General features: G+C 41.6%; 1 protein-coding gene and 1 long non-coding RNA gene across 3 annotated transcripts; one reads left to right on the top strand and one right to left on the bottom strand.

The window, feature by feature from the left end:
- The first annotated feature begins 4,325 nt into the window (after nucleotides 1-4,325).
- Nucleotides 4,326-38,874, top strand: Trpm1 (transient receptor potential cation channel, subfamily M, member 1). Its single transcript, XM_013512689.1, has 17 exons — nucleotides 4,326-4,400; nucleotides 5,912-6,125; nucleotides 7,103-7,227; nucleotides 8,129-8,300; nucleotides 11,410-11,584; nucleotides 11,998-12,121; nucleotides 12,878-12,950; nucleotides 13,759-13,859; nucleotides 21,226-21,396; nucleotides 22,389-22,523; nucleotides 23,628-23,678; nucleotides 26,468-26,608; nucleotides 27,464-27,493; nucleotides 33,178-33,470; nucleotides 35,905-36,133; nucleotides 38,353-38,475; nucleotides 38,674-38,874. The coding sequence occupies exons 1-17, from the start codon at nucleotides 4,398-4,400 to the stop codon at nucleotides 38,845-38,847; spliced, it is 2,334 nt and encodes a 777-aa protein (XP_013368143.1). The 5' UTR covers nucleotides 4,326-4,397; the 3' UTR covers nucleotides 38,848-38,874.
- On the bottom strand, nucleotides 23,520-32,345 carry LOC102017871. Of its 2 annotated transcripts, XR_260437.2 has the most exons (3): nucleotides 31,854-32,345; nucleotides 24,304-24,361; nucleotides 23,520-23,657 (listed from the first exon to the last, which is right to left on the bottom strand). It is a non-coding gene; the product is annotated as an uncharacterized LOC102017871 (long non-coding RNA). The 2 variants fall into 2 exon arrangements; XR_001233381.1 differs by lacking the exon at nucleotides 31,854-32,345 and having other exon boundaries at nucleotides 24,304-24,451.
- Nucleotides 38,875-64,990: the final 26,116 nt, after the last annotated feature.

Below are 64,990 nucleotides of genomic sequence, written 5' to 3'. Positions count from 1 at the left end.
ATAATTTTGTAAAAGTAAAATAATGAACTCTGGTGATGGCTTGGGGAGGTATCAATCTAATTTCCATTCTTTTCTCTTTTAGGGTCAGAAAGCGTGGATAGAGAAAACCTTTTGCAAACGAGAATGTATTTTTGTAATTCCCAGCACAAAAGATCCTAACAGGTAGGTTGGAAGTAATGATGAGGCATTGTTCAGACCAAAGTTTGTTCTCCAGTTGCTCAGCAACTATTCTTGTAGTGCCTGTGGGAGAGGGGAGAAGAGTCAGGGAGGGTGCCAGAACCATGATCATTAGCAGGGAGTCTCAGGGCTAACATGCTGCTCTTTAAGATGCAGACAGTCTTGAGAAAGGGTTTCTATCTGCCACTCACACTAATGGGAATTCTCATAACCAGATGGGCTCACAGTATCCTTTATTCATAGATCAGAGACATGTGAACTTTAGACAGATTTTTAGATGTCTTCTGGGCCTGTTCAGTAGAATTTCATAATTTAGATGAACAGGAATTTCCATCACAAGAAAGATCTGAGTGGTTCTGTGAAGTAGACATGCTTTATTAAAGAGTGTAACTTGTACACAAAATGTCAAACAAATTCACTCACCTTTATGAAAATATATCTGTTATAAGCAGAACAGAAGGCCTTCTAAAGTGTGCAAGCAACCAGAGATGAATTTAGCTAAGACTTCTCATCTCTTAGGAGAAAAACTATGAGGGCTGAGTTTGAGGAGTGGGGAAATAATTTATCCATTTGTTTACTGAGAAATCCATGCAGGTAGAATCACGGATACAGAAACCCATGGACTGTTAGGCATCATGTGGCTCAAATTTGTTTGACCTATGTAAGTTCCCCTCCACAAGCCACTGTGCGGGGTCCTTCCCGTGCTTAAACACCGGTACTCATCCCCCAAGATAAGAAATACCCTTTCAGGAGACTTCACAAAAGTCTTCCCTGTGTTGTATCTACACATCCCTCCTCATTTCAATGGCACCACACCCAGTGGCAGCCAAACAGCCCTCCTCAGCATGGCGGCACTACAGTCCCTCCCACAGACACGTGGCCAGGCAGCAGAGGGGCAGAAGGGCTTTAGAGGCTCACACACAGGGCTCCTCTGGGAGCTGGAATTTAAAAGAAAAACATTAAACACTTCTGGAAATGATCTTGAAGGCAAAGAGCATGTGAAGAAAGAGCTATTCAAGAAAATCTTCTAAAATTCAGTAAAAACAGCTAAGTTTGTGGAATTTAAACAAACAGAGTTCCCTTTCTACCGGTTTACCCAGGGGAAGACTTTATCCCAAACTGTTGCAGCCACAAACACACTGTACCCTCAGATCCCAGTTAGAAGACTTTCTCTAAGGATGAGCAGGACTTCAGCATCTCTCATCATGTCCCCAGCTACTGTTGCTAAGGCGAAGTCCTGGGTGAGTGCAGTTAAGAGGCAGAAGCTCCCTTCTTTGATCCAGACCCAACTTGTAGCAGCAGCTACAGAAAGTGGGGGTAATTATACTGCTTTTAAATAAAGTGGACTGCTTTAATAAAGTAGACCAGAAGCATGTTATCAGAGATAAAGGGCTGGGGATATAGCTCAGTTGGACAGTGTCTGCCTGGCAAGCATTAGGTCATGAGTTTGATTCCCAGCACCAAAAAAAAAAAAAAAAAAGGAAGACAGAGATAAAGAGGGATATTTCATAATGATTAAAGTAGTCACTCCATTAGGAAATGATAACAATTGTAAACATATATGCATCTAATAACTAAGCACCAAAATGCAAAAGTAAAACTGATAGAAATAAAGAGAAACAGAAACAATTCAACAGTAACATCCAGAGACTTCAATACCCCTTTTTCTATTGTGGATAGAACCTTTAGAATGAAAGACTTGGGCAGTTCTATAAACCAACTAGATTTACAAACATCATACAGCGTGACACCCAACAACAGAACAGACATTGTTCTCAAGTGCATGTGGGAAGGTTCTCTAAGGTGTCCTCTAAGATAGACTGTATACTAGGCCAGAAAACAGTCCCAATAAATTTAAAAGGATAGAATACAAAATATGGTTTGTATATATTCATATTCATAATATATTCACAATATTAATCTCCTAATGAGAGATACAATAATGAAATTAGAAATTTCACAATGAAATTAAAAATAAAAACTTAATAATAGTAAAACATTTTAGAAACTCATACATATGTTGAAATTAAACCACACACTCCTAAATAACCAATGGCCTAAAGAGAAAATTAAACAGAAATAATAAAATATTTCAAGATAAGTGGAAATTAAGGCACAGCACACCAAACCTTAGGGGATGCAGCTAAAGTAGCACTGAGAGGAGCAGATCTTGAATAAATAATGTAATCTTCCAATACAAGACACTGGAAAAAGAGCAAACTAACACTAAAGCAAACAGAAGGAAGAAACTCATAGTTAAAATGGAAATTAATAAAATGAAACCAGAATAGAAAATTTACCTATTTGGTCCATGCTGGAAAATAGGAAATTTTTGTAGAGAAACTCAATGAAGTCAAAAGTTGTTCTTGGAAAAAATTAACATAACAGAAAAAGTTTAGATAGACTGATGAAGAAAAAAGGAAAGAATGAAAGAACTAGAATAAAATGTGAAAGAGGGGTCATCACTACCAATCTTATATAAATAGAAATAAGCGCAGAGGAATACTATTATTTGTACCAAGAAATTAGATAATTTAGATGAAATAGGAAAATTTCTAGATAGACACAAACTATCAAAACTAACAGAATAAAAGCATAATCTAAATAGATATACAATAAGTAAAATAGGATAAATAATCAAAAACTACCCATCAGTAGTCGATTAGTAGTTTTGTTGAAAGCCCAGGTCCAGATGGCTTCTCCGCTGAAATCTAAAATATACTTAAAGAAAAATTAATATAAATTCTTCACAAACTTTTCCAAAATTAGCAGAGGATGGAGATATTTTCCAACACAGTCTGGCAGGTTAGATCAAAAAATACAAGAGGCATCTATGTGTTGCCTGAAAGAAACATACCTCATCTGCATCATTCCATGCTACTGTTCTTTCTCCTAAGAGATATTTCAAGTACGGGCAGATCTGGACCACTCAAATGGCACCTACAACTGTCTGACAAAGGAAAATCCAAGCATGCTAGGAAAGTACACTGGCACAAAACCAAAGAATATGCTCAAAGACAACATTATTCCTTGTATCAGACGTTCCCCTAGCCTTGTGCGCTCGTAGGTGGGGGTTTCCAGAGCTGGCTGCATGGAGGGTGTGTGCATGTGATAAGGGTGGGTGGTATATCAGTCTACTGACTGGAATTAGCATAGGTTTGTGTGTGAACAATGGAAGCCCCACCCTAGGTGTGGCTGACACCAATCAATAGGTTTATACACTGAATGGTGTATAAAGGAAAAGAGGGAAGGCAGGTTTGCTGCTGCTGCTATTGGCCGCTTACTGCCTCCTGACTGCTATGCCATGGACTGTTTCTCGTCTGCAATGCCCCTCTGCCATGCCACCCTGCCTTGGACTCAGCTGAATACAGACTGAAACCTCTACAAACCGTGAGCTGAAATAAACCTTTAATTTTGGGTTGAGTATTTTGTCTCAGCAGTGAGAAAAGTAACTAAGACAGACAACTAGAAAGAGACAGCAGTGTAGCACAAGAGGCTGGCTACACTATGGGGTGACACTGTAGTGCAAGATCACTCCAGCTGGGGTAGAGGACAGCCCAATAGGCCAACTGCCCAGGGCAGAAAAAGACATACTGGGACTTGTTGAAACAAACTTTCAATATTCCTTGGGTAGAGGAATGTTTTACAAAGCAAGACAAGAGCCTGACAATATTAGAAATTCTGGAAGCTCAGTTCTGTTTGTAGAACATGATTGTACTTTGTCACAAAATGTTTAGTAATGTTCAAAATGTCCAACTTACTTTAATGGCATTAGGCCATCAAAAAGAGTTGATTGTACAGAACAGAAAGACAATCATCCATTAAAATAGACTGGTGTATAAATACACGGGCATTAGTTATCTGGGAAAGTTAACCAGAAAGGAGTGTTTCTCTCCCTAACAAAGTTCGATAGCTAAGGTGTTAGTGTGCTCCTGATTGGCCCAATTCACTCGCTCAGGTGATTCTTTGCTAATGGACGGTAAAGAACAAAAATGCTTTAGAAAGCCCCAGCTTTCCTTTTTTTCAGGTGTTGCTGCGGTCAGCTCACCAATCAGCATATTCCCCCTCTGCCAACTGTAACTCCCAGCAAAAATGGAGAGGAGAACAAACAGGTGGAGACTCAGCCAGAAAAATGGTCTGTCAGCAAACACACCCAGAGCTACCCAACGGATACCTATGGAATTCTTGAATTCCAGGGTGGTGGATATTCTAATAAAGCAATGGTAAGAGGGGCAGTTGGACATGGAGCCATGGGGACCTCGTTTCTCATCAGAGACCTGTCTTTCAGCCCCTAGACAACAGATACTTGTTTTCTTTGTTGTTATGTATCAATTTCCCTAGATATTTAACTGTAGAACCAAAAGATATATCTGTGCACATTGATTTTTAAGCCAAGAGACCTGGAAACTGGACATCATCATAATGGGTTTATAATATCCCATAAATCTATACCAAAGTTCTGACCCACAAAGCGTGTCTGGCCCAAGCTTGAAACTATGTTTGTTTCCAGTGATAGGAAATTTCTTTTTAAAAATATATGGACCTGAAACCCCTTTAGATATATAGGAACTCTCTGGAAATATTTGTCCTGAAGTCTGTCCATAGATCTCCTGGGTCTGTGCTTAGCTAGCACAGAAGGGAGCAGAGTCTCTCATATGTATCTGTAAACAGGGAGTGCCCTCTGCCTCTCTAATGCGCTTCTCAGAGAGGGGAGGCTCACTGTGATCCCTTCTAGCTAACTCTGAATAACACTTTCATAGGCCAAGTTAGGCCATTTTTGAAATTTCATTTTATTTTATCAGTCCAATATCCTTGTGCAAAAATACTCCATTGTGTTCCAAGTACCACAGTAAGTGATCTTCTAAAATGACACATTTCATAGTGGTGTGGACACAGAGAAGCAACTCACAGGGACTGAGTCCTGCGACTATTGACCTCTTCTTCTCTCGAGGTCAAGTCCAGATGTAGTCCCATGATCCCTTGTCCACTCACTCAACAGTGCCCTTATCCAGCTATGACATGGATTCTTCCAAAATTTAGGGGTCCAGAGAAACTACAGGACACTGGGTTATTTGTGAATTTCAGACAAATAGGAGATACTTTTAGTACAACTATGTCCCAAATAATGAATGATTTACTGCATTTAGTAAAAATATTGTACTAAATTATTTTTCATTGTTCATCTAAAATTCAGATTTAACTGGGTGCCTTAGTCTATTCAGCTGCTATAACAAAGCACTGGATAATTTCTAAACACCAGACACTTATTGCTCACAGTTCTAGCAGCTAAGAGCTCCAGGACCAAGACACCAGCAGATTTGGTGTCTGGCAAAATCTTGCCCTTTGTTTCATAGACAGTGCTTCTTGGGGTATTGTGAACACTGCAGAAGAGGTGAACAGCTTCCTTTGGGTCTCAAGAGCACCGTCCTTTAGCCTTTAAGAGATGACAAAGACCACCTCTTAATACTGTTACATTGGGAATTTGGGTTTCAGCACACGAATAGTGGGAAAACACAACTCTAGCCCTGGGAACTCCTGTATTTTCAGTAGCTAAATCTGGCATCCTTTCCCCGAATTCCCTGTAGCCCCTTAGGCACAGATTCACACAAAGGGCATGGGAAACCTGAAACAAGCTAGACAGTTCTTGCTTGGGTACAAGGGAGAGCCCTGCTCCCCTTTGACATGAGAAGCAAAACCAAGAACATGTTCTGAGCGCGCCCACCCTCCTTTACAGTACATTCGCGTATCCTACGACACCAAGCCAGACTCCCTGCTTCATCTCATGGTGAAAGACTGGCAGCTGGAACTCCCCAAGCTCTTAATATCAGTGCATGGAGGACTCCAGAACTTTGAGATGCAGCCCAAGCTGAAGCAGGTGTTTGGGAAAGGTCTGATCAAGGCCGCCATGACCACGGGTGCCTGGATCTTCACAGGAGGTGTCAGCACTGGTAAGAGCAAGCCCTTCACCTCCTGTAAATGTACACGCCCTGAACTCCCTGTGGTGCCCGAAGAGCTTCCCAGTAATAATGCTCAGAAAACAAAATATACTGCATCCTGATCCTAACATGAAGTCTTTTTTTAAGTAAGTTTTTTTTGTACGATTCATTTTGCTTTAACAGCAAATATAATTATGTTAGTGTTTTATCACCCAGGATTATCAACTTATAAAGAGAAAAGAGGTGTTTTGGCTACAGGTTTAGATGTTTTAGTCAGTGATCTGTTGGCACGATTGAATGGGGAGGATCCTATGGCAGAACAAAACCTCATGGCCAGGAATGAAAGAGAGAGAGAAACAAGGAGGCTGGCGTCCCACAACCCCTTTCAAGGCATACCACCAATGACCCAAAGACCACCCACTAGGCTACACCTCTGAAAGTTTCCATCCCTTCCCCATAACACCAGGCTGGGTACCAAGCCTGTGAGGGCTACTCAGGATCCAAACTACAGCAGTACAGTAGGAACAATAGTGAACACCTCTGGATCATCTACTGTGTGCTACTCCTTAACTGAGCACTGGACAAAGATTATCTTCAATGAGCCTGTTGACAATTCTTCCTCCATTGTTGGAAGAGTAAATCAAGGTACAGAGAGGTTAAGAACCGTCTAGACTTTCTGGCTCTCTCTCTCCCTTTTAGCTTAATGTAGTCAAGAATTGCCAAAGAAACCCAGTGACTTCCATCTTCACGTCACAGAAACTTGTAAAGAAAGTCCTTACGCAGTTATTTTGGTGTCTGTTTTTGTTTTCCCTATTTCAGGAGTTAAAGCAGGATAATTGTTATGATCTCAGACACTCAGTGTGCTTTCGTTTGGTGATGAAGAGGAATGTGTTCCATCCCTGTTGCACAGGGAGTGTCCTTCAAATTCGTGAGAATAGTGGTATGAGAAAAGTAGAGGGGCCTAAAATACCGCTTATGGCTGCTCACAGGTGTCATCAGCCACGTGGGGGATGCCTTGAAGGATCACTCCTCCAAGTCCAGAGGCCGAGTCTGTGCCATAGGAATCGCTCCATGGGGCATGGTGGAAAATAAGGAAGACCTCGTTGGCAAGGATGTAAGTGTTTTCTCTGAAGAGACTGACGATTGTTTTTAAATGGAAGTTATATTTGAGATGATTGTATATTCTCATGTAAGAAACAATAAAGAGAGCTCCCATCTCTCACCCTTCACATAAAACCATAGTACAGTATCACAACCAGGATGTTAATATTGATCCAGTCAGGATATCAAAAACTCCCATCAATGCAAAGTTTCCTCCTATTACCCTTCAATGCCTATAGCCAAATCCCTCCTACCCTCACTCCCTTCTTAACTCCCACCACTAATGTGCCGCACAACTGTACAATTTTATCATTTCAGGTGTATCTTATAAACATGTAACCTTATATGTGTAACCTTTGGAACTGGCTTTTCTTCCTCTGCATAATTCTCTAGATGTTTGCCTGCAGTTTCATGGGGGTTGAGAGTTCCTTCCTTGTTATTTTTTTGTTTGTTTGTTTGTTTGTTTTTCTCCGGTACCGGGAACCGAACTCACGACCTTGCGCTTGCCAGGCAGGCGCTTTTTGCCGCTGAGCTAAATCCCCAGCCCTCCTTCCTTGTTATTGCTGAGTAGTATTCTTAGTATCCATATAGCATAGGTCATTTAACCATTTCTCTGCTGAAAAAATCGGAGTTATTTACAGTTTGTTATTATAAATAAAGCTGACACAAACCTTTGTGTACAGGATTGTGTGTTAATGTAAGTTTTATCCAAGTGCACAATTATTGAGTTATAATTATCTAATATATTTTTTTCTATTTTAATATAGCAAATTTCAAGAAAAACTTCTAAAGATAGGCGAGAGAAGTGAGAATACATTTAAGCATAGTCATTACCTACACGTGCTCCACTTCCTGCCTCTGTTAGTCTTATACCCAAGTTCTACAGCTCTAATCTTCATTGCTCATTTTGTCAGGTAACAAGAGTGTACCAGACCATGTCAAACCCTCTGAGTAAGCTCTCTGTGCTCAACAATTCACACACACACTTCATCCTGGCCGACAACGGTACCTTGGGCAAGTATGGTGCTGAGGTGAAGCTGCGAAGACAGCTTGAAAAGCACATCTCTCTGCAAAAGATCAACACAAGTAAGTTCTGGGGAAGGCCACGGGTACTACCACTGGACTGATGCCACAAGCAGTAAAACCAGCTGAGGAGGAAACTGTCCAGTGGTGTTGAAAGCTTTACCCTTGGTTGTTGCTAGATCAACAGAATGTGAATTACCTAGACCTTTGCCTTAGCCACCTGCCAAGGGTTTTCACTGAGCTACCATGTGGTGCTTTGTCCCGAGTTCACAAGTTGGTGCAAGAAGCAGCTTTGCAGTAGTTGTCACCATGATGGTGCTACCTATCGTATGGCTCTGTAATTACTACATTATCTTTAAAATAGGCTAATAGGATAAAAAAATCTTACTAAAGATTTGTATGATTCCTCTCTGAATGGATATTATACCATCGTTAAATATCTCTGTAGCTCTGAGTCCCTCTCTCAGACTAAGATGGCCAGGAGGGGAACCTTTGTAAAGGAGGACAGGGGCCATTTGCTGCTAAGGGGTCATGGTGCTTGCTGGTCACAGCACTGCGGGGGACCAGCCACTTTTGAGATATTTGAGGTTGAACTAGAGAGAAAAGAATGAACCCCAGCCAGATGAAATGATAAGAACTGGATAGAATTAAAATACTTGGAATTATCTCTAGGGTATCCCCGTATTCCAACAATTTTACTGTGAAACAATTATTAAATGATATCAAATACTTTGTTTTAACCCTTTCTGAAGAGATTTTTGTGCAAGACAATCTGGGGCTGGGAAATGGTCATTATAAAGCAGAATTTCAGGGACTGTGCTGTTGCTCAAGTGGTTAGAAGGGGAAGGCCTACTACAAAAAGATGTGGATGTCCAAGAATCACATCTTGATGGATACACTGGTTGAATTTTTTGTTGTGTTTCCAACACGTTAAATTTTTCTGGACTTGTGAGTTTTTACACTGCCCTGCTTCACCCAGCTGTGTGACTTGTGGGCTTCCCTTTGTCATCCTTTGCCTAGGGCTCTGAGTGGGGCAGGGACAGCAAAGGGGTGCTCAGTTGTCACCTCCCACTCCACAAGCTTCCGAGAGTCCAGCATCAGCCAAGAAGAATCAGTTTTACTCTTTCTAGAAGAGAAGGTGATTTAGCCACTGTATCCTGAAGATCTAAAATCCCAAGCCCTGCTTGCATTAGAAAGCTGAAAGACAGAGTAAAGTCTGCGCCATCGTGATCTGTTCTCCAGTATCTCTTGTTCCGGGTTGGCCCACTGGGAACTTTCAATGCTTATTTGCTGAAATGACCAGAAGTATAATCATTCCACTAGGAGAAAGAAAATTTGTTCAAAATATTTAAGCATTCCTGACTGTGGAATCTCACTGTGGACCTCAATCAGAAACTTTGAGTTCACCCATTTGAAATTCTCAAACCTTCTTATGGCCTGTGCTACCAGATTTTATCTGAAGGTCTTGAAAACTGTGAGGTCCAGGGAACTTTCCCTACTGCTGTTTGTTAATGCTGGTCAGCTAAATACCACCTGGTGAAACATGCGCCGAATACAGTCAACCCTCTGCGTGCGTGGGTTCTGTGTCCGAGAACTCCACCAACAGCAGATATAAAATATTTGAGGGAAAAATTTTGTTTGTACTGAACATGTGCAGATTTCTTCTTGTTATTATTCCCTAAGCGATAACAACTAGTTACACAGTGCTTGCATTGTACTAGGTATGACAAGTCACTTAGAGACAATGTGAGTAGAAGGGAGGATGTGTTGGGTTCTTTGAAAATGCTACACCATCTTATATGCGGGGACCTGACATTCAAGGATTTGGGTCTCCCTCCACAAGGGATCCTGGAACCAATTCTCCTCAGGTACAGAGGAATGACTATGCTATAATCTCTTCTAGCCCGCGGAGGGTAAATTTGTGAGGTGGGAAAACTTTTCCCTGCTGCTCCTTTTTTTAAAAATGTACTCCTGCTCCAGAATTCCAGCTTCCCAGAATCGTCCTGCTTCCCAGAGCCCACCCTGATGGTTCTACCACTAAAAGTTAACCTGCACCACTGCATTCTCAGAGAGTCTTATTTGATAAAAGCAGAGAGACAACTCTGGGAACAAGTCATCAACAGTGGGCCAGTACTGGTCCATGCATTAGCCTCTGAGACAACTGCGAAGTCGGGCGTCTTTTATCTGAAACTCTTGGGACAAGAAGTGTTTCAGATTTCAGAGTTTTTCAGATTGTGGAATATGTGCATGGACTTTATCAGTTGAGCATCACTAGTCTGAAATCAGAAATGGTCCCCATTATTGGTTTAGGGTTTTCACACACTCAGCCTACACTGCCTTATTCCAGGTGCTGGAGGGAGAAACAACCGGAGCATTCCATATGTTTGCCACTTAAAGTTCACAAAATACTTTGATCGATTGGCATTTTCCTATGTTTCAGATCTACTGCGCCTTCGAAAGAAAGGAAGGCATGGTGGTTGTTTACCTTTTACAAGCGGTCATCTAAGCAGAAAAGTGGAAGGGAGATTAGTAGAGAAGAGGAGGGGGCCACAGGGAGGGGGAGGGAAGGGAAAGGGGAGTGTTTTCAAACTGGGACAGTTTATGTTAACGTACATATATGCCAAAAGGAAACCCATTCTTCTGTATAACTAGTGAGCACTAATAAAATTTAAAAATTAAGAACAAGTTTTTAAATGGTCTTCTAAGGCTCGTGGTGATGTGGTAACTGGCCCAGTGTCATTAGCCTGATACAGGACAGGCCAGGAAGTGAACCGAGCCATCCTGTGGCTCAGATCCCCTTTCCCTGTGTCATTCTCTAGGCAACAACCTTGGATGGGAATTTCAGACCCTGGGGTGGGGGAGGAGCATCCTGCAGTGCTTCTCACAGGTCGCTTGGAGATAGCCCATGCCCCAGGTGAGTTATACATGGAATTGACCCAGGTGGGAGCCAGGAAGTCCAGGAATTTTGAAGTGCTGGGTTTTCCAAACAGGCCACGATGTGAGGATTGCACACAAGAATGAAAACAATCACCCCATGCCCGGATTCCTCCCACCTCTTGGTGAACACTGGCCCCATGTGCGGTATCCATAGTCCACAAGTTTTTCTCCTTCATCGTGTTTCAGGTGAAGGTGTGGTACAGAGGCCAAGCGGTGACTGTGGTTTGTGTTGCAGGACTGGGGCAGGGCGTGCCTGTCGTGGGGCTCGTGGTGGAAGGGGGCCCTAACGTGATGTCTGTGGTCTTGGAATACCTCCGGGAAGACCCTCCTGTCCCAGTGGTGGTTTGCGATGGCAGTGGAAGAGCCTCGGATATTCTATCCTTTGCACACAAGTACTGTGAAGAAGGAGGGTAGGATTTCTGACATGTGATCAAGGGTGGGTTCTTAATGCCTCCTTGTTAGGCCGAGGAGCACAGCTGAAGTGATGTGCTTAAACATTGCAAATGCATACACACTGTAAAGACTTGCTAGATCTCCTCTCCCCTTTTGGAGGTTAGCCTTCCCAGGAGCCAAAATTCTCTCTCTGGTGAAACACGCTCTTTTCCAACTTCATTCTCCCTTGTAAGATTTGTAAAAAGGCTGACACTTAGGACAAGTGTGAGGGCAGTTTCTGACCATGGTGACTCTGTGTCTCCTATGCTGGGATACCCTCCCATAGCAAAGTTTCAAATCAAAGCTAACAGATGGACACGGAAATGTCTGATTTAGTCATGAATGGGTTTCACTGGCTTTGTTTTGTTCTCTTTTGTGTTCCTTTGAACAGGATAATAAATGAGTCCCTCAGGGATCAGCTTCTAGTTACCATTCAGAAAACGTTTAATTACAGCAAGACACAATCACATCAGCTGTTTGCAATTATAATGGAGTGCATGAAGAAGAAAGAACTTGTAAGTGTCTTGAGTTTGTTTCCAAACAAGCTCTTCAGAGAGAATTATGTTTCCTTTTCTAATTCTACCCATGTGTGCTTGATAGAGTCGTTCATATTTTGATTCAGCCTTTTCCAAGAGGCAGTTTATAAATCCACACCAAATTGGCAGTGTGCCCTCATGACAGAAGTGCAACAAGCCCACACAACAGAGGGTCCCTGGTGCTTTCAGACCTCAGCAGATTTGAGATGACATGTCACATAGCCCGGGTGCATCAGCTTTCAAGACAGAGACATACACCACCCTTCTTGGCATACTTGTATAACTGAAATCATTTCACTTTCCAAATGCAGTAATTATTTCCCACTCTCTCCTTCCTTAATTGTGTTTGTAAGAAATAGGTATTTCTGGTGCATGTAAGATGGTATCTTCAAAATTCTGAACTTATAAATTTCCTGTAAGTACATCCAATCTGATTAGAGATGATTTTGTCGTCTAGGATGGCTATTTAGATATTGGAATGTAGAACCAGAATGGGCACCCTCCTCTCCAGAGTGTTGGAGCAGATCAGGAAAATAAGAAAATCAGAATCTAGGCAATGATTCAGGGTCAGCAAAAACAACCCTACAACTCCTGGAAATCAAAAGCATTGGATTTGAAATTATTTATATCTCACTATGAGCCACTCCTTTTCATTGCTGTTTTAAACACCTGAATTCCCCCTCTTGTTTTCATCTTTGCTTTAACTCCATCATTTTGCAATTTACCTGTTTTTAGGTCACTGTGTTTAGAATGGGCTCCGAGGGTCAGCAAGATGTTGAGATGGCAATTTTAACGGCCCTGCTGAAAGGTGAGCTCTCAGAAATGGAGACCTCTGCCCCTTCAGAGTGCTGCTGCCTTGAGCAGTGACTGCATTGGACAGAGCTCTGAGGCAGCCTGGCTCCCTGGGGGTGATTTTAGCAAGAAGCCACCTACAGTCACAAGGCTCCTGAAGGGCTTCTATGAGGTGGTGTCTGTTAGTGTCTGTGCTGAGGTCAGACCTGGTTCTATTCGTAACTAGTTCATGGAAAGCTTCTACTCTCAGTGTAAACATGAAACAGATTTTCTTTTGCAATCACTGCATTCCACAGGGCTCTGTCTAATTTCCCTGTCCTTCCCCTAATGATAGGCTTCCACCAGGCACTTATGAGGCGGGGTCTGCTCTGGGATGACATTTCCCCCCTGCTTCTCTGCAAGATGGGGGCCATCTGGGGGGAGGGAAGAGGGGGGTCACTGTGGGCTGGCTGCCAGGCAGTGCTCCTGGGAAGCTGGCCACCTTTTGGCCTGGTTGGCAGATACCTAGGCAGTCCTAGGGTTCCTGCCCTTTTGCACACAAAAGCCTTTAGTTCCTGTGTTCCTCCTCTGTCCTTCCCAAGGAGACTATGCAGAGCTGGCAAGGGAAGAGACTGGCTCCACCTCCCTGCCAGGTGGCTCCAGGACAGCACGGAGATCTTAGCTTCCAGGTCTGAGTGGTGAGCTGGGAACCAGAGAAAAGGCAGTGTCTCCAAAGGGCATCACTGACCCAGCCCAGGGGCAGCCTAGGCTCGTTGCCCAGCACCTGCCAGATCCAGTGGTCCAGACACAAAGCAGAAAATCGCTCTCATTTCTTGCTCTTCTAGGAACCAATGCATCGGCTCCGGATCAGCTCAGCTTGGCCCTGGCTTGGAACCGCGTTGATATCGCACGAAGCCAAATCTTCGTCTTTGGGCCTCACTGGCCGGTGAAACTCTCTTTCAGTTCATGTTGTTATTGTGACCTTGTGCAGACAGTACATTGGCATGTTCTCCCTTATGACATGGATCTTAGGAAAAACCTGGGGTTTCTGCAGCTCTCATGGATAATCCTTTAGGATTATTTGAAGATGTTGCTGCTTAACTTTAAAGCACCAAAATGAGAAGGAGCTATGAGCACTAATTCCAGACTTAAACCGATCCTGAAGAAGTCAACCACCAAATCTTTTATTATTGCCAGTGAAAGTATGTCTGTATCCCTTTGGAAAAAAGATAAAGAAAGAAAATAGCTCCTTAAAAGTAAATGCAGGGCCAGGGATATAGCTCAGTGGCACAAGCGCCTGCCTGGTAAGTAAAAGGTCCTGCGTTCGATTCCCGGAACAGCAACAACAAAAAAAGTACATGAAATACTTCCACCCAGGGAACTGATTTTTCAAATTATGTTCCACGAAATCCAGGATGCCTAGAAAACTGCATGTGCACACATGCGTGTATGTGTCTGTCTGCCTGTCTATGTATGTGTGTCTATTTATGATGTGTATGTGGTCTTTGTATGTGGTAGTATTTGTGGTGTGGTTTAGTGTATTATGTGTGGGGTCAGTGTGCAGCATGTATGTTTGGTATGTGGGTGTATGATGTGCAGTGTGTGTATGTCACATGTATGGGAGGTGTCTGTATATGATGATGTGTGGGTGAGTAATGTATAGGCATTGATGGCATAGTGTGTGTGCATGAGGTTGGAAGGTATATATGTGTATGTTGTGGAAAAGCAGTGAGTGTGTGGTCAAAAGATGTATGTGTGTGTTATGTGCATGTGGTTAGGGACTGTGGGTGTGTGCTGTGCATATAGTGGGCATGTGTGATAAGTGGCTTTAGGGTTCCTACTCCTTCAACCAATGCAGCTTTTTTGATCCATTTTTGTAGATTTGGATCCAGAATAAATTTCATTTGTGAAGGAGGCCTGTCACGGGAGTGGGAGTATCAAGATTGCTCATGTCACTTTTTAAATGCTATTTCTCAAAGCACACCTGGCATTTTGCTGTGCAAATCGATTTTATTTTTATAACAATTTTTTTTTTACCAAATTAGTATGAAGAGTTTATGGAATAGGATGAATCTACTAAAGAAATAAGATATGGAGGTCAAGTTTCATGCCTGTTGCTTATTGAATGGCCTAAATTAAGAAAAATAATGCAGCCAGGTGTGGTGGAGTGGTCTGTAACCCCAGCTCTCTGAGAGGCTGAAACAGAAAGATCACAAATTCAGGCCTAGACCAAAGAGTTCAGCAACTTAATAAAACTCTACCTCAAAATTTAAAAAAAATTTTTTAAAAATTAAAAAAAAATTTACAGGCTGTGCATGTAGCTCAGTGTGAAGGTGCTGGGTTGAATCTCCAGTAAATGTGCGCGTGCACACACACACACACACACACACATACACACACACACACACACACACAAAGAAGAGAAAATAGAGGATACGTAAAATATTTTAATTTATTTTTAATTTTGAGCCTTTTTATTCAGGAAGAATGACCCCAGGGCTCTTTTTGGAAGAAGTAATTTTCTAAGTTAGCCAAAGGAAAAAGTAAGCTGTGCTTTTCAAGTTATAGAAAAAGCCTAACCCAGGGGACCAGCCACCACATGCAGGTCCTGCTTGATCTAACTTTATCACCTGCATCCCATCTTATTGTTGCAAGGACAATAAGTAATTTGAACAAAATGTATAAAAGACAGAAAAGCAAAAAGAGGGATACAGTTGTTCACACCTCACCACCATAGAAAAACTCTGTAGAACTGGGTTTGTTTTATGATTTCATTTTGTCATTCAATGTACTGGCATGAAATATTCTCAAACCATTTTTAATGCTACTTGCATTCTTTCCTTCTGTCTTCCAGTTAAGATATCAATGTGGTCTTAAAATCAAATAATGAAGAAGAATACACAAGCAAAAGCTCCCCTGCCTACCTCTCCAAGCCTTTAATTATCACTGTGTCTGGAAGCTGCCTCTGTACAAGGACATAACATGCTCCGCACTCTCTTGATTGATTGCAGGTGTAGATATGGCCACCTATTCTCCACTTGGAAATAGAAGAAGTGGAAAAAAGCAGCTCATTTGCTCCCACTTCTCCATCCCACCTGGATTAACTGTGGCCTGTTTAATCTTCCATTGTTAACCTTTATAACAGTAGGAAATGCTCCAAGCCATCCACCCGCTTCATCTAAGCCAGACTGTCTTATAAAACGAAGAAATTAGCTCTATCCTTCTCCCTCTTACACTTTCAACCTTACCAACCCAATCAGCCACATCTTTTATGTTGTCTACATGGTTATGTATCGTTCTTTAATCATTATTAAAGTTCTGCTTACATCTCGGTCTTCAATCATTGTGACGTTTTCACACTTGGTCTCTACATTGATCCTAAAAATGCAGAAGCCAGCAGATTGTACATGGTTGTGGATTACACAGAGCTTGTTCGTGGCTGAACTCCAACTCAGGAGCTGGTTTGAACTCAAAGCCAAGGAAAGTAGCCCTGGCTTTTCTTGGCATTTCTAATTAATTCTCTTCTTATCTTCTGTATTTGCCTTCTTATCATTAAGATTTTTCTCTCTTCTTATTCATTACTGTCCATGTCTTCTCAGAGACTCTTTCAAACCTCATGGTTTCACATCAGCTGCCTGGATGCCCTTGAGCCTCCTGCACAGCTCTTCAATTCAGACATCACTTCCGTATACCCTGCGCCAGGTCCATTGCCTCCTATGCCCCAAGTTTCAGAGGTTTTCATTTTGCTATAGTAAGTCTTCAAGTCATGTATAAAGAGTGCCATTATTTGTCTTTATATGGCTGGAAAAAGCCTGTCACCCACAAGGCTGATGATTGGCTTATGATTTGCATTTGATCATAGATGCATTGTTTTTTTCTCTCAGATACATTTGAAGACCTGCTCTTTGTTTTCAGGTGCTTTGAGATAGCACAAAAACATGAAACAGAAATATAAAGAATACAAATTCAAGCACTGGTGTCTCTTCTCAGAAGCCATCCATTCCATTTGGCTGTAAAAGGCCTTTTCATGCTGAAGACCCGAGTCAACTCTTGAAAATTTTCTTCTATTGCTTCTTTAAATATTTCTTCCTCTGTTTTTCTCTTTCTTCATCTGGGATTCCTATGACTCCAACAAATATTAGTCCTCTCTGCCCAGATTAACTCATTTTCTCATTCCCACCTCTGTTATTTTACTGTGTATTTTTGAAATCACCTTGGTTTTTTTCTTTAGCTTTTATGCTCATTTTAAAGCATAAATCATAGTTTTCATTTGTAAAAAAGTTTTATCTAATACATGCAATATCTGGGGATATAAATTAGGTTTTTTTTTTGTTTTGTTTTGTTTTTGTTTTTCTCCAGTACCGGGAATGGAACTCACAACCTTGCGCTTGCCAGGGAGGCGCTGTGCCACTGAGCTAAATCCCCAGCCCCTAAATTAGGTTTTTAAAGTTCTCTACCATTTCCTGAATGAGTTCTGTTTTCTCCTTGGTCAGCAGCTCCTTTTGTTCTCTTTTCCTTTTCTGCTGTGCTGTGTATTTTCTCCATGTTGTAAAGCCTGGGTTATCCATTCCCATTTCAGAGTGAAGGATGGGATTGTTTAATTAGCAAGGAATCCTATTTTGCCAGCAGGATTTTCTCACTCTGGGGCTGGGAAGGGGACCGAAATAGAATTCCCCACTAGGAATGGGAGTGTCCACTGCACAGGTCTGCTTTGCCAAGGGCAGACCACAGCAGGCCTAAAGGCCCTTCCCGTTCCTCTCCAAACATCAGTCCAGTTTCTCCTGGAGATAAAGCCCAGGAATAGAGTTGCCTGATTTACTCCAACTCACTGCAGTAGTGGGCTGGAAGGGGCAGCGATGGGGTCCTGCCTTGTCAACCCTCCTTCCAGCTGTCACCATGCCTTCTGCCCAGCACGCTCATTCTTTGTATCTTGGGACATGTGACCCCTCCAGAGCAACCTCCACAGAGCACAATTTGGGATTCACCCTCCTCACCATGGTGTCGACTGGGCCATCAGTTCTTCCAGAAACTTACAGTATTATAACTCTAGTCTGCTTCTTCTCCCTGAAATGGTTTTTTCTTTTTCAGATTCTTCTGCTGTTACTTAATAGTATTGCAGGAGAGAGAGAAGGTGGGAAAAATGTGCTGAAACTGCAACCTGGGATTAAAAGTCCTTCTGTTTGCCTACAATGGAACAGATGGTCTCCAAAGTCTTCTTCTAATAGTTGAATTGCTTCAGAAATATGTACTGTGAATCTATAGTCTTTCTTGAATTCTTGACATAGTAGAGAATTTGTGGTAGGAAAGACTTAAGAATTCAAGTCCTAAGTCTGATTTATCATCCTTTATTAGTCAAATTTCTTCTACCCATACTTTCTATTATTCAGTGCAAAAATGAAAGCTGCACGAGACTATAAATGCGGTTAGCAGAGGGGAGGAGGTAGGGGTGGGGAGGTGCCGACCCAAAGATATAGAGTTTCAGTTTGAGGTGAGGAGCCAGTTCTGGTGACCCATTGTACAGCCCGGAGAACATAATTAAAATGTGTGCTATACTTTAAAATTGTTAAGAATAGATTTTAAGTGTTTTCTTCACAAAAATGATTATGTTACATGAGGTGATAGATATGTTGATGTGCTTGATTTGATCATTCTTCAGCATGAACAGACATCAAAACATTACATATATGCCATAAGTACATATAATCTGTTGTGAGTCAACTAAAGTTAAATGCATAAGTAATAAATAAAAATGAAACCAAAGCTTCTCCAATAAACCCATTATTAAAACATGCTTTTAAACATAAAAGAGAGAGAGAAAAGAGACATTTGATATGTACAAGAAACAAAGTTATTTATCTTGAGTCATGAAAACATAGATTAATAATTTTTGAAGGAGAAAAAAAGCTGAACTCATTCTGAAAATTCAAGAGGGAGGCCTGGTAACATCACAACTTCTGATCACTTTAATACAGACAAAATCTAAAAACCTTATTTACCCTCTCTGAGATTTTGGGAAACATGTCTGCTGACTTTTCAGAAAAAGAACTATTTATTTGGCTTCCATTTGTGGATGTAGGACCTGTTCTCAGTAAAACTATGGTTTAGAACCATAAAACCTAAACTAGATATTGGTAGTAATACCTGATATTTGGATTATATGTTGAGCCTTATCCTGTATGCTCACTTATGCGAGCATTATTGAGCAAGCTTCCCAGCCCTTACAAGCTCTAATTGCTTTCATTTTGAGTTTGGAAAAAGATTGATACACCAAGAGGTTAAGTGATTTTTTTCCAAGTTTGCTCAATGCTTTTAAATAGCAAATAGGTCAAAGAATATAACCTAAAAGAAAAAATTTTAAGCAATTTACATTATAATTCTTTTTTTTTTGGTTTTTCTCCGGTACCGGGAACCGAACTCATGACCTTGCACTTGCCAGGCAGGCGCTTTGGCCACTGAGCTAAATCCCCAGCCCCGCAATTTACATTAAATAGAAATGTAAATACAACTTATCAAATTTATTGGGTGGGGGGGCCGGGGATACAGCTCAGCGGCACAGCGCCTGCCTGGCAAGCACGAGGTCACGAGTTTGATTCCTGGTACCAAAAAAATAAACAAACAAACAAATTTACGGGATGAAAGAAGAGCAGTACTTGGGGTACTGCATATATATATTAGGAAACAAGAAAGTTCTAGAAGCCTCCAATCTAAGCTGGAAGAAGAGAAATTAAATACAAAGCAGAAGAAAATAAATAATAGAAATCAATGACATGAAAATAAGTAATCAACAAAATTAGAATCTAGTTCTTTTTAAAGACCAATAAAAAAAAAAAAAAACCCTTCCAAGGCTAAGAAAAAAAGAGAAAAGATACAAATTACCAATGCCAGAAATAAAAGAAGAGTCATTACCACAGACCCCATGCACATGCAAAGCATAATAAAAGAGTATTACAGACAATATCTCCAGCAAGTGATTATTCAACCCTATCTTAGGTTCTGAATCAGAATTTCCTCTTTCTACATGTGGTCATGCCACATTTTTAAAGGTGTGGAATCCACAGTTTAACATCCTGTGGCAAGTGTGATCCCAACTACACAGCCCAGAAAATGTCACCTGCCTTGTGCCAGCTCCACACTTCTAGCAGTGTGGAACATACAATGCTTTCATTCCCAAGGGTTTTGTTGTGCACACCACCTGTTCATCTATATGTCCCTCATCCCACAGTCCTGGAGTTAGCCGTTCTTGGGCCAGGTGGTGTGTATCTAGGTGGGAGATGTTTTTCCTTTGTTATCTCTCACCCTGCTAGATTCAGTCCGCCGCGTCAGTCTGGTAGGGTTTTTAAATTCCAGTTGTATCACCCAACGCACTTTCCATAGGGCCTAACAAATGCCACAAGCTCCCTGCCCTCACTCCATGTTACCACTTCTTAAAAAAATCAGTTTTATTAGTATGATGCCATACATAATGATCACATTCATCATGGGGAATTTGTACCTGTACATAATATATCTTAATTCTTTTTTTCCCTATTCCTTTCCCCTCCCCTGAATCTTTGTTCCCCTCTCCATCTTTTCCTTCCAATTCTATCACTCTTATTCTCTCAAATTCCTCCAGAATGTTTGCTTTCAAGCTATTTTAGTTGGAGAGCCCTTTCTGCAAATGATACCAAGTGTGGAGTCTCAGTTTATAAAGCATATGCAAGCCAAGCCCACTCCTGGAACCCCTCCTCCGAACCAAGGGCTCTGCCAGCCAGGCCCATAGCTACTCCTCTGACGCCACCAACAGTGGTCTTAGAATCCTGGGGCATCTCAACCCAGGAAGGCAGAGTGCGTGAGATTACTTGCACATCCAGGAACCCTTTCCTGATGCCTGAGCACATCTCTTCCACCTTTTCACTTTTTTCTGTAGCAAAGACAGAAGCCACAGAGAGGAGGAAACAGGTTCCCTGCATCTCATGTGCTCAGCCGCTGCAAATGGCAGAACCAACCTCTTCTTTCACTTTCTTGAAGCAAATCAAACTTCAAAGCAATTACATTTTCACTCACTCACTCATGCAAATGCTGGTTGACTGATCCTTGAGTCCCAGGTCTTTTTCAGGTCCTGGGGACACAGGAGTGAATAAAACAGGTCTGCCAAAGGTGTGCATGCCTATGTGTATTGGTGCCTGTGTGCCCTGTGTGTAGACACACATGCTTGTGAGTGCACTGGATGTGCTGTTTTGTGTATGTAGAGGTGTGGGGTTGTCGGTGTGCTCGGCTGGGGATGAGGCACAGCCTTAACACCTTTCCCCAACTCTTCTTGTTTTGGGCTGCAGCCCTTGGGAAGCCTGGCCCCTCCTGTGGATAACAAAGTCATAGAGAAGGAGAAGAAGCCACCCACAGCCACCACCAAGGGCAGAGGAAAGGGGAAAGGCAAGAAGAAAGGGAAAGTGAAAGAGGAGGTGGAGGAAGAGACTGACCCGCGGAAGCTTGAGCTGCTAAACTGGGTATGAGAACACCCTTTGCGCTTGTTTCCTGAGATCCTGGAGACCAAGTGTTTGATCGCCCTCCTCTGAGGGAAGGAGCAGTTCCTGCTGCCTTTGATTTAGCCCCACCGGGGCACCGAGGCCCAGGAGGAAGGGATAAAAGATTGACAGGATAATGCCAGTATTTCAGATGGTCTGGGCACATTTTCTGCAGTTCAGCCAGCCATGAGTTGTCAAAAGCACTACGTGTCTGTGCTCGTGCCGGGAAGGTGCCACTTACCGAGGAGGTCCTGGTCATCTTGCTTAACCGTGGCTCTCTCTGCCTTGCCGACACGCGGATGCTTGATGTGGGAAAGTATGTGGAACGAACCAATTATTACGACATAATTGCAAGCTGTGCAACAAGACCTTTTTGAGGGTAGAACTGAGACTGGGTGAGGGAACAGCAGCTGTGAGGCTGGGGCCACACGTGCATGGCGACTCTCAGTCTCTCTGCTGCCAGGACACAGACAAGACGGAGCCCTGCAGTGACACATCTCGCTAATGTCACAGCCACTCACCTTGTGGCACACTGGGGACCTACTGTGTGCCCCCACAGTCCTACTATGGCTGCAGAAGAACTCTCACTTAGAGAAACAAGAGAGAGAAAATGGCAGGGCAACACCAGGATGCCTGGTTTTTAATCCTCTTCAATTTATCCTAAAAAGGAGAAAATCCTCTACAAACTTTGATAGAAATGCAGGTGCCAAAGTGGGCAGAGATGAGGCAGGTTTACCCAGGACAAAGAGCCTGGAAGACCACAGGGGTCAGCTCAGTGGTAGGGCAGCTTCCATAAGGCCCTGGGTTCAATGCAAAAAAAAAAAAAAAATGAGGGGGCAGGGGGATAAAGAACTATGTTCAGAATACTCTGGAATCTGGGTGTCAAAAATATTCTTTCCACAATGTTTCCATTGGCTTCCCACCTGGCCTCCCTCTGAGAGGCCGCTCACTTTCCCCTGCCTGGATTCCTATAGGTGAATGCTCTGGAACAGGCAATGCTGGACGCTTTAGTCTTAGATCGAGTCGACTTTGTGAAACTCCTGATTGAAAATGGAGTGAACATGCAACACTTTCTTACCATCCCGAGGCTGGAGGAGCTTTACAACACAGTGAGTGTTCAGAAGGAGGGAAGCGGGGAGGGGGCAGCCTTCTGAATGTTTTCATGACCGATGCATCTGACACATAAGTGTGCTCAGCTGGGCATAGAATTGTTGGCATGGTTTCAGCTAGGAGGTCTGTATTTAAGGGTGGACAGCTATTGCTTACTTGCCTGATGTGTTCCCATTCTTATCAATTACCACCACCCCTAGCCAATCAATCCCTTCCGGAGTCAGACAGATGCTCCTCATCTTACAATTACCTTGTGTCCCAATAAACACATCATAAATTAAAAATATCATAAGTTGAAAATACACTGGACACACCTACCCTACTGAACATAGAACACTGCGGATGTCTGCCACTACCCAGCACTGAGAGACAGGATCGAACTGTGTGTCACTAGCCCTGGGGAAAAGCTCAAAAGTCAAATACAGTTTCTGCTAAATGCATATGTATTATTTTCACAGCATCCTAAAGTGTAAACATTTTAAATGGAATCGTCCTAAGGCAGGGATTGTCTGTATCCATTCCTAGCTATACTCGGAAGGTGAGAGAGTCAACTGCCTGTCGTTAAAAGATGGTAAAGTTATGAGGGGTGATTAGTCAATTTTTATGAGACTCACATATTTATGAGGCTTAGTAGAAAATGTAGAACTATGTTTGCATAGCAAGGAGCTCTGCTGTATTACCACCTTTGAGTGGTAACCTTTGAATGAATGAATGACTGGATGAAATCCCTTTGTCTTATGTTATTACAAGAGAGATTTTGAGAATGTACCCTTTCCTGGTCTAAGAAATTAAGTGGTAGAAATAGTCCTCAGCAGTTGCTTGCTAAAACTCAACAACTCTTTAAGACTATACTGTAGCCTGTAAGATGCTCTTTAAAAGAATTCAATAGAAAATACTTCACATACTTCTAAGACGCTGTCACTTAATGAGGGAACTGGCTGGGCGTGCTTCTCCACCACGGCCAGTGCTGCTTCATAAAACAAGCTGACGGCGAGTCACAGTCCAGCTCTCACAATTCATTCATTCTGTACAGTAGGGCAGGATGTTACTCCAGGAGTTGGAGAGAAAAACACACTTAATACAGCTGAACGCTTCTCTTCCAGAGACTGGGTCCACCAAACACGCTGCACCTGCTGGTGAGAGATGTAAAAAAGGTGAGTGCAGCTGCACTGTTTTATCCGAACTAAAAGAGTTCTTAAAAGCAATTTTTTAATTTTTCAAAATATATCATCTTCTTAGTATTTTATGAGACATAAGAGATAATGAATTCCTCCCTTCATAAAAAGAGTTTATTTAAAACTAAAATAGAAAGTCTTTTCTAAGTTGCACGTGCATCCCCACAGGGTAGAACATGCTGAAAGACTCCTTGATGACTGGTTGGCACCACCACAAAGACCAGGGAGGATCCCGCCTCTGTGGACCTGCAGGCCACCATCAGCTAGGGCCACCTCCCTTCCCTCTTTATCTCTGTGCTCTCACTCATGCACTGTGCTTTTCTAGGAAGTACGCTCAGGAAGTTCCTTGGTGAACTCCGAGTCCTGTGGATTGCAGTACATGTTCTCAGTTGTCTGTGTCCCCTGTTTGTTTGTTTGTTTTTGGTGACAAGGTCTCACTGTGTAGCCCAGGTCGGCCTTGGACTCACTATGTGAGTTGGACTTTACTGCCTCAGCCTCCCTAGTGTGGGGATTATAGGTGTGTGCCACCACACCCAGCTAGTTCCTTCATTATTGAGAGACAGCTGCTTGACTCACTTTCCACTGCAACCAACACTGTACTTACCGTCGGTGTCCTTGTAGATCTTGCACACTTGGTGCTCTGTCGCGGCACTTCTTGTGTCCTGTCACCACAGGTTAGAAGGTTAGACTGGGTTCACCTCAGAGTGGTTCATTTCACTGCACTGCAGTTCCTGACATGCAGAGTGTGTGACAGGTACTTGTAGTCTGAGCAACAGAAATACTCAAATGAAAAAATAGGGTTTTCAGCCAGAGTCCTTGATAGCCTGGTTACGTTTCATACAAATATGTACTTCTAATAATGTGAGACCCTTCTGAGACCCTTCACAGAAGGATTCTGGTCTCCCTCTCCCGCAGAACCAAACTGCAAGATAGATTAGGGACTGCAAATTTTCAAAAGCAATAGCTACTGTCTTGGTTACTTTTCTCTAGTTGCTGGGACAAAATACTTGATGCCCAAAATTAAGGAAGAAAAGGTTTATTTTTCTTACAGTTTGTAGAGGTTTCAGTCCATACTTGGCAGATTACAAGGCAGAGTGGCACATGGCAGAGGGCTACAGCCCATGGCAACAGAACACAGCACAGCAACAAACACACACCAGGGTGGAATAGCCTCAAGCACCCTCTTCCTCTCCCTTACATATGCGAACTATCCACCCCAGGGTGGGTGTAGCTCTCACACCCATAATCAATCAAACTCCAAAAGCCTGCCCCATGACTGCTTGAGGCTTTGGGGGGACACCCAGACACAAACCATAACAGCTACCCTAGCTCAGGTTCAACCATTTCTCACCTGAGTGGCTTCAATAAATCCCTCTAACCCCAGACACACGCCTCGCACTGTTCCCTGTTTAAAATCTCCCAAAGTCTCCCCATGGACCATAGCATGAAGCTCAAACTTGCTCCAGGCACCATGCCTCCCCCCGGGGCTTGGCCCCTGTCCCCTCCTCTTTCTTCTCAAATCCCCATCAGACTGTGTCCTGACCACACCTGAGCGCTGGTGTCCATGGAGCCTGGGTTCTGTCCTCACTCACACCTGCAGCACTCTTCCTCCTTCTCCCCATCCCTACTCCACCCACTGTCCTTGAGTGTCACCTTCTCCTGGAAGTTCTTTGTCCCCCTCCCAGTGGTCCACCCAGGCAGGGCTGGGGCCATTCCTCCCGCCCATCACATGTGCTGGGGCAGCAGGGCTGCTGACAACATCGATCTCCTTAGAGCAGGACTGTAGCTCTCCGTGCTGCTAAGAAACCCCCAACGTGGTCAAGGACTACAATAGGGGCTGAGTGAACACACAGTGCACGAGTGAAGGATTTAGTCAGTGTGGCTGGTCCTATGGTAAAGGGAGGACATTTGGGATGAGTAATGTCCATGCAGTGGATCCCAGATAGCATCAGCATTTCAGCCATATGAAATTAACCAATCAATACACAGCCAAAAATCCTTAAAAACAGCTGGTAAGCTATGCCCCGCCCCCTGACACCTGGACCTGTTGGGATGAGTCACTAGGAATACATGGAGTAGCCCTCTTCCCCTTGTTCCTCGCCTCCTGCTCTTTTTCAACAGACCCTTTTCTGTGTTGATGCTAAATTCTGCCCCTTCCACTGCTCGCAGACACACATGGTGGTGTGTGGTGTTCGTTCTTACTGAAGAATTAGGCAGGAGTGGATTCTCCAGAAAGCCACTGGACACTACAGAAGCTTTCACTAGAAAAGCTCCAGCCCCAGTGGAAGATTCTGTCTTCCCTCAATCTCCGATGAGGTCCTTCGTCTGAATGAAATCTAGCCCCAGACCCTGGAGGCTGGGTTCTCCCCTGCAAGCAGTTGTCAAAGCACCTTCCTACCCAAACTAATTCACTCTCATGCCAGCTGTACCTTACCATCTCTTTTACATTCACATGTGCAACCCATAGCCCGATCTGTCAAGCCATGAACATGCCCAGTCATTGACCCTAGAGCTACGCGGGTTTCTAATCCTTTCTTCTCACTGAAAAAAATTAACCCGATTTCTGGAACATGGCTTGACCCTCCATAATATGCTAACAGGCCATGTTATGTTAATAGACTAATGTACTACTAACATTACTACTAGTAACGGTTATTTGAGTATTGTTTAATCCCCTTGTTTTGTTGCATGATCTTCCAAGCTGGGCTGGACTGATCACACTGTAAGTGCATTCGTACAGGGCCTGAGATGAACTTCTTCTCTTCCAGAGCAACCTTCCGCCTGATTACCACATCAGCCTCATAGACATAGGGCTCGTGCTGGAATACCTCATGGGCGGAGCGTACCGCTGCAACTACACCCGGAAAAGCTTTCGGACCCTTTACAACAACTTGTTCGGACCTAAGAGGGTACAGCTCAGTGCCTATTCAGTGTTCTACGGTTCCTGGAGTGGCCTGTGCTTCCCTGTTGTGCTTCCCAATAATTCAGACTGCTCAAAACCAAACTCTTTGTCCTGCGCCTGCATGTACCTGCCCCGCCTTCTCCTGACCTGAGGCCTCCCCAGCCCTACAGATGCCCATTTTCATGTGCAATTGTCCTCCATTACTACCTAGCATGTCAGCACCACGTCTCATCAATTGCATCTGCTCTCCTTCTCGGTCCCCAGTAGGGGTCCCTGGGTATTGTCTCTGCTCCACCCCACAGCCATGCTATTACCACTGTAGCTGCCTTTGTCTTTCAAAGCAGGCAGCAATGCTCAGGGCTCTCCCCTGCTTGAATAATCACAGTCAAACTCATTATCACAGCACCCAGGGCTCTCTGCTGGCTGCCCCCACCCTATCACAGTAGACCATGTACCTCCACCAATATCAAACTGTGTTCCTGTACCTTTCATGACTCTTCCCCTTAACTGTGCTTTCAAGATCCAGCCCTTAGGGAGAGCCTGGCACAAATCTGTCCTGAATCCTTCCCCTCCTCCCCCACTCCAGAGCTCTATGCTGGGACTGTTGTTAGGAAACTTCTCTGGTTCTACTTGCAGTGAGGGTCATGTGTCCATACATCTTTCTCTCTAACTGACTTCAGCTGACAGAAGCAGTTTCCATAATAAAGCATTTTTTCCTTGGCTATTGTCATTGAATAGTGACACAAAGTAGTTTTTAATCAATTATTATTTCTACAACCAACAATCACACTAATGTACTACTAACATTACTACTAGTAACAGTTGTTTGAGTAACTTAAGTTTTCTTCTCTTTCATTTGCAGCCTAAAGCTCTTAAACTTCTAGGAATGGAAGTAAGTAGAACTTGTTTTCAATGGTTTTGTGGTATGTTGGCCAAATGTATATAAATCCTTTACTTTGCTTAACACAAAATGAACAAATTGCTTTCCATGCATAAATCTACCACACAGCTCACTACAGTCTACTTAGATGACTTAGCCAAATTACATAAAGGGATCATACACATTTAAAAGAATAAAAGGTATCAAATTCATTTGATAGAGTTAGCCAATCATAGTAACAAAAGCAAAGGTTAAGCAATAGCAACAATAAAAACTAGAAAATAATTCCATTTACATATTCAAAAATCATAAATAACACCAAAAGAAATTCAATAGAATATTTTAAGGTCCTAAACAAGTAAAGTTCTTCAAGAATACAAATATAACTTAATATTAGTAAGTGTTTATTATATTTGATCCTATCCAAAGTCAGAGAAGAATCTATTACATGACAATTTGTTGGAGAATACTAAAGAGGAATTTTAAAAAATGTAAAACATATTTCTTAGTTTTAGAGATGATTTATAGTTTGGGGCTGGGGATATAGCTCAGCTCACAAGTGCCTACTTGGCAAGCACAAGGTCCTGAGTTTGATTCCCGATACCCCTGCAAAAAGATGATTTAGTTCACTTGAAGGAGAATGGTGAACCAAATAGTAAAGTAAAATACTTCCTTGATATAGTTAAGGCATGTATATATCTTACAATAAGAAGAAACATGATGAAGCAATGCATTCCTGTCAAAATCAAAAATAAGACAAGCATGCCTATTATTGCTGACACAATCATTGTTTTAGTTACTTTCTCATTGCTGGGACAAAATACCTGACACACATAAGTTAAGGAGGAGAGGTTTATTTTAGCTCACAGTTTGTAGAGGTTTCAGTCCATAGTTGACTGGTTTGAGGGCAGCCAGGATAGCAGAGGGATGTGACAGAAGAGAAACAGCCTATGGCAGGGCAGGCAGGAAGCAGCAAGAGTTCCTTCTTCTTTCCCTTTTTATTCTACCCAGGTTATAAACTATTGGTTGGTGCCACTAATACCCCAGGTGGGTGTTTTCTTTTCAGTAAGCTCCGCCCACACCCAGAACTAAGCTAAACCAATCAGTGGACTAATCCAGTATCACACACCCATGACCCAGTCACTCCCTAAGTCCTCCATTATGAGTGCATGAGGCTCTGGGGGGTGAGGGGACATCTAGATATAAGTTACAACAATCATTACCCTTTGTTTTGAGATAAGGTCTTTCTATATAGTTCAGGCTGGCCTTGAACTCATTATTTAGCCAAGGCTGGCCCCAAACCTGTGGCAATCCTCCTGACTCAGCCTTACAAGTTCTGGGATTACAGGCAAACAACACCATGCTGGGCCATTATCTTTATTAGTCTTCAAAAGTTCTCTGAATATTCTACAGTGTGGAAAAATAAATACTAAAGAAAATACTCCAAGAGGAGAGAAAATGATTATCAACAAAAAATATTATTTTGAATTCAGATACAGAAAAGCCAGGAATTCAACTAATGTTCCCTCAAAGTAGGACAAAAGTACCAGAAATACCCTTAAGAGGAGATCTTAAGAATAAAACACTACACATAAAACATTTAAATAATTAAAAGAAATGCCATTCACATAGACTATACAGATTTATTATTGTAAAGATTCTTCTCAAATAAATTTGAGCAACCCAATTCCATATGGCTTCAATATAGAAGGCTTTAATTCCATGTTCACAATTAAGACTGATATTGTTTCATCATGGTGTTGCTCTTATGATCCTGCTAGCATTAGAGGCATTCCATAATTTCTTAATATCTCAAGTTCTTTATGTCAAGTAGGGCTTAACTGTTGTGTGGAAGTTTATTATACTTACCTCTATAATAGCCTGGCCCCAGCCCTGCTTTTTTAGGAGTTTATCTTTCATTACCTTTATAACAGTTATCATAAATATGAGTTTTTTTGGTTTTCTATTTTCTAGAGCCAACTTAGCTAATTTACATTTTCTTAAACTAAATGTATTTCTTCTAGAATTTCCATTTTATTAGTATGAACCTTTGTGAAGTATTCCAGTCTTTTTATCTTCTCCATATTTTTAGTTGTGTGCCATTGCTTGTTCTGATTTTTTAAAATTTTGTCTTCTTTTTTTCTTAACCATAGTTGCCTACATTTTTTCCTGGTGTTTTTGCTTTATCTAGCAACTTCCTTTCTTGTTTCTATTTTATTAATATCCACTTCTATTTTTATTCATTCTTTTCATATACTTTCTCTGGAGTTACTGTAGTCCTACCTGTATACCGATAAATACTTTAAAATATATATTTTCCCCTGAGATTTATTTTAATGGCATCCCACAGGTTTGGGTAAGTAGAACCTTCATTGCCTTTCACCTCTAAAAAGTTTATAATTTTCCCTTCAATTCAAGAATTATTTAGGAGTGTATGTTAAACTTTCTGGACTCAAGCTTTTGTTTTTGTGATCTTGCTGTTGTTAATTTCTATTTATTCCTGGAATGTGGCCTACATGCTTTCTGTTATGTAAAAGTTGTTGAGACAGAAAATTCTGTAAGTATAATGTAATGCCTGGCTGATTTTTGTAAGACTTTCTGTGGTTACAATTCTTGTTTATTCACAATTTGGTATTCTGCAATTCAATTTGCTTTTCCACTTACTAATTTTTTTTTCAAATCCCTCTCTGAGGTGTTTTTAAAGACTTACTGTAATTGTCAATAGGTCGATTTCATCTCATACCTCCAGTTCATATTCTTTATTATTTTATTGAGTTGTTTTTCTTTTCCTTATTGATTTGTGGCAGGCCTTCCCATTTTAGGGAAATCAAGTCCTTGTTATATTCTCTATCTGGCCAATATTTTAAGAAAATTTGTAAACAATTAATATTTTAATAAGATTATATGGTATTGAAAGGCAGATTTATGGAACTTCTGTTTTAAAACATTTTCTGGCCATTAGATTATCTTTACACCTCATTTTACACATTCTTAAAAATGAAGCTATGTTTATTTGAGAAATTCAGTTATGTCCATTTTTAACCTATATAGGCTGCCTTAGTCAGTTTCTTCATTGCTAGGATAAAATACCCAACATCCACAATATAAAGGAGAAAAGGATCATTTTGGGTCTCAGTTTCACAAGTTTCGGGTCATTTTTAGTGGGCTCGAACAGAAACAGCATGGCAGAAGGGCTGGAGGAAGAGCTGACCACGTCACGCGTGATGGCCAGGTGATAGAAAGAGAAGCGTGATATATGTGCACCCGTGTTTATAGCAGCACAGTTTGTCATAGCTAAATCTCAGAAACAACCCAAGTGCCCAACCACTGAGGAATGGATAAAAAAGATGTGGCATTTTTATACAATGGCGTATTACTCAGCTATAAAGAAAGATAAACTTAAGGCTTTTATAGGTAAATGGATGCAACTTGAGAGCATACTCATAAGTGAAATAAATCAAACCCACATGTGTAAACATCATATTGTCTCCCTCGTGTGAGAACCTGAAAGAGTAAATGAAATCTGAAAGATAGAATCGATATCATGCAAGGGAAAGAAACTGTTCAAAAGGAAAGAACAACTGGGATAAGGAAAAAGAGAAAAGAAAGAAGGAAGAGAAAAATATATATATACAAGAGAGCTGAGGTAATTGTACTACCAATTTCTATTGGCTTATTGAAAAGAACAGCTAATGTTTAATTGTTTGATCAATCTTACATGACTATCTGAACAACCAACCACTCTGAAGATAACAATATGTAATACAACAACCATCGTTAATTTCCTGTCACCTTGTTTTGAAATTCTGTATCATTTTTATTGCTTGTGTGTTGCTTTGTTTATGTCTTTATTTTTGTTCTTTTACTTTTGTTCTTTTCCCTTTAAAATAAAAAAAGAGAAAGAGAGAAGTAAAGAGGCCAGGAGGAAGGTGCACCTTTCCAGCTCCACCCCCAGGGACCGCCCCCTCTGACCAGGCCCCACCTCCAAACAGCACACTCCGCTGGATATGTTCAGCTGATCTATCCCCTGACGCATACAGCGCCCCATGATCCAATCACTTTCCATGCACATGAGGCTTTGGGGGACACCACAGGTCTAAACCGTAATATTGACCAATCTTCCCTAATTTGCTGTGATTGTAGTTTTACTGTGACAAAATTTAAAACTTGGGCCAGAAACATTTCAATCAAGATCCTCTCATTTAGGGGCCAGGAATTTAGCTCAGCGGCAAAAGCGCCTGCCTGGCAAGCGCAAGGTCGTGAGTTCGGTTCCCGGTACCGGAGAAAAAAAACCAAAAAAAAAAAAAAAAATCCTCTCATTTCCATAAGAATATTATCGCGACTCATTATGACATTAGAACAGTTGGGTCACCTGTGAACCACTTGTGGTGGGAATCGGGGAGCCAAGTTCCACTCAGGGTCTCCAGCCTGTTTAGTTGCGTGGACGTAGAAGAGTGACTCAGACTCTGAGCCACAAGGTCATCGGAGGGAGTGGGAGGAATTCACCTCCCTGAGTAGTTGTAGAGTAGAAGCAGGCCATAGGGCTGAGGGTATAGCTTGGTGACAGAGCACTTGCTTACCATGCACCAGGTCCTGGTTTTGGTCCCCAGAATTACAAAAGAAAAAAATACTCAAAATTTAAGGAAGAAAATTTAAAGTAGATCATTGACGAGAAAGCTGTTTGCAAAAGAGCGAACGCAATCCCCTCTCTGTTTCTGCACGGGACTTGTTCTGGGATCTTTCAAGGATAGCAAATCTGCATACTCAAGCCCCTTCTATAAATAGTGTCATATTTGCCTAAAACCTGTGTCCATCTCCCTGCATGCTGTAAGCCATCTCTGGATGACGTGTAATACCTAATACAATGTAAATACTACGTAAACACTTATTATACAATACTGTTAGGAATAATGACAAGAAAAAATATTCAACATAGATATAATTTTCTTCTTCCTATTTCCAATCCAAGGTTGGCTGAATCTGAAAAAGCAGAACCCAGAGACACAAAGGGTTGATTGTATCCGTTTCTGTTATTCACTGAGCATAAGTCTTAGCCTGAAATAGCCTCAACCCCACAGATTTCCCTGCCAGCATCCCTAATCATGACCTCCTTTTTTACAGATCCTGTTCTTCCTGCACTGCATGGGGAAAGGACAGAGCTTGTCCAAAGAGGAATGTTTGCTTTCTTAACACATTAAAGGGAAACCTGAAACATCTTCCTCTATCCTCTTTTACATTTTTCCTATTAACTTCTGGCTCAGCTACGTCTGTCAAACAAGTGTTGCTCTTTTCCCTGGCTGGAAGTCTCCCTGAGGACACAGGCTGTGGACTTTACCTCTCCCTGTGGTGTTCCTTACCTTTAGCTTTTCAGAGGTCTTTTACTTTTACTTACGTTTTAGTTTTGCTGCATCAATCAAAGGCTTCTTAAAAAAAAAAACAAACCCTGCTAACCCAGGATTATAGTTTACTCAAATAGTACCAAGCCTTTTGAATTCATTTGCTTGTAGGTGGTTTCGTTGTCATAATAAGCCTGTACATCATTTCAGAAGGATTAATAGACTGAGTGGGAGCTTAAGCTGTTCCTAAGAGTTCTCTTCATTTCCTCTGAGTGAAAGTTTTCCTGCATTCAGTGGTGCCAGCACCCTTTATTGTACACTTAGGAAGAACTGTGAGGAGAAAATGTGTTCTCCCCTCAGGATGATGAGCCTCCAGCCAAAGGGAAGAAAAAGAAAAAGAAGAAGAAGGAGGAAGAGATTGACATCGACGTGGACGACCCCGCCGTGAGCCGGTTCCAGTACCCCTTTCACGAGCTGATGGTGTGGGCCGTGCTGATGAAACGCCAGAAAATGGCCGTCTTCCTGTGGCAGCGGGGGGAGGAGAGCATGGCCAAGGCCTTGGTGGCCTGCAAGCTCTACAAGGCCATGGCCCATGAGTCCTCCGAGAGCGAGCTGGTGGATGACATCTCCCAAGACCTGGACAACAATTCCAAGTTAGTGTCTGCCGGGGATCTGAGGCCCGTGTTACCACTGCTCAGGTCCGTGTACTTGCACTCCCTTCAAACAAGGGAGGCCATTGATTTCGGCAAAAGGATCAAAGGGCTGTACTCAAAGCTAGCTCCAAGGAGACGGAGAGGCCTCTTACTGCCTCAGACCTCCATTTCCCCAGGATAACGTGTGCAAGGGCCTTTTGTAGTAAGAAAGAAAGGGGAGAGGGAACACAACGAAACACTAAACTTTCCTGTCTCACCCCTGCTCCTTCCTTCCCTGTGGAGATGAAGCCAGACTCCAACCTCCTGGTCTGCGTATTCTGCCCATTCATCTGAGTGGAAAGGGTGGGGGAGTTTATGCCCTGGGCTCGAGGAGACTGGAGAAGAAGGTTGTCTCCAATGGGAAAAATTCTAACTTCCAAAGACCCATTTTGCCCTCGTAGTTATGTCAGAAAAGCCTATTGTCCTGAGTACTTGTCTCTTTGTGGGAAGGGGTGACCATCATACTTCTTGCTTAAGGATCACTGAGATTAAAATCCCTCCGTGTTTCCCTACTGTCTCTCTGGGACATTTCTGGTTGTTGCTGTTTAGTGTGTTGTCTGTCATGCCACAGTGCCTAGGCAAAGACAAATTTCCTTAAAGAAACATCCTAACGAGTTATGCAACTTCAGTGTACCTGTTCCCTGGACTGTGAATGTCATGAGGATTTCTCAGAGTTTTTATTTTCTATTCCCCTTAGGTGGGGCAGGATGGCTAAAAGGATTGGGGTTCGGTATTTCTCTTCCCCTGCTGTGGGTTAGGCTTAATACAACCCCAGGAGATTAGGCTCTGGTTAGTTAACTAGTTTCCTATAAGGGCAAGCCCCAGTAAAAGGAGCAGTGTCCTAGGACATATTTTAGAATAGTTTCTTTCATCCTCCCACTGCTGGAAGCCCAGGGAATTTTCTCCTCTATTCACTGTGAGAACCAGGACAGGATCCTGTGCATAAAACTCACCATTGCCCCTGTGGTCCTGGAATTTTTACCTCGCAGACCTGTCCACACTGAGCTTCTGGAAATACATCACCAAAGCTCATGTGTCCTACTCCAACCCTGGGCCTGCAGACATTTCTGCTCCAGTAAGTAGTGATTCTCTGTGTCCTCCTGTCTGTCCCTCAAAATTTAGGGGCAGCAGATTCCCCTGTGATCTCACTTCTTTCATGGAGCTAAGATCTGCTGTGTTTTCAGAGTCTGCTTGTTGGAACAGACTGGCAGCTGCCAGGTCCCTTACATGCCAGAGTGGGAATCTGAATTCCCAGCACAACTAAACGCACGCAAATGAGGCAAATACAGATAACCCTGCCAACGTCTAACACCTCTGTCTGCTAAAACCCACTACTTTTATTTTGGACTCAGGGCATTCTAAAATTACTGGCCAATTTCTAAATGTTAGGAATTCGAGGCTGTTTAAAAATGGGCACATGTTCTCTTACCTTGTGGGGTTCAGATGCCATCTCTGGCTCCCTGGAGTTATTCACATGGTAATATGTCACCCTGCAGCCCGGGACATGGGACAGGAGCTGCTGCAGACAGGCGCAGGGAAGGCCATTCCTCCACACGATTCCGCCTTTTCCGTCCTTCAGCTCATAACGAGACAAGATCTATAAAATGAAGAAATAAAAACAGAGGAGAGAAACCACCGCCTGCCCATGTTTTCATCACATCCATGACAAAATGTTAAAGGGATGGAGAATAATTTTGGCAATCACTAAATATTTGAATGAGGGTCAGGGAAAAAGGAATAAGTTTGATGTTCAAAACCCAGTTTGTGTCGTATTCCCCATGATTCCCCCCTCAAACATGCACATGCAGACACACACACTTGCCAAGTTCCTACAAGTGTCCCTCCATTAGCAATTAGATGTTCCTGCTCTGGGCCTTGTGATACCTACATTTCATCTCAGCACGGAGAAGGTTGGGTTTTCTGGCGGCCGGTGCATTATGGAAGTGCCACACATACAGAGAAAGCACCTCTCCAACATATGTGTTGATAACCGTTCACAAATGCAACACTGACACAATCAGCACCCAGGTTAAGGAATAGAGCCCAACTGGCACACACAAGTCCTCCGGGTATCCCATTTCAATGTCCTCCTTTCTCCTCCCCCCATGCCCCACCTCCAAGGACAGCCGCTACGCTGACTTCCAGCTGCTCAGGTGCTGTTTTTGAACTTGCCTCGGTCCTCTGGTCTCTGTATCCCTAGGGCCTGAGGGGCAGATGCAGGGTTAACCTATAGCCCTATTTGTAGCAAGAGTAATTAGTTTCCAACCTACTGAGCACCTCATTCCAGCTGAGGATTCTTTGTCCTGCGGTTCCCTGTGTCTCTGCAGAAACATCCATCTTAAAAAGAGCTCACGACCATGGTGGCTTCACCCTGATTGCATCTCTTTCCCTCCAGAGACTTCGGCCAGCTTGCCGTGGAGCTGTTAGATCAGTCCTATAAGCACGATGAGCAGATAGCCATGAAATTGCTGACCTATGAGCTGAAGAACTGGAGCAACTCCACCTGCCTCAAACTGGCCGTGGCAGCCAAACATCGGGACTTCATCGCCCACACTTGCAGCCAGATGCTGCTCACGGACATGTGGATGGGGAGGCTTCGCATGAGGAAGAACCCCGGGCTGAAGGTACGTGCCATGTGCCCTGAGATGGGCAAAGACAGCTCTGACTAGTGACGTCTATGAACTCTTTCTCCCTGCCAAGCTGAGCTAAGCACTTCCTACAGGGCATTCCATTCACGGTAGTCACACTTGTCCAAATTGTCCAAATTGCATTTCCCTTGGTTTCAGTCACCCAACATCAACACAGTCCAGGAAGACTGAATGGAAAATTCCAGAAGTAAACAGTTCATAAGTTGATTGTTTGCTTATTTGTTTATAGTGCTGGTGTGGGAACTGAAGACCTGGTTCATGCTAGGCCAGCACCCTGCCACTGAGCTACCTTCCCAGCTTCCCTTTATAAGTTTTAAATAATGAACTAATCCAAGTAGCATGATGAAATCTCACATGATTCCACTCCCGCCCACCCAGGGTGTGAGTCATCCCCTTGCCCAGCATATCCACACTGTATGCACTACCCATCTGTCAGTCACTGAGTAGCTGCCTTGGTTATTCAAACAACGGCCGCAGTAACACAGAATTTGTATGCAAGTAACCTTTATCTTACTTAGTAATGGCCTCGTAAAACAAAACTAGTGATGCAAAAGCAGCGCCGGGGCATAAAATTTAGAAAAACAAATTAGCTCTGGTGCTATGTGGCAATGCTGCTTGGCACATGGGAAGTACAGAATATATAGGATCCAGGATTCTCTGTGGTTTCCGAAATTCACTCAGAGCCTTAGAACATATCCCTCAAGGATAAGGAGGGACCACTGTTTTCCTCTGAGCAACTCCGTGAGGGAGATACTATGACAAACCTTGTCTTATAGATGGGGAACTTGAAGCTTTGACAGTAAGTTGCCTAGTTCTTAGCTGTCCTGCATGAGACCATAACCTGAACCAAGATTAATGCCAGAGACCCTGTATCCAGCATGCTTGGCCTATCCCACTCCCTGTCCTCGCCCATGTCTCCACCTGGAGCCTACTGATCTTGCACCCCAGACAAGTCACCTACCCACTGTTAAAGCAGGGACTTGAACTCTATTTCTGCAGATTCCTTTATACGCTGAAAATGTGTGATATTATTTTTAAATGTGATGCTTTCACTACATGGGGCTTATGAGAGAATATGGAGCTATGAAAAGGTTTGAAAAAGATGTAGCGGGGACAAAATGCTATTTCAATCAAATCCTATCTCTGCTGTTTACCACTGTCAACTACTAGATTATCTTAAGAAAATATTCTACTCTGCAGGTAAACAGCTGTCTAATGGTAATTTTATGGGATTGCTATGAGAATAAAGAAAAACCAATATAGGTTGAGTCTCCATTATCTGAAATGCCTGACGCGTTTCAGATATTTTTTTGGATTTTGGAATATCTGCATAAACATAATAGCATTCCAAGTCTACATGTGAAACTCACTTATATTTCATATATACCTTGTGCATATAGCCTGAAAATAATTGTATGTAATATTTTTAGTAATATTTTTAGTTCACCCACATTTTTTTTTTTCACCTACATTTTGACTATGACAAGGCACATGAGTTAAATGTGGATTTCTCCACCTATGGCATCACGTCAGCACTCAAAAAGTTTCAGACTTTAGAGCATTTCACACTTCAGATTTTTGAGTTAGGCATGCTCAATCTGTGTAATGTTATGCTGTGTAGCATGGTCTGGCAAGTAGAACACATTCTGTTTCTTAAAAATGTGAATGTTATGCCTAGCTGTCTAATTCTGCGTCATGCACTAAGCTGATATTGTACAAGACCTTGAATATTAATAAACAAGTAGTTTTAGGACACCAAGAAAAAAGAGATCCTTAAGGTTTTAAATAAACAGTCACCCACAAAGTGAGGAATATAGGACTGACATCACACTTCTCACCAGTACTGCTGAAGCCTAGAAAGTGGCAATGCAACAAGGCTTTCTCGGTTCTGGTGGGAAACATTTGGAACCTGGTTTAAGGTACACAGGAAGATGTGTATAAAGCGTATGCAAATACGAAGCTATTTAAGGTTCTAGAGCAGGGGTGGCAAACCTGTGGCATGCCTGCCGCAGTGGGCAGTTTGTATCAGTGAAAGTTCTAAAAGGCTCACCGTCACTGGTCTAGAGCATCCATAATTTGAAATCCACAGGAGGTCCCAGGGCCAATCTCCTATGGATACTAAGGGACAACTGGATAAGGAAATTTTTCTAGAATCACCACAGTTTAAACATTGATTTACCTCTCATCATCCACAGGTTATCATGGGGATTCTTCTTCCGCCCACCATCTTGTTTTTGGAATTTCGTACATATGATGATTTCTCATACCAAACATCAAAGGAAAATGAAGAAGGCAAGGAAAAAGAAGATGAAAATACGGTCAGTGCTACCCTTGATCCTGAGTGTCACTTTGTTCAAATTTTCCATACTGTTGAGATTTCTTTTACTGTGGATCTAGAAACCTTATTAAGTGGGGCTAGTGGGGTTAAACATTGCTCTTTCTAAAAGTGCCTGTGTGCTGGAGTGCCGCGTTTCCCACTAAGCAACCTGCCTGCCATATACCGTTCTGTTTTCCAGGATGCAAATGCAGATGCCAGCTCAAGAAAGGGGGATGAGGAGAATGCACACAAAAAGCAGAAGAGCATTCCCATTGGAACAAAGATCTGTGAATTCTATAATGCACCCATAGTCAAGTTCTGGTTTTACACAGTAAGCCTTCCTCCTTACCATTTGCCATTCAGTATGTTTTAAATATAGAGACACGTTGGAATAAAAAAAATTCAGGGCATTAAAAAAGTGCCTAAAATTCACTGAATTAAAATGAATTATGAAAACAAAACTGGAATTCAAGAATATGGACATTCTGGTCCCAAATATGTTGTTTCATAAAGCAGACTAGTCGCATTCTGTTGGCGTGTGAGAGAAGATTTTTAAACGCCTTGAATAGTACAAACTTAGGGAAATATAATTTGACTTTAAAATTAACAAAAATAGCTAGTAAATTAAAGAGTGAATCAATGGACCCTATTTTTCATTAAATTTGGGGTAATTAAAAGGATAGAGCTCATGTTGGTCAGCTTCCTTCACAATGACAAATACCTGAGATAATCAACTTATAAGAGAAAAGATTTATTCAGGTGCTCAGTTTGGGAGGTGCTAATCCATGATCAACTGGCCCTGTTGCTTTCGGGGTTACAGCAAAGCAGCAGCTCATGACAAGGTGTTGCATGTCTGGGCAAAACCACTCACCTCATGGCCAGGTGGTGAAAGAGAACAAGAAAGGGCTGGGGTCCTCAGTCCCCTTCAAGGGCACAGTGTCTGCCAGTGACCTAACTTCCTCCCACTAGGCCCCGCCTCTTCAGAGTCCACTACCTCCCAATAAGACCATGGACTAGGGAATAGACCTTTAACACGTGATGCTTTGGGCTAGATCAAAACTACAGTGTGGCTGAACCCAGATCATGAACTCTCAGAGTAGAGAAGGAAATCGAAATCTCTGCCCTGCGGTGCTCACCAAACTGAGCTGTGCAGCAGCATGCCCCTCTCCAGCCTCCTCGGCGTCCAGCGATCCACTAGCTGAGATCGTGACTCGCTGGTGATAAGAGCAGAAGAAGTAGGAGCAGACTGGAGTGTTTTTGCAGGAAACCGATCCAGCCACAAGCAACCCTAGCAGGGGTAGCCAGACATACAATACCTTGGGCACCCATGTTAGTATGAAGAAGAAGGGACAATATTTCTCATGAAGTCCGAGCTGTAGCCCATGACATGAAGGTTCTACCAGTGATTGTGGAGAAGCAGGTGGTAGGACATGGGGCAGGGGGCTGGGTAAAAGGTAATGAATGGGCAATGAATGAGCGTGGGCAGGGGGCAGAGAATGCTCTTAAGGTTAACTATGGCTCTGAACACCTGGCCTCTTGGAAGTCCTATCTGATAATGCAATTGAAGCCACTGCTGGCCATCTATTCTTGGTCAGAACCAGGCGAGGGCCTGGAGTATGTACATCCTGCAGGAGAGCTCAGGCCCAGATGCTTCCAACAGGGTAGAGTCAAGGGGCTGACAGCCCAGTGTGGGCTTCTCAACCTTCAGCCTCACCCAGACCCTCTGGATGCTCTCTGTGGATGTGGTAGAGGGCATCACACCTTTACAGTTGGCTGGGGACTGTAACACAGCCCGAAGTTTGATAACTCTGACACTAATCATCTTGCAAGGAATAGATAGTTGTCTTGGGTTGCTTTCTGTTTCTGTAACAGAATACTTGTGACCGGGTCATTTATAGGAAAAGAAGGGTATTTTGGCTCATAGTTCTAGAGGTCTAAGACCACTGGCATGAGGCTTTTCTGGAGAGGGTCTCATAGGAGTTCAACTCATAATGCTAATCAGAAGGGACAGCAGGCATGTGTGGCAGAGGAGGAGAGGGCAAAGGAGTTGATTTGCTTTATAACTACTCACCACTGACAGAATCAGGGCTTCCCCAAGAGAACTGATCCAGTCCTGCCAAAGGACTCGCTCTCTCCTGAGAGATGGCATAAATCTACGCATAAGGGCTCCTCCCCCATGCTCTAAATACCTCCTGTTAGGCCCTACCCCTTCTCAACACCATCACATTGGGAGTCCAGTTCCAATTTTAGCAGCAAAAACCACACCCTGCCCCACCAACAGTGAGTACAAGGGTTTTACCTGCATCCTGACAAGATTTAGACAACTGGAAGGGGAATCTTTAAAAAAGAAACAGCCAGATCACAAATACATGATTGCTAGCACTCCTTTTCCAAGTCTTCAGAAAGGGCCTTGCCAGCGAACGACCCCAAAGCTGAAGTTTCCACAGCTGTGTGGACAATCCACCAAGGACAAGCAGCTTCAGATAACCTCCCTGCACCCCATTTCTCAGTCCCACATGCCCTGCCTCAGCCCCACTCATGCAACTCTTTCCTTTCCTGCCAAAAATTTAGGGAACTTCTCGTGCCCACTGAGTATTATTTTTGTCAGCCCTGGGTCTCATGTCCTGCTAACATATAAAATGCCTGTAATCTGCCTGGAGGTTTTCCACATAAGTCAGTCCAGCTGGAAATAAAAATCCATTCTAAAGGACACATCAACATGCAAATAACTGAGGGAATGGAGGGGACTCTTCGGTCAGCTCCTTCGGCCCGAGCAGATGATTCACTTACATGTGCTCTCTTCCAGCCTCTCGCACCATCCATCAGGAGTAGAGAGATTTAGTGGGGGAATTTGTGAAGCAGGGAGGAATAAGTAACATTTTCCAGTTCCCGAGAATGTAGAAGACACACCAGCAAACTATTACAAGTTGTTTCCAAAGTATAAATAATTTTTATAAAACAAAATAATAGACAATAGGAAACAGGGAGCTAGATCATTGGTAAACGGAAAGAAGATCCAGAGGCAGGGGGAGGGGCTATGGAGGGAAAGGGAAGGGGAACAAAAAAATTTGGATATGTTAAGTACACGTACACGCTCCTTAAAATAGACACCATGTACTGCAACATGTACTAATAATTTTGTTAAAGTTTCCTTATGTAATAATCAATATGGATCACAAACCTATGCTAATAAAATGGTTTTAAATAAATAAAAATTTCCCTGTGTTTCATAATTTTTGCAACTGCATAATTTCCCCCATGAGGATGACAGCACCAACAAATATATTTTCCCCTAGAAAATGGAATGTCAGGTTCTGTATCCTGCAAATGTAGAAAATACCTCTAATCTGCCTAGAGGTTCTCTATGTGTCAGTCCAGTTGGAAATAAAACTTCATTTCAAAGGACGCATCAACATGACAATAACGTTTCAAACACCTGATTACAAGGTTGTTTCCACAGGACACAGCTCACAGCTTGTCTTTCTTCCAGATATCATACCTGGGCTACCTCCTGTTATTTAACTATGTCATTCTGGTGCGGATGGACGGCTGGCCCTCTCCCCAGGAGTGGATTGTCATCTCCTACATTGTGAGCCTGGCACTAGAGAAGATACGTGAGGTGATGACTCCAGAGGCTTGTCCCTGCCCCACTAAGCACAGACTTCCCCAGATTTTATTGCAAAAGCATCTCATACAAATGATAGTGCCATGGTACTTGTCACTCGAAGTGTCACCATCCCATTCATTCTGGTTTCTTGTCTCAGAAATATATGCCTTCTCCTTCCAACTAAATTTGAACTTCAAAATACAAGCAAAATAAATAACATTTAATAGATACAAATAGGCCAGAGTCCATCTAAAAGTATCCACGCACATGCTGCCAGCTACTTGAAATAAGCCAGTTCCTACAACTGGGTACAATTTTACCTCAGTTTTTTGGAATCTAAAACTAAAAGCAGAGGGCCACAGGAAATTACATTTCTGCTGTGACTTGGAACTTAGGCTCACACGGTGCTTATGTACTGCACACTCGGACTCTTGTGCAAGAAGCTTATGGAAAGAGGTTCTCAGTAAGAGAAAACAGAGGACACACAGGCCAGGTGGTTTCCGCTGGAATCTGTCTTCGACCTAACCCTACAGGGGATTTGAGTGGATTGGGCGCTCAGAAGCTGCCCCACTTTGACAGAAAGAAGGGGAGCTTTGCTCTTGTATCCATTGCTTGACACCTGCCAGAAAGATAGGCCCAACTGGTGAAGGCCAAACTTCCCAGAGGGGGCAGATGTGGGCTTAAGAGCAGCACCCAGAAGAGACGGGGTGGGCACGCGCCCCAGGTGAAGAACTGCAGGGGACTTGGTCAGGGTCCAGAGCATTGCCACAAACGAGCGTTTCAACCAAGTGTTGCAAAGGGACACTGTCTTGTCACACACGACCTGTGTATCACAAAGGTTTTCAAATTTAAATAGAATTCCAAGAAGGCCATTTCTGTAGGTATCTGAGGAAACAGGGGCCAGGTACTTCTCCTTCTAATGTCATCAATAAGTTTGAATTTTCTATGTTGACTTATAAAGAGAATGTCTGTATCCAGGCAAAACATACCTGTGCACTGAAAAAGCACACAGCAAGCTTTCCTAACCTTTCTCCAACCGATACAGAATCAATATTGTCATCTTGCAATTACTACTGACCCTTTCACTGAACTGAAAAATGATTGGCTGGTGATCACATCAGGTGGAAGGAGTTTGATGCCATCCGTCTAATACCAGCCTGACAAACCAAAAGTGCTGAATCCAAAACCGTACAAGTCATCTTTTTCTGTGTCTACCTTCCTTTCCAGCTAGGCTCCATTCAAATTCTGAGAATGCTACAAGTGGGAATTTCCAAGTGGTCTGCTTTACCATAGCTAGTGCCATCATGATTACGCTGAGCAAAATCTTTACCCTCAAAGTCTGCCCTCCAGTTATAAGACATAGAGCAGACATCACCAGTATGCATTGCTTATTAACCTAGTAAAACTCCCTATATTGCCAGATAGGCAGCCACTATCCCATTGTACCTGGGACCCTGGGTTCTACCCCCAGGCTCCAGGGCTGAAGGGCTCCCCCGGCACAGCAGCCCTCTGCCTGCTGCAGCATCACTGCTGTGCTCATCAGGAGGGCTCCGTGCTCGCCGGGGCATGCTGCTTGCTGAAATACTCTCCATACTCTGCAGAAGTCTCTTCTCTGTCAGTCATGATTTTGAAAGGATATCCCAAGTAGTGGAAAATCTGGTCCATCCTTCCCCTGACTTCTCTTGTTTCAGTTGCAAAGGAATTTTGGCAAACCAACATCTCCTAGCCCCGTTCCGATGGCTCCAACAGCTAGGTTACCCCACCAGGGGACCACCTATGATTCACAGGAGGGCCCTAGAGCTTTCCTTCTGCATATGTCTGGAATGTGAGCCAACAGGCGCGGGTCCAGCAATTAGAAAAGAAATCAAAGGGCAGCTGCCTTAATTACAGCCAGAAGGAGAGAATTTGGAAGGCATTTCCTGATAGTTTATGGAACCCTGGATCTAAGAATACAGAGGATTCTGTGGAATTTCCCTTTCTAGATAGCTCTCTGCCTGTGAACACTGGTGTTGGGAGGCTTGGAGCAGGAAAGGGATCAGATGCCCTGGAATGCCTCACAAGTCTTATCTTACTGGGATTTAAGAAGACAAAGCTTCCAATAAAGCTCTCTCAGTTTATTGTTCTTTGGGGTTTATTTTCAGATCCTCATGTCAGAACCAGGCAAACTCAGCCAGAAAATAAAAGTTTGGCTTCAGGAGTATTGGAACATCACTGACCTCGTGGCCATTTCCATGTTCATGATTGGAGCAATCCTTCGCCTACAGAACCAGCCGTACATGGGCTACGGTCGGGTCATATACTGCGTGGACATCATCCTCTGGTACATCCGTGTCTTGGACATCTTTGGTGTCAACAAGTACCTGGGACCCTACGTGATGATGATTGGAAAGATGGTTAGTACTGATGTCCCTTGAGTACCCAGGGTATTTTAGCTGTGGTTAACGTACCAGGCCCGGTGTTGAATGTGGCTCCTTCAATTTTACTTGGTCTTTCCTTTGCAGCTGGTTTCTTACAGAAACTGTTCTTTGTTTTGAGACATATAGTTTTCTTGCACATTGACAGCAACAAAATCTAATAAGAAAATGTGAGCCGAGGGCTTACCATATATACATGTATATTCCTACACATATGGAATGTATATATCAATATATACCATCATCCTTTGATGCCATATTTAAACAGTAGAATGACCATTTAATTTCATGTTTAAATTCTTTCTGATTTATTACCAATAAGTATATTTTGACAGTAAAAGAAAAGAAAAATATCTCCAACTTTTATAGGAGTTTGCTTCACCTTGTGGAACATAAAAGAAGGGCAGGTTTTTGATTCAATAAAATTTAGTGGCAAAATAGAGTATCTCAAAATATTTACTCTACATCTTGGTGATTAGAATCATATTTTTAGCATTCTTTGGTACAGGAATCTAGATTTTATATTCTATAATGTTACATCTACTTCAGAATGTTTTGTGGGAAAAATTCTAAACTGTAGTAGAGGCCAGAAATAAAGGGGGCCCGGGGCCATTCCCTCCCCTCTACTGCACGGTTTGACTCCTGGTCTCTGGCCTGGAGTGGACACACGTACTTTTTGTGATCAGACCAGGGTATATCTATGGTAACAATTGCTCCAGAACAGGTCAAAGAGCATGAAACAAACATGAACCAACCAATCATCCTTATACTACATAAAATAACCCCAGCAGTAGGACTGGTTCCAAAACTTACTAATTAACTAAATAAATAAATAAATAAGCCTTGTGAGTTTAGAAGTAACTCTTTATGGGCAAGTAGTTTTGAGATATGAAAAAAAAATATGGTTTAGTTCATTCCAGGAAAGGCCCTTTTGCTCAGGGATGTTCAAAATTATGAATTCTACCAGTTTAACAGCCACAGTCACCAGAATAATGTTCACTGTAACCACTCAGCATTTGTGTAACAGCTGAATGTTGGTGCATACTCTCAATTCATTCTCCTTTTACCTTCTTAGGAGTAGCCTCTCCCTACTCCCTTGAAAAATCCAGTCTTTTCGCATAATTCTTCCCAATTTGCAATTGCAGTTACCCAAGGAACATCTGTTTATGGGCATACAGCCCGCTTTTTGTCACTATAACAAAGCACAAATTATAAAAGGTTTGCTAGGTACAGTGGCACATGACTGTAATTCCAGCTATTCAGGAGGCTGAAACAGGAGGATCTCAAGTTCAGGACCAGCCCGGCCAATTTAATGAAACTCTGTCTCAAAACAAAATAAAGGGCTGAGAATATAGCTTTGTGGAAAACACTTGCCTTGCAGCATGCACAAAGCCCTTGGCTCAGTACCTAGTATCACAAAAAAGAAAAGTATTTTTGGTTCATAGTTTTAAGATCATGGATCCGTGATCAATTGTTCCTGTTATTAAAGGAACACATCAAGCAAAAGCACTTGACCAAACCACTTGTGTCACAAGCTAGAAAGGAAAAAAGAGGAGAGAAGATGGGATTGTGGTCCCACAGCCCCCATCTGAGGCACATCCTCCATGACCTGAGGACCTCCTACAAGGACACACCTCTCAAAGGTTCTACTGCTCCCCATCAGGGCACTAAGCCTTTGCCATGCGGGCCTCTGGGGCACATCCCAGACCCAAATACCAACAGCAGTGGGCAACAATGGGGGGGAAACAAGAAGGATTAGGAGCAAATGAGGACAGCAGTGTTGTAAAGTAAGATGAGTCCAGTACCAGAAGTAGAAAAAGCTGGTAGCCTGTGGTGAGAAGGAAAGAAGAGAAAGAAGGTTTCTTTATCCTAATCACATCAGAAATTGTGAAGCCTTTAATAAGCCCGTATGAATTTGGTCCATGAGTCAAGACAGTAAGAGATCTCCGATCTCCCCATCAGATGATCGACATGCTGTACTTCGTGGTCATCATGCTAGTTGTGCTGATGAGTTTCGGAGTGGCCCGTCAGGCCATCTTACACCCCGAGGAGAAGCCTTCTTGGAAACTGGCCCGAAACATCTTCTACATGCCCTATTGGATGATCTATGGAGAAGTGTTTGCAGACCAGATAGACCGTAAGAATAGAATTCATAGTAAGATTCTCTTCCCTGCTTCTGAGGCAGATGATCAGTTCCAAATTAATGGAAGCATACACATTAATTTGGAAGTAAAGTAGTCTTCATTCTGCCATAGGCATCAACTTACTTTAAAGAGAAATAAGTACAGAATATGAAACGTAAATTTTGAGACACCAGTCATTTCTTTTACTCTAAAAGCATACACTGGAGTTCTGAGTCTCACTTTCCTAAGCCAGGCTTGGTGAATATACTATAAGGCCAATATCCTAGTTTTTCTTCAATATGTTTTTACTCTAGGGAAAAAAGTTGTGTAATTTCAGTAGAATAAACAGCGCAAGCCAGGTAACTCATGTCTCCTATCATTTTCTTCTAGTCAGCAAAGCCCATTTTCCACCTTTTCCATTTTCCAGCCCATTTCCAGCTACTCATTTCTCCTTTGCTACTGGTGCTATTTTTCAGTAATATACATATATATATTTTTTGGGGGGCGTGGTTGGGTTGTTTTTGCCAATACTGGGAATCGAACTCATGACCTTGCGCTTGCCAGGCAGGCGCTGTGCTGCTGAGCTAAACCCCTAGCCCCTGTAATATATTTTTAAAATAACAACATAATAGGTTAAAATATGTATGGTGTCCAATGTGATGATTTGACAAATATACACAATAGTACTCCTTTTTTATTGTGAACAATAATTCGGGTGTAAGGAGAGGAAGCGAGGCACAGTCCTGCATGAACTTCTAGGGAACTTGGTCCCTAGTTCTCCTGCTGTCTGAGCTGGCGGGTCACAGTGTCTCCTGTGTCACAGAGATGTGAAACCCAAATGTTTTTGTATCCATTTCACCAGGGCAGTTAAGGCTCCACTAGTGAACCTGGTGCTTCAGTCTAGGGTGGTGAACTAGGGTGGGTGAAAGGGAAAAGGACAGTAGGGAAAAGGGGAAAAAATGCAAATCAGTTATACTATTAGTGTCTCTTAGTACATTAAGAAGGTTTGTGCTAACATCATTTGGAGAAGTTTTATGCCTATGTCTTGCACTCTAGGCAGCTACTTTAAAGATAACAACATATAATGTATTAACTACTTTTATTCTCCTATTATTTTGTTATGAAATTTTATTTTACCTTTTTTCCATAAAATAAAAAAATTTAATTTCAGAGTATATTAGCCTAAGTAAACATACATATTTCCTTAAGAGTTCCTGAACTCCAGATATAAGCTGTAACATTTTTGTTGTCTTTTGAAAATTAAATTGGATAAGAGAAGATAAAAAGATAACCTTAAAACTATACGTCCAGTGACACCATTAAATGTCAATTTTCAATTCTTGATCTATTACGTAAGGGTTTTGTACCGATTTGTATGTATGAGGTCTTTGTGCTGGAATACACAGTAGCCTGTAAGTTAATATGATCATCTGCCAGTAACATCAAATCTTTTTCACAGTATCTTTAACTAGTGAGCTTTTCTGTTGCTCACTATTTGGTAAAATATTTAGGCAAAACAAAATATTTGGTAAAACAAATATTCATGAAACACTTTTCCTAGGATTAATAAATAATATGTACAAGTCTTCTAAACAGAGCATTGTTTTGGAGTGTGAATCTGTGAATTCCAAACTTGACATTTTTGCATTTCTTGACAACAAAATAGTCCTTATGTTGTTAAACCATTTGTTTTACTTTTCTCTCAATCATCATCTTTTTTCTTTCCTCCTCTCCTATCACAACTAAACAAACAAACAAAATTCCTGCTTTCCAATCACTGTGTAGTGTACGCCATGGAAATCAATCGTAAGTTGCATGGAATTAATTATTTTAGCTCATGAAATATGTTTATTAAGTAGTCTTTTCTTTAGTTGGATGTTGAAAGTGTTATACTGTTTGCAGATATGATTTCTATTTTCTGGTGTCAATATTTTTTTAAACTGCAAGTAAAAAGTAAGAGGACTACAAATTCAATGTTGAAACCATTCTACTTTTTCCTTTGGGAAATAGATCTCCTGTGATCAAAGTGGCATTTCAAATGAGCAGAGGGAGAAATATTATTTTTCAAATATATCCCCAGAACAGTTGATTTGAGAGAGTAGTGGGGATACCTCCACATTTCAGAACAAAATTATTTCCAAATTTAACGTACAAATATAATCAAGGTAACAATTAGAAGACAACATAAGCTAATGTTAAATAACTAGAAGACTTTCTAATGATACTTTTCTAGTAGATAACGATATAGTAAGACACCATAAAGACAGATTTTTGTTTAATCATTTAGAGCTTTTGTATGGAAAAACAATAAAGAAATGGGAAAATGTATGCAAATATGACAAACTAAAAATAAGTATAGATATGAGGTTTTCAAAAACATCTCTGTATGAACTGATGCTCTTCATATTAAAATATTAGTAATAGATATTTATTCTTTTTGTTAACTATGAAAAGGGAGCACAAAAAGACAAATTTTTCTTTCAGCCCCTTGTGGTGAAAACCTCTATGATGAGGAGGGCAAGCGGCTCCCTCCCTGTATCCCTGGCGCCTGGCTCACGCCTGCTCTCATGGCCTGCTATCTACTAGTAGCCAACATCCTGCTGGTCAACCTGCTGATTGCTGTTTTCAAGTAGGTGTCAGAGCTGATGATGATGTGGTTATTATTCATGCTGTGGTTGTTATTCATGGCGTTACAGATTTTCAGTTTAATCTCAGAACCCTCTCCTGTACCATATCTTTGGGGAGTTCACTAGGGCTTTTAAATGGATAGAATTTTTGCAGTCTTTTTTGTGCAATTTTAATCATCTTTAATATATTCATTAATCAGAAGTTGACACTTCAATACATTTAAGTGTGATCATGGTTAATATATTAACATTATAGCCTATATTTCACTCTAGTGAAAACATTTTTGTCCAAAGTCTCTTGAGGCGGAAAAGATTTGATCAAGTTTGCTTTTCATTCATTATCAGAGACACAGAAAGCAGTATTAATTTCAAACATTGCCACTATTCCTGTAACATTATATAAAATATCTTTTGTATTTACAAAATACAAAAGAAAATGGCCTGGGGGAAATTGCTTAAATTATTAAATCAAGTTTCTAATATAAATTGCCTATTGGTATGATGTCTTGATTATGTTGACCATGCTTAATAAATGTTGAAAAAATATTTTAGCTTCTAAGATGAAAAATACAAGAAAAGATTTTTCATTGCAATATAAAAATCTTAGACTTGAACAGACCATTGGAGAGAACCTGGTTCCAACTCCTGGCTTGAGAGATGGGAAAACTAAAGTCCCTGGACTATAACTGGCTTGCCTAAGGGTTCAGAGGTTGCAGTTAATGCAATCCTTTGTTTACTGCCTCTTGTTGATGCAAGCAAGATAGGTCATACCTACCTCATATCCAAAATAACATGTCTCCAATCAAAAAGTTCAATAATTAACCAATTCCATTACAGAAATGTAGTCATATAGTTGTTTGATTGAGTTGAAATTCTAAATACTTAAAAGTGCTAAGTTGAATGACCTACACATTTATATATCCAAAATAAAATTTCCGGAGCATATGAATCAGTAGATTATGATGTGGTTTCTTAAGAAAGCAATGTCTATCAATTTAATATTCTTAACTGCTATTTATATGAGTAAAATGTCACTGAGTATACACATTGGCAGATTAAACAAACAAAAAAACAGTAACCAAGGCATCAGTATCAACTGGACTAATGGCCATTTCACGATGTTGTTGGATTTCATCATTGCTTAATTGCTCTAGGAAATCACAATAAAAAATAATAGAACTAACTCTAGAAATCTTTTCTTTTTAAAGCAATACCTTCTTTGAAGTAAAATCAATATCCAACCAAGTTTGGAAGTTCCAGCGATATCAATTGATTATGACATTTCATGACAGGCCTGTCCTGCCCCCTCCAATGATCATCTTAAGCCATATCTATATAATCATTATGCGTCTCAGTAGTCGCTGCAGGAAAAAACGAGAAGGGGACCAAGAAGAACGGGATCGTGGACTGAGTACGTTCAGAATTCTTTTATTTGGGGATAATTATAAAACCAGGGTTCCAATTGGATACCTTCATATAAATCTCACTAAACTACTTACTTATGTGAAAAACATGACACTCCAATTGCTATACTTTTTGGAATGCTTATTTTCTGTGGATTCTATTCTAGCTTTGCCCCTTTATTAGTACTTACTATTGCTGAAGTCCAGCTCATGGTGTTCAGAAGTTGAGGGAGTTAATATCTCTTGTATATACATTTCTATAAAAATCCAAATGTCCTTTCAAACTGTTTTAATTTGTTGCATCTAAAGTGGATGAGAAAATAATGCTACTTACTTGACTGTATTTATAAAATGCATGCAAAAGGGTTTCCAGAAAATATTATTTGATTTCATTTTCCTGGTAGATGTAATTTAGGTTTGTTTTTTCCTGTTGTATTAAAAAGTGGACCAATTTGTTCCAGTTGAGAGATGATTGCTGAATTTGATAGCTTTTTTTGTGTGTGGGGGGATATTAACCAAGTAGAGTAGTCAGGAAGCCGTCTACAAGTGTTGAAAGGAGCTTAGTTGAAATATGGCCGTGAAATTCCCAAGGATGCAGCTAAATGGATTCTCCAAAGATCTGTCTTCACACAGCCCACGCTTCTCGCCCTCTGCAGAGCTGTTCCTCAGTGAAGAGGAGCTGAAGAGGCTGCACGAGTTCGAGGAGCAGTGTGTGCAGGAACACTTCCGTGAGAAGGAGGATGAGCAGCAGTCATCCAGCGACGAGCGCATCAGAGTCACTTGCGAGAGGTGCGCCCTGCAGGGCCCGGTCTGAGGGTCTGGGGTCCCCTGCAACCCACTCCAAGGGGAATGCCGAACTCAACTCAGCTTTCCTTCGGATAGCTCCTGTTGGTTCAGGCTTAGGGTTTTAACTTCTTTTTTCCCCATATAGTGTGAAAGGAGTAACATTTATTGGTAATATTAACTCCCGCATCCTCCCCGCAGAAACCCCTGATAGCTCTTGCCCACTCTTACTCGCTCCTTGGCTGGGGGCGTTACCACAGAGTCCTTCAGTAACGGAGAGGACGATCAGCTGCAGAAAGCCATCTTTCTCCCCTCTTAGAACCTCTTTCCTTTGCCGAGAAAGGCCTGAGCTCCTCTCCTGCCTAGCCTCTTGCTGCTCCTCTGATGCGCCTCTCCTTTCATTTGGGGATAATTATAAAACCACAGGGCCGAGGTAAATGCTCCCACCTCTGTGCGCTAGGGAGAGCAGGACCCGGGGAGGGGATGGGTGTCCATCCTCCCCAACAGTGGAAGTCTCTAAATTAGAGTGGGATTTACCTTTCAGACACTTTCACACCCTCAGTACCCAGCAAAATCAGCATAATTCACATGATAGCTCTTAAGCATGCTGAATGAACGAATGCGCATGCGTGTGCATCCGTGGATGTTTAGATAAGTGAATGCACACCAGGTGGGATAGACACAGTGGCATTTTCTGCACGATGGTTTTGCCTTACCCTGACCTGAGAAAGAGTAATTTATAAAGGATAGACAGGAAGTCTTCACTATCTGCATTTTTTAAATCATGATTTTTGAGAGCCTTTATTGCTTCACAAAAGCAGTGAATGTTTGCTAAAGTTCTTAATAATTGATAATAGGTTGTTCAAAAGACTTTACCAATATGGTAAAAGAATGAGCAGGAAGATAAATACCTCAGAGGATTCTAGGCCATCTTTATATCCTTAAATACTCACCATTAAAGCTTTCTAATAGAGACACGTGTATGCTGGGAAATGTAAACTAAGGGAGGACTTCAAACGGATAGTTCAGCCAGTGATCACTAATCTAGAGCCCAAACAATTGCAGTGGACTTCACAGACACACCTTGAAGTCTCCCCGGAGTATGTCCTGGTCCTTGGCTCTGCCCCAGCCCACAGGACGGGAAATGTTGCTAGAAGGTAGCCCCTCTCCCCTTCTAGTCCCGGTCACCTTTTAATTCAACCAAGCCCGACCAGCCACAAATATTAAGCACCAATATTCAGCTCTCATAAGGTACAGGTTTATAATAAAATTTTTAAACATTTATTAGACTTTTAATAGTAATTGCTATGCTTTTAAAATATAAAAGTTATTTCTTCCTAAGACAAGCTGTACCGTGAAGATCATCTCATCTAAGACTTCTACTTTTCAGTTAGACATTAACTTCAGTGTAATCACCGCCAGTCATTTACAATGGAAATTGCATTTTGTTTTGCTCTGTGTGCCCGCCGACGCCTCCCTTCCCCTAGCATTGTTTGGATTTTTACCATTCCTGGAGCAAGGTTCAAATTGCATTTTTCTCCTGGGGTGGTGTGCCCACGTAACAGGACTGAAAGTGTGTGAGGCAATAAAAACACGCTACTTCCTGTTTCCCTTGGCTGAGCTCCCCAGGAGTAATGGGATCACATTCCTGCCCTTCCATTTCCCTTTGCTGACCTTGTCTAGGCTGACTCACAGGTGAATGTGGACGACGAAAAGAGAAGGAGGTCTGGGGTAGGGAGCGTTCCTTCCCTCTCAGCCAGGCCATCTGGGGGAAAAGGGATAACGTGGAAGGATGGAACAAAAATTAGTTCTTTGTACCCAAACTTGGGCACCTACTATCACTTTTAAAATCCGACTTTTGCATACTCAGACCTTTTTGTTCATTCCTTTTCTATACTGAGTCAGTTTTACTGTCTCGCCATTGTCATTTGGTGATTTTCATGCTTTCTCTTCTTGCTGCGGCACCAGCACCACTAGAAGGCAGGTTCTGGCTGGGACAAGGTCAGTCCCTTCTTTGACTTCCTGTTGTCCGTGTACCTCGCCAGAGCCAGTGATTTTCGTGACTCAGTCTGGCCAACATGTTCATACAGGACCTTTACATAGTGAGAAGAGTCATACTCTTCCGTGCAGGGTGTGTTGAATCCTTTTGTGTGGAGCCAAATCCATCGCTTTCTCCTAACGTTTGAAAATTGCACATACAATTGTAACAACTGCACCATTTATTTTTATCACAAATTGTGAACGTTTTGTAAGAGTTAACATTTTGTCCTTCAATAAGAGATTTGCAGTATGGCTCAGTGCTAACACTACACAGGGTAGCAGCAGGGTGTTTAACCCAAAGCCCTACCCAACGTTCCCACCTGGACCTGTTAGGGGCCCTCTACTCCTACCTCTTCTCAGTCTTGGACGTCTTGTCCTGTGCTCTGGGCTCTGTGAAGGGCACCACCCTTCAGCTCGGTCAGCAAGACAGAGATGAGCAAATAACTATGGCAACTGTCTGTTCCTCACAACAGTTGTCAACTTCTGTTTCCTTTCCCTTTCAGATAAATCATGGCCACCTATTTCTTCCCATCTCTACCGTCACCCAGTAGAGGACAAGCTTCCGTCATGTTTGCCCTTCATTACTATAGTTACCCTTAACTGAGCCCTCCAAATTCATTCTCTTTCAATCCAGGCTGCACTGTGCAGTCTCTAATCCGGCTCTGGGCCCTTCGTCCACTGCACTCAGGCTTGCAAGTCTCTACCGCCTCTCCAGTCTTAACTCTGGACTATCCTCTTCCTCCAGTTCTGTATTCCATATCCTTGCCTACTTCTACTTCCTCAAGCACCCTGTCCTTCCTACAACGGCTTTGAGGTGCTGATCTCTCTGTCTGATAACCTCCCGTTCCCGTCAGGCTTATTGTTTGGCTGTTTGCTCAGATGCCAATTTTATAATAAACTTCTCTAACTAGACTGGGTCATAACTTAGATCCTCAGGCCCTAAGCTCCACGAAGACTGGCACTATCCCTGGGTTTTGTCTACCATGATATTCTCAGATCCTGTACATCTTCATGTAGTAAGAATGAGATTTTTTTCAAGTGAATGAATGAATGGTGCAAAATTTATCTCCTGATTCAAATATGAATTTCTATCCCGTCTTCACTCAGTTCTCTCAAAGAATATCTGAAAAAAAAAAGAACAATAAATTGTGTTCTTTCTGGGTTCAAAACACTGGTTTTCCTCTTAGGAACAAGAAATAATCTCAAGATCAAAGAACTGTGCCACCCGCAATTGCCAGGAAAAATGCTTCATATCCACAGCACCGAAACAAGGGTGGGTGCTGGCAGGCAATGCCTCTTTGCCCAAAGGGATATCATTAGGCTGGTAGGATGCGAACATTTGATAGATGACTTCTGCCAGCTTGACGTAGGTAGAACCTGTCAATCTAAATATTCCATCCTGGGCTGGGGATATAGCTCAGTGGCATAAGCGCCTGCCTGGCAAGCGCAAGGTCATGAGTTCTATCCCTGGTACTGCAAAAAACAAACAAACAAAAATAAATAAATAAATAAATAAAATAAATATTCCATCCTGACTGTATCCGATGAATAACTGGTAAAGTTTATCCAGATCAATTTGAGCTTCAGGGCCCTCTGAAAACCCACCGCTGAACCCCTTGTTCATCTTATGGATCAGTATCCCTTATACTGGTGCAACAGCAATCAGGTTGGAAAGAATCTTTCCTGGCAAAACTCTGCCAAATATTTAACTTCCTTTTCATAAATAATGCGAATTATGTCTTTTTCTTAATTAAATCTATTGGTACATTATAGGTATATGTACTGATTGCATTCATTATAGGGAGTTTGCACCTGTACATGATATAACTCAATTTTTCTTTTTTTTCCCCATTCCCCTCCCTATTTACAAAAGCTTTGTTTCCATTTTTTTCCTTCTTTTCTCATCATTTTTTCTTTCCCCTTCTTTCCTTTCCCTCTTCCCCTCCTTAGTTCCCCTTCCCATTTTGACATTTTCTCCCTATTTAGCAATGTCTATTTTACATTTTGATCCTTATTTACACTTTCAGTTTCTTACACCAGAGAAACAATGTGGTATTTACACGTGTGTCAGGTTTATTCCACTTAAAAGTATGGTCTCAAGGTGCGTCCATTTAGCTGAAATGTCTCAAGTTTATCCTTCTTTATGGCAGAGTAGTACTCTACTGTATAAAAAAGACACATCCTCTTTATCCATTCACCAGTTGATGGGCATTTGGTCTGTTTCCAACATTTAGTGATTACAAACTGTGCTGCTATAAACATGGGTGTGCATATATTGCTGTGTTATGGTGCTTTTAATTCTTTTGGGAAGATACCCAGAAGGGGAATAGCTAGGTCAAATGGAACTTCTAGTCGTAGTTTTCTGAGGAATCTCCACACTGTTTTCTAGAGGGGTTGCACCAGTCTACACTCCCACCAAGAGTGGAGAAGGGTTCCTTTTTCTCCACCACCCTGCCAGGATCTGTTATTTGATGTCTTGATAATAGTCATTCTTTTTGGGGTGAGATGGAATCTCAGCATTGTTTTAATTTGCAGAGAATTATATAATCTGATGTGTTTTTCTTCTTGCGTGGCTTCAAAAAAGCTTGGCACCAAACTTAATCATGGCTTATAGTAAAAATATTCATCTAGAATTTTAGAATATGTGGCCTATATTACTCCATATTGCTTCTATTTACAGTTACTATTATGCCCAATATTTCAAAATACACAGGATACAATCTTTACACTATATATTTTAATGCAGTTGGTCCTGTACTTAGGAACTGTGGGTATTAGGCCAGCTAAGTCTATAACAGCAGATTCTATTCCACCAAAACCTTCTGAGACTTTTTGTGTGCCAGATGTGTGTACTTGGGTTAACATTTTAGATTTCCTGTAGGCTTCAATTCATGGCTTTGAGATCTTCTTATGTGACACCCTCTTCCCATGAGTAGGAATAGAAGAGACTGATAATACAGGCCCTAATAAGAACAAGACAGTAACTAGAAGAGGAAGTGGAAGAGAGATCAACTTTAGAACGTAGACAATATCTCTGATATAAAGGTCATAGAAAGACGAGCACACAGTGACGGCAGAGGTACAGGGGAACGGCACAGCTGAATGCTTTCATCTTACACAATAACAGGAGTCAAGGCTGCTTGGATGATGGGAAAGGAATGGAATCGAGTATTGAAGCTTTAATGTGTCCTGTGAATGATATTCTTGTTCCTCCTCCGACTTTAAGGACCACTTCAGAGATAGATGCGGACATCACACAGACAGAAATTAAAAATCAGCTTTCTTAGTAATGAAAAGTGGGGTAGAGACTGTGGTTCAGTTCACGTCCACGCAGTCACAGGTAGCCGTAGTCACTGCCCACAGGGAGTCAGCTTCCCCTCTGAACTTACCGTGTGACCTAGATAAAGTACAGCCACGATCTCTGCAGGCAGCTAAACTTCAAAGAGAAAAAGCAAAGCATGCCAGAGGCCTGGCCCAAAACTCCAAGCAGATGAACAGTCCTCCTCAAGAAGAAATAAAGGGCTGGAGAGAGGAGGAGCATTATGATAATGAGAAGCCCTGTGATACACAGAAAAAGTGAGAATGGGGCAAAGAACCTCTCTCCCAGTCAAGATTATGGTCACGAAGTCAGCAGGGAGGACCCAAGCCCAGTAAGCTTACTTTTAGAGTAAAAACTCTACCAGGAAGGGCATCGCCAAGGGCTTGATAGGCAAGAATAATGAAGACCCAACTGAAATTGGATGATGACTTTGCGTTGGACCATGTCACTGTGGCTCCATGACTTTCAACAGTGACACTCTGTAATCCAGAGGCAAGGACAAAAAAGGAACCATGCATGAGGCAGGGAGACTGAAAAGGACCATGCTCCCAACATCACATCAGTGGAGAGATCACAAAGATGCCCACGCCTTCAAAGGGCAGCAGAAATATATTGTGCTGCTTCCAGGCATCACTTACTCTTGCCCAGCCCTGGAGTTCTGGTAGTGATGTGAAGGGTTAGGGACTGGGACTACTAGGTTCGAAGTAAGGGAGAGAGCATGGGATCCTAACAGCTTTGTCTACTTACTGACCATAGAGTCTGAATAGAACGTGAACATTGCCAGAAAAAACCAATCATTTAGATTATTCCATTCTAGAAATCCAGGAGAGCTGAGCTCTATGTGTGTGTGCGCATGTATAAATGATGCAGCAGAGAGCTGTAATCCCGGACAGTTTACTATTCTCTACTCAGTGTGCTGTTTATTACAAAGAATGACAAAGCCAGAAGTTTTAAGACTTGAATTTGGTTGTTCCATTATTAGTCTTTGTTCAGTCTTTCACATATAAAAACTTTGCGAGTCAGCACAAGGTTCTATCCTGGGTGTTCTCCCTATAATTACTAAATTTAAAAGGCAGCCTTATGTACGGAAGTAAATGGAAATTAAAATAACTGGATGTAAAATTCAAAGTGCATTAGACAACTTTATGATCTGGAATAAAATTATAGGGTAGGCATAGTCTTAGAACTTGGGTGGAATACCATTGGATCTGGGAACATGGGTTTCTTCAAGCATGAACGGGACCTAGCTCTATTAACATCATGTTTTTATGTGAACATTTAACTCTGTCATCAAGGAAATGTTCTCATATAATTTATGAGATGCCTTGCAAGTGAAAGGTGATTGTTTCACATAAAAAGATGGCTTCACATAAAGCAGGGTTTAATAACTGGCTTAGTACAGAATTCCAAATGTCTAAGTCCCATCGTTAGGAAAGACACAGAGCTTTCTTATACCATGAGGGCATAAGTTTGGATTTACATTTAAAAACTGAGAGTTTCTACAAAGCGTGAGTAATCTCTTAGAAGTTACAACAAAAGTGCCACATATTGTGTACATTATTCTATGTTGTTGTACCTATTTTCTTTTTTGTCTTTTTGAGACAGGGTCTCACTATGCAGTTCAGGCTGGCCTTGAGCTTACTTTATAGCCCAGGCTGGCCTTGAACTCACAAGGATCCTCCTGCCTCAGCCTCCCAAGTGCTGGGATTACAGCCGTGCACCACCATGCCCAGCTGTACCCATTATTATTTAAATCAAATGAAAAGTGTTAGCTATAGTTCTTTTACTGAAAAATATGTTTTTGTTAAACTAGTTTCAGGTTTGGAGGCATCACACTCAAAATTAGATACCCCCAGAGAGTACATGCGAAAATGTGGAGATGTGTAATGACATCGTAGTTCACACAGTTGTGTCATTTGACGGCTGCACAACATTTACAGTTCATGGGGCACCTTCACACACACAATTTCAATTAATTTTCACACACATAGCGCTGTGAGTATGATCATCATGGTTTACATAGGACACACAGTAACAGATATGTGACGGTGAGAAACTGCAAGCGTAACTCCATCCCTAACTGGAATACGGGCACATCTCAAAGGGAACCTGTAGTTGACAACGTGCTTACTCAGAAACAGGTTCAGTTTTTTTTCCTCAGATATAAACAACCAGACAGAAAAATTCAAGGTACATGATGTCAGTTTTTAATCTGGTATCACTACCTTGTACATTTTTATTTTTTTTGAAGGGGGGATCATTTTTGTATTCATGTAAAAAATAAAACAAAATCTCCTAACAAAATAATAGAATAACAATAGTTAACATATTGCATATTGTTATCTTCAAAGTAGTTACTCAAGAGTACAAGATTTGGGCATAAGAAATTCTCCAAACAATATTAGCACAAACTTTTCTTTTCAATGAACTAAGAGAAACTAATAGTATAACTACCTTCTACTTTTTTCCTTTTCCCTTCCTTCCTTCCCCCCCCTTCCCCCAACCTAGTTCCTCTTTCTTTTTGAACAATTTCTTCCCATCTCACAGTATCCATTGTACATTTTGGTTCTTATTTACTCTTTCAGTTTCTCACACCAGGGAGATAATACGATGTTTACACATGTGTCTCATTTATTTCACTTATGAGTGTGGTCTCAAGTTGCATCCATTTATCTATAAATGTCTCAAGTTTATCCTTCTTTGTGACTGAGTAGTACTTCACTGTATAAGAAGACTACATCCTTCTTTTTTTTGAGACAGAGTCTCACTAGGCAGTTCAGGCTGGCCTTGAGCTCACTTTGTAGCCCAGGCTGGTCTCAAACTCGCAACAATCCTCCTGCCTCAGCCTCCTGAGTGCTGGGATTATAGGCATGTGCCACCACACCCAGCTGAGACCACATCTTTTTTATCCATTTCTCTGTTGACAGGCATTTGGGTTGTTTCCAAGATTTAGCTATGACACATTGTGCTGCTATAAACATATATCACTGTGGTATGATGTTTTTAATTTTTCCAGGAGGATATCCAGAAAAGAAATAGCTGGGTTGAATGGAATCTCTAATCCTAGTTTTTCTGAGGAATCTTCACAGTGATTTCCACAGTGGTTGCACCAGTATACACTCCCATCAACAGTGGAGAAAGGTTCCTTTTTCCCACAGCCCTACCAGAATTTGTTATTGGTTGATTTTTTTGAGGATAGCCATTCTTTCTGGAGTGAGATGGAATCTCAGTGGTGTTTTAATTTGCATCTCTTGAATGACCAGGGATGTTGAACTTTTTTGTGTGTGTTCATCTGAGAAATGTATATTCATCTCAGATGCCCATTTTTGGATTGGGTCCTTGAATTTGGGGGAGTCTGATCTTTTTCAATTCTTTATATGTTTTAGATACTAGTCCTTTGTCCAAAGGACAATTGGCTAAAATTTTTTTCCCACTCTGTGAGTTATCTTTTCACTCTGTTGGTGATTTCTTTTATTGTTGCATGTTCTTAATTTTAAACACACACACACACACATTTTCAGACTGATTAGAGCATTAGAGTGCATCTTTCTAACACAGAAGCCCAAAGATCAATCTCTATGAATCTCTGAATCAGAGGAAGAAATCTGAAGGGGTTAGAGGACACAGCAATTATTAATCAAGACTGTTTGATTAAACAAATTGAGATCTGTGCTTCCTTCATAGGAGTATACATGAAGCAGTTAAGGGCAGGGCAAATACTATCATAAATCAAGTGGACTTTAAAATGCTATTCCAAGACAAAGGAATGATTAGTGTGGGTCCAGACAGCTTACAGATTTCATTTGTTTACAGGTTCCTTTCACATAAAAGACTGGAGAAGGCCAGTGCTCAGGAACTTTCCTGCAGCCCTGCCAAGCTGAGAACTCTTGTGTCTGGTGCTTAGAGAACTGGTCTCCGCACTCTTCTCTAAAGTATTCTTGAATGGAAGGATTTTTGCTGTAAAATAATTGTTATCTGGCATGTGAAATGAAAACCTAGTGGAAAGTCAGGTGTGGTGGCGCACGCCTGTAATCCTGGCACTTGGGAGGTTGAGGTAGAAGGATCATTATAAGTTGCAGGCTAGCCTACAAAGTGAGTTCAAGGTCAGCCTGAACTACATAATGAGACCCTGTCTCAAAAACAAAACAAAACAAAACAAAAAGTAAAAAAAGAAAGAAAAAGGAAACCTAGTGGAGCTATCTCATAGGATCTACAAGGAAAGCCAAATACCGAAAAAGGTTACAGAAACCATTGGAGGGGAATGGCAAGAAATCTGATAGATCTGATAAGAAATCCGTGTTACTGTATACAAGAGAGCATACTTTGCATGTCAAAAGTATTAATCACTCAAAAAATATTTCCTTTGAGCTGAATACTGGCCATCCTAGAAAAGTGGTTATGAGTGATTTGACCAAGTGATTGGAAGTATCAGAGAGTATTAGCATATTTTGTAAAATAAATATTTCAAAATGTTGCAACTGATATAATACAGCATGTTAATAATACCTACAGCCAAAATATTAAGATATAAAAATGTCTGACATTGGGTGACATCACCCAGACAATCTTCATTCATCTGGTTTTTCACAAATATCAGAGGCAGCTGCAAGCTCTACAAAAGGTTTGCTCAAACTGGGCTCATCAAACGCCAGGGTGTTTGGGGTGCTCAAGTTCTAAAAGAATTTTGTTTTTTCATCTCAATAATAACAGTATATTTGTGATGCATGTTTGAGCAAATTTAGGGAGGAAGAACAAGATGAGGCAAGAAGAAAGGAAGGAGCCAGGAGTAGTGGTGCATGTCTATAATCCCAGTACTTGGAAAGCTGAGGCAGGAGCATCCCCAAGGATTTGAGGGCAGCCTGGGATACATGAAAAGCTTTGTGGATAAGGAACAGAAATCTTTATAGGGAGAGGTTAAAGGTTGCTGTGCAATTGGAAGAAAAGACCAGAATGTGCACTTACATTGCATTTGATATAAAATAAGGAAGTGTCAAATGTCACATCCAAAATAGGATTACCACCAGTGGAGATGACAGGGTTTCCTTTTAACAAGGTTTCCTTCGTACTCAACACTGCAGTGAAATTTGGTTTGTATCCTACGTGTGGTGGGAAGCTGCTAGGGTTTTTATGCCAGGAGTGACGTGATTGTGAGTCTGTCATCTTCTTAGATTGCAGTGAGAGGACACCAGAAGCACAAAGATTATTCATAACAACTGAGTTTTTTTCCTTACTAATTTAGGGGTACAAAATGAGGTCAGATATCCCTTAATATTAAAGGAAATGATTCTTTGCTATCATATGTTTATTCCAAGAGTAGCTTTTTTCATCTTCATATTGTTCTGCTACCTTAGGTATCCTAAGAAAACAGAAATCAACGCCTCCCCCCACACACCTTGAGGGGAGCTCTAGAGTTCATAACTTTATGGCATTATGAAGTACAATAATTTAAATAAGAAATTCACTAGAGAGGCTCAATAGCAGATTTGAGCAGGCAAAATAATCAGCACATTTGAAGATGAATCAGTTAATGAATATTAAAATATGGTATAACTATGTACTGTCTACAGAGGCTTACTTCAGATTTAAAAAAAAAAAAAAAAAAACAACGGTTTGATTTTTTTGAGACAGGGTCTCATTTTGTAGCCCAGGCTGGCATTAAATTCACTGTGATCCTTCTGTCGGAGCTTCCCAAGTGCTGGGATTACAGGTGTGTGCCACCATGCCTGGCTTTGAAAAAACAGTTTAAAAGGAAGAATATGTAAAAAATATTCCACATAGACAATAACCAAAAGAGAGTTGAAATAACTGTACTAAATCCAACTAAGTAGTCTGTGAGACAATTATTGTCACTAGAGACAAAAAAGACCCTATACAGTGGGAAAAGCGCCAATATCCCCAGAAGATATAACAATTATAATCATATGTGGACCTGATTGTAGAATCTTGTAATATATGAAGCAAAATCTGGCAGAATTTAAGGGACAAATAGACATTCTACAATAATCACTGGATACTTCACTTCATTAGGCAGAAGATTATCAAGGCAATAGAAGACTTGAACAGTACTACAAGCCAACCTAACCTAGCAGGCACCAAATGAACTTTCCACTGGACAACAGCAAAATACCCCTTCTTGTCAAGGCATATGCAGCTTTTCCCAAGACACAGCATACGGTAGGCCACCAAACAAGTCTCAACAAGTTTTGAAACAACTAAAACTATCTGAAATCACAGATGTGTGACAATCTACTCTTCAGTAACCAGTGGATCAAAGAAAAATCACAAGAGAAGTTACAAAACACTAGGTGGCTGAAAATGAAAATGCAGTATACCAAGATTTATGAAATACAGCAAAACATTACACAGGACACATATAACTGTAGAGGCCTGCATTTTTTTAAAAAAGGAAGATCTCAATGGCATGGAAAGCTCAACTCATAAATAGACCACTGCCAAGGGCCCAGACTGACCCTGCTGCACAGATACGGAGTCAACTCTAAAGTGATGCAAAGTCCTAGAAAATGGAAGTGAGCCTGGAATCGCAGCTCACAGGAAAGCATACTGGAAGTTCAGATTAAGCCCAACCAGCCTGATCATCTACCTGCTGAAACAAAGATAACAACATTCTCCAGCTCTCAAGACTCAGTCAGTGATATAATATTCACAGTGTCAGGATATAATTTTAAAATCACTTGGACTATGAAGAGCTCAGAAAATTCCAACTCACCTGGGAAAGACAATCAAAAAATGTCAATGCCAAGATAACAGCTGTTGACAATATCTGACAAAGGCTTTAAATTATAAATTGTAAAAAAGACTGCTTGTTAGGCACGGTGGAGCATGCCCATAATGCTAGCACTTAAGAGGCTGAGGCAGGAGGATTGTCATGAGTTGGAGGCCAGCCTAGCTTACATAGTAAGTTCAAAGCCAGCTTGGACTATATAGCAAGATCGGTCTTAAATAAATAAATAAAAGAGAGACTTGAACAAAATTTCAAAGACTCTGAGGCTAATGGAAAAGTTTCAGGAAAAAATACAAAATAGGAAGAAAAACTAAAGAAAATTTTAGAACTGAAATATGTAAGTGCAACTCAAAATTCACTGGACAGGCTCAACAGCACAGCAGGCATGACAGAGAAAAGAGCAAACCTGAAACTATTTCAGTGGAAATTAACCAGTTTGAACAACACAAGTACAGAGAATAGGGAAAGAAACAAAGCTTCAAGAAACCTGAGGACAATAACAAACGCTGCAGCATTTTTGCCATCAGAGTCCCAGTAGAAGAGAAAGAATATAGTACGGAAAAACTGTTTGGAAAAATAACTAAAAATTCCTCAAGTTTGGTGAAAACATAAACCTGTAGAGTAAATAATTGAGAGAATACTAAGCAGAAATAACTCAAAAAATCCATACCCAGTCACATCTTAGAAACTGCTGAAAACTAAAGACAGAGAAAAAAAATCAACAGCAGCCAGAGGGAAATTCCTCTGACACTTTCCTTACAGAGGAGTAGGGATCTGAAGGATGGCAGATTTCTTATCAGAAGCCATAGAGTCCAGAAGAAAATGGCAGCATATCTTAAGAGAACTGTCAACCCAGAATTCTATAACTAACAAAAATATCTTTCAAGAATGAAGATGAATGTAAAGATATTCTCAAAGAATTCATTATTAGCATAACAGCTCTAGAAGAATGACTGTAGGAAATTCTTCAAACAGAAGGATATTCAGAACATCAGTAACTAAGGATGTCAGAAATAATAAATACATTGATAACTATAAAAATGAGTCTTCTGTTGAGTCCTTTAAAGTATATTTGACAGTTGAAAGCAAAAAAATTGTCATACGGTTTGACTGGTTTTGCAATATAAGTAGACATACTATATGACAACTGTAACATAAGGAGTATAATAGGAATGAGACTTATGACAGTAATAATTCTATAATCAAATTGAAATAGTAAAGTACTAATGCTAAATAAACTGTGAAGTGTAACTACTTTGTATCCCTACAACAATAACTATAAAATCTATGGCAAATGATACAGTAGCATCCCAACTATTCTCTGAGGTCAGTATTACCCTAATATCAAAATCTGACAGACAACCAAACAAAAGAAAATAAAGTATATACACTGTTATAGTTTTCATTCTTTGTGAGTATTAATGCAAAATTTCACAATAAAATTCTAGCAAGGTGGTT

The sequence above is a fragment of the Chinchilla lanigera genome, unplaced genomic scaffold, assembly GCF_000276665.1.
Source record: "Chinchilla lanigera isolate Chin_1 unplaced genomic scaffold, ChiLan1.0 scaffold00015, whole genome shotgun sequence".
Lineage (NCBI taxonomy): Eukaryota > Metazoa > Chordata > Mammalia > Rodentia > Chinchillidae > Chinchilla > Chinchilla lanigera.
This window is presented reverse-complemented; position numbering and strand designations above follow the sequence as displayed.

What these genes read in the sequence shown, in the direction of transcription:
- Trpm1 (XM_013512689.1), top strand. An exon ending in AAGACCTCGTTGGCAAGGAT is followed by an intron (nt 7,228 to 8,128) that starts GTAAGTGTTTTC and finishes TCATTTTGTCAG; the next exon opens with GTAACAAGAGTGTACCAGAC. An exon ending in TCTTTGGGCCTCACTGGCCG is followed by an intron (nt 13,860 to 21,225) that starts GTGAAACTCTCT and finishes TTTGGGCTGCAG; the next exon opens with CCCTTGGGAAGCCTGGCCCC.